General features: G+C 42.5%; 1 protein-coding gene across 1 annotated transcript; it reads left to right on the forward strand.

The window, feature by feature from the left end:
• Positions 1 to 23,827: 23,827 nt before the first annotated feature.
• Positions 23,828 to 56,959, forward strand: WDR41 (WD repeat domain 41). Its single transcript, XM_075270171.1, has 13 exons — positions 23,828 to 23,967; positions 27,166 to 27,281; positions 38,765 to 38,813; positions 40,488 to 40,619; positions 42,081 to 42,143; positions 42,602 to 42,713; positions 42,960 to 43,022; positions 44,655 to 44,765; positions 49,563 to 49,747; positions 51,523 to 51,644; positions 52,937 to 53,025; positions 53,463 to 53,596; positions 54,029 to 56,959. Exons 1-13 carry the CDS (start codon positions 23,920 to 23,922, stop codon positions 54,200 to 54,202), a joined length of 1,398 nt encoding a protein of 465 aa, XP_075126272.1. The 5' UTR covers positions 23,828 to 23,919; the 3' UTR covers positions 54,203 to 56,959.
• Positions 56,960 to 72,089: the final 15,130 nt, after the last annotated feature.

Raw genomic sequence — 72,089 nt, forward strand, 5'->3', positions numbered from 1 at the left:
CCTAGAACAATCGGCCCATTTATCACAATCTTAGGTTTCGGTAGAAGGAGAGGGATGGAGAAACATTACAATAATGTTCCAAGTCATGATATTTGTGATTCCTCTTCAGCCGGTGTATAAATACTAAACCAATCTTCCAGATCACTAAGTTCAGAGCGAATTTTCAAAATGCAGGTCAGATCTTTGTGCAAGTCTAATTAAAAATATCTCCCGCAGAATTCAGCGGTAACCATGGTAACCTCCGGTTGCAGAATCTTAATTGGAAATATAAACAGAAGTTTAACTAGAAAAGAATTAACATAAAGTAGGAGAAGGAGCCTCAACATCCTGACATAACCAGGTGTGACATAGCATTTACATGATGTGTCAAGCCGGGGAAATTAAAAAAGAGTGTTGAGGCAATCTTACCCTGTCACAAAAGCCGCTAAGCAATTTTATTGAGAGGCATTTATTGTCATGTCACCGCCAGCGCTGCCCTGACCGGTAACAATGCTGACATTTGCTCTATAGGAAGTATTGTTAGGAGAGTTGTTTTAACGGTCATACGTAGGATGGAAAAGTCAATACTATATCTGCCAAGAGACGAAGAGAGACAGTTCTTCCTTCTGTTGCTGTCTAAGTGCCTTTAACCCTTTTAGTGTTGGCAGTTAAATGTGCCATCTTTTGTTTTTATTCCACACTATTATCCGTATGTTTTTATTTATATATACAATCTTCTATAAACTTTCTGCCATCCATCTGTAACCTCCTAAAGTTTCCAATCTCTGACTTCTAACCCTTCGATAGCTGCTTTCTTCTCCAAGTGATGTATAGTGCTTCTGTATCGGCTGGTATGTGAGTGACCCCAGATAAGTGATAGATAAAGCAGTGAACGTTTTAATCCTGTACGTTTATTCTGCCCTGGGACTTGTAGTACCTCACCCTTGTTACACAGCGGTCAGTGATTGTGTATATCTGTAGTTGTAAGGAGGAATCATTACAACAAATGTCCAGAGAAAGGGTGCATTCACACTACGGAACGCCAGCATGTATCACAGCCGTACACGCCGGTGTTACAGCAGGGCTGCCGGACACTTCCCATTCATTTCTATGGGAGCCGGCATGCGAGCGCTCCCCATAGAAATGAATGGACTGCTTTTTTCCATTCATTTCTATGGGGAGCGCTCGCATGCCGGCTCCCATAGAAATGAATGGGAAGTGTCCGGCAGCCCTGCTTTAACGCCGGCGTGTACGGCTGTGATACACGCTGGCGTTCCGTAGTTTGAATGCACCCTAAAAGCGTAAAATGCTAAAAATCAAGAGACCACATTGTATGTCAGTGGGATCTGTTAGGTAGAGGCGGTGTCTGCCATTAGACGGAGCCAAAACTATCTCATGGTTTGTATTTATAACAGAATCCATGACACAGATGTGAACAAAGCTCGGAAATGTGAAATTATTGTACTTACAGAACAGTGATGGGATGGGCAGAACATCCCCAGGCACATAACCTGTGAGCATCTTCTACTTTCCTCCAACCTTGATCCCTAGGCTCAGGGGCGCACCCAGCGCCGCACCTCCCATGAGGCGACCTGAAGCGACCGCTTTAGGCGGCGCTATGCCAGGGCCCCGGGGAGGGCGACATTTTTGCTGACCTAAGCCAGTCCAGGACAAGCTGTCCTGGACTGGCTTAGAGTCAACGTCACTGAGCGGTGGATTGGGGAGGCCGCTGGAGCAGCGCTGCTTCAGCGGCCGCCCCTCACGCTCAGGCAGAGAGCAGGTCCTCTCCCTGCCTGCTAAAGACGCTTGCTCCGCTCGGCCCCGCCCTCTCTGCTCGGCCCCACCCTACCCGCTCAGCCCCAGGGCGGCTTTCTCTGACGTCCGCCTCAGGTGGAAGAAACCCGTGGTTCACCACCGGGCGCACCGCTAATGACATGAGGTGAGGCAGCTGCTTCACGTGGCACTTTCGGGGGGTGGGGGCAATTTTACTATTTTTTTTTACTTTTTTTCTTCTAAACTAGCTCAAGACAGGTCACTCTGAAAACAGATCTGAGCACCTCCTGTGCTAAAACGCAGATGTCTTATGCGCAGTCGGGGGAAGAAGATGAGGTGGCAGCAGTGACACCGCGGGGCTCCATCATCGGATCATAAGGTAGGTAAGTAAAGATACTTATTTGTTTATGTTTAATAGGCTGCTACCTGCTGGAGTTTTCACACCCCCAAGTATAATAATTGGATCCCCAGGAGTGGTGAAGAAACATAATAAACACTATTACTCACCTCTTCTGGATCTGATGTTACTTCTAGCAGACTTCAGGCCTATATGGTAATGTCCCAAATGTCACGTGGACCATGTGATGTCTGGGACATTACCATAAAGGCCCGAAGCCTTTGCTACGAATAACAGCAGATCCAGGAGAGGTGAGTTAGTAACAGTGTTATGTTTCTTCACCTCCCCTGGGGCTCCACTGTGGCCCCTGCAACCTCTATTATGCCCACAGAGACCCCTGCAAACCTCTATTATGCGCAACACTGGCCCATACAATCTCTATTATATCCTACAGTGGCCCCTGCAACCTTTATTATGCCCCACAGTGGCCCAAGCAACCTCTATTATGCTCCACAGTCTATTGGGGCCATAGAGGTTGTAGGGGGATGCTGTGGGGCATGATAGAGCATGTAGGGACCGATGTGGGGATAATTCTGCATACAAGGGACATTTATAAAAGCATTCATTAGGGGACATTATGAATAAAAGGGGCATCATATATATATATATATGATGCCCATTCTATTCATAATGTCCCCTATATGGGGTTTGGGTGCATGGAGAAGTGAGGAATCAAATATGTCTGTGTTGCGAACTTTACAGAGACACAAGTCACATCTGGAAGAAAGAAGTAATCATGGCGGTCCAAAGGGAAGAGACCGGAAATGTGAGCAGACATCTCCTGTAAGTAACAAAATGTTACTGCATTGTATTCACTGTAATGTTACCACTAGCACCCCCCTCACCCCCATCTTTCGATCGTCCGTCACAGCAGCAGCGAGGCTAGGTTCACCACTGCCTAGGCTATGGTACCACTGGGTAGAAAACAGAGGATGTGCACAGGCTGTGTGCAAGAGGGGGTCCTGCCCACCCCATCACTGTTCTGTAAGTACAATAATTGTACATTTCAGAGTATGGGGAACCTGTGGCACTGTATCAGGTGATTGACAGCCCAGTACTGGCATATAGGGACCCTTGCTCTAGATAGATAAAGAAAATTCCCTGTAACCCCCACATACTCACATTCTGCCATTTAGTTCAGATCTTCTAAGTGAGCTTGTAGAGGCTCAGTGATAAAATATGTTCCTCAACATTAGTGTAAAGCATACTTTTCATTTGAGGGGACTTAGGATAAGCTCCTATGTGTGTACATGAGCAGTAACACCATTTCTGGTCAATACATATATTCTACAGTTTTTAGCAGTTCCCATCTGCATGCTGTATCTGGAATTTGTAGTTCTCTCTAAAATGATTGGTAGGAACTAGCTGTCATACACTGAACACAGTGATGGAGGAGGAATCTATTCTATACTAGTCTCTCACCAGAATGTATGCATGACATATGTAGAGAAGTACTGGAATACAGCGAATTCCTAGAATTAACTGCTACTACTACTTTAACTGTAATAGAAGTACTTCTATTCAGCTCCAGCTTCAGTGGGGATTCTTCTGTTATTTTCTACACTTCTTGCTCAATCTTCCCCTTCCCCTCTCCGTAGACATCTATAGGCGTGCAGACATCTATAGACGTGAGTGTTTTGAGTCATGTGACCTACAGTTCATCTCCAGATGGATATAGCCAAATTTTCAAAGAAGACGTCATTTTGTTACGGGTCAGGTAGGGAAACAGTCTGATAAGAGAGAAAAAAAACTCTGATAAGGTCTATTATAAACTTAAGTTAATGAAATAACAATATTTACTACAAGTAGTGTTCCTGTAGGAAACTACATACTCAAGTATAAGAACAAGAGACCTGGCACTGTGCAATGTCCATATATAATGAATAATAGAAGAAACTGAGAGTTACTTACCATCATAGTCCATCATACAGGATAAATCAAATAGTACTTTGCATTCTGCATAAATACAGAATATGGGGAGTGCAGACCCTGGAAATTACACCCAACATATACTTAGGACAAGAGAAGTGGTACTGTGTATAGTTAACACATCCAGGACAAGAGAAGAGATACTGTAGAGTGACTATATATGTAGGGTAAGCATGATCGGTATTCATACTGAACAAGAGAAGTATTACTGTAGCACCCTACAGTACACCCTACTATATATTTAGGGTAAGCTTAATCAGTATCCATACTGAAGAAAAGAAGTGATACTGTGCAGTGTACAAATGCACACAACGTGTAAAGTGGTATTGCACAGTATCCATACTGTATACTACTGTGTAGTCCCTATATATACAAAAGAAAGGTAATTATACTGTCCAATTTCCATATATAGAATAAGAAGACATACTAGAAGAATTTCACACAGCATACAGTGCAAGAGAAGTGGTCAAGTGCAATGTCCGTATATACAGAATAAGAAGATACTGATACTTACACCCAGTATACATCAGTTTTCTTAACAAAAAGGTCAGCATGTAAGTCATACAGGGGCATAGCTATAAGGGTCGCAGGCAGTTGTTACTGGGCCTTGGCTATGTGGGGACCCCACAGATCCGGCTACTACATAAAATATGCCACTATTCTAAATGACACAAAGTAAGGAGGGGCCCTATTACAGATTTTGGACTGGGGCCCAGGAGCTTCAAGTTTCTCCTTTGATATCAGTCATATGTCCCTGAATTTAATTCTCCTCCTCTTTTTTTCTTACTGGTGCCCAGGGAGTCTAAGGGATTGATTAATAAAAGGCGATGCGGGTTCTTCTAAGGTGAGACAACAAATTCTTGGTTCCTACAAGTTGGGATGTTACCATTGCCTTCAATGTGTGAATTATTCCATGAGCTTGAAAATAAAATGCTATACATACCCTATTATGGATATCCAGACTAAAGGCTTTCACGTGACTGCTTGGGCCGATCAGCAGCAGCAGCAGAAGGGATCCTGGATATCAAAGCTGAACAGCAGTTTCACTTTGAGAAGACACCAAAGCGGGATTACCAGACTGCACTGCGAGGACTTCTTTTGACCTTCCCTGGCCTATTATAAAAATAATTGATTTTCCATGGACAATCCCTTTAAATTGTGGTCCTCAGTATGGTCCTCTCCTGGACCCCAGTATGACTCCCACTCTGATTCCTGGTTTCCGGAATGGCTTTCCTTTCATTCATAGCACCCAATAGGACTCCCATTTCTATTTTCCCTCTTCACTGTTGACAATCTTGACATACAGTATGACCTGCTGAACTTTAGAGCCACCCTGGGTATGCCCATTAGGGGGACTATCTAGGATTGCCCAAGCAAATTTTGAACTGTTGGCATGTATACCAGTGGTCTACTCATACAGTATAATGGAGAAAAATCAATCACTGGCCGCAAAATTACGGGCGCAAAATTATGAATACGATCGTAACCCCCATTGAAATCAATGGGATCTTTTTCGAGCGCGCAAACTCTGACACGCGTATACGTGCCAGATTGCACGCCAGTTTATTCCGTGTGAACTGCCCCTTAAGCTGAGGCCCCACATTGCAGAAATGCAGGGGTTTTTTTGTTGCAGATTTTGCTGCGGTTTTTTTGAGCCAAATGGCTACAAAAGGAACGGGAAATACATAGAAAGTGCTTATAATTCTACCTTCTGCTCAATCCACTCTTGGCTTTGGCTCAAAAAAACTGCAGCAAAATCTGCAACAAAAAAAGCTGTGTTTCTGCAATGTGGGGCCTTAGCCTTAAAGATGCAGTGATCTAGGAAGATTTTTACTATATTTATTAAAGCAAACATGAGTAAGAAGGGGTCTTATACCTCTGGATAAGGAATATGCAATTAAGACCGCCTTGGTAGAGGAGAGGACGTACTACAGCAAGTTCTTCCTTTTGACCAAGGAGGTCTTATTTGCACATTCATTACCTACAACAAACATGTAGGGAAAGAGGGGCAACACGGTGGCTCAGTGGTTAGCACTGCAGCCCTGGAGTCCTGGGTTCGAATCCCGTCAGAAACAACATCTGCAAGGAGTTTGAATGTTTTCCGTGGATTTCCTCCTATTCTACAAAGACATACTGATAGAAAAAAATGTATATTGTGATCTCTATATGGGGCTCACAATCTACATAAAAAAAAACATGTAGGGAAAGTTGTCAGATGGTTGCGATTGATGCCTTAAACTTACTCATTGAGAGTCATTCCAACATTCTAGAGCTCAATCTGTTGCAATACAAAGTGTAATACTGTACATGCGTGTTTGCCTAGATTTCAGTCTTTATAGTAACGCATACATGTGTGTTTGTGCCTCCTCCTGTGTATTCTTTTACAGAATTGTGTCTGTCACATTTCTTTTCCATAATGCCGAGTGACATACATTGAATATTCATTTACTCCATTTTTACATATACATAAGTCACACCACGCTACTGAGAAATGAAGTTAAAAAAACCCAGTAAAAACACTAAGTCAAAATTCATATAGAGCAAATTGATTGAAAAGGAGCTATGTAAATTGATCTGTTTTAAATACAAGGACAATTAAAATAAGTGTTCTGGAAGATTTGCCCTGGGACCCATTCCTTCTTATCATGCATTGTATTAATGACCTTCCAAATATCTGCACCTTCGCAAAAGACTATCTATATGCAGATGACATTCTTCTAATAAATGTGGACAGATATGTCAAAGTAGTAGAAAATAGCTTAAATGATGACAAATGTTTCCATGTGGTTCTCTAAAAACAGTTTATCTTAAGTGTTGCAAAGCAAAACCATTATTTTGAAATGTCATTATGAAATTTAAATGAGCAAAGGACTGTAGAATGGCGAGATCCCGACGCCGAGACGTGACACCGTATTAAAAAATAAAATAGCCTCGAAATAATACTATTAAACACTAGAAAAGTCACTTTAATTATTGAAAATCACCATTATGCTAAGCAGACTGCCACTATATTAGATTACTTTTATGTTAATCGGGGCTTCAAACTTTTCAACAAAAAATGCGTTAGGGTGGCGTTTTGGGATATTTTGCACACTTGAAATGTCAATATATTATTTATAGTTTTCTTTGTATTACCCCGGCTTTTTATAGCAAATCTATAGTAACCACCAAGCTAAAACCATATCAGTAAGGGCTCAAAGGGAATGGTTCACCTAGATTGTATTATATTGAATAATTATAACCAATAACTATGGATTTATATATATTTTTTTTTATTTTATTTTTACATTATTAACCAAACATGTTATGGGGTAGCCATCTTGCTTGAGGTGCTGTTAACAGCATTCAGTGATGCTTTACAGCAGCCACATGGACCATTGGAGCCTGTAGACTGGAGATGTTAATTGACGTGTACGGAGGAGTATTTTAGCCATGCCCTGTATTCTGTGGAAAGATCATTATACAGGGAGAAGGAGTATGTATGCTTTGAACATAACCTATTATAAGTGATGGATCCTATGTCATCTATTTATATATAGGTGTTACCTTCCATTGTAATCCTGCAATGATATGACTGCTGAAAAGTGATCTCTACAGAACAGGAAGTGCCAGCCTATTATTATTATTATTATTATTATTATTATTTTATGTAGATTGTGAGCCCTACATAGAGCTCACAATGTACATTTTTTCCCTATCAGTATGTCTTTGGAATATGGGATGGAAATCCATGCAAACACGGGGAGAACATACAAACTCCTTGCAGATGGTTTTTTGCCCTTGGTGGGATTTGAACACCAGGACTCCAGCACTGCAAGGCTGCAGTGCTAACCACTGAGCCACCGTGTGGCCCCTTGCCAGGCTATTATGAGTCTCAGTGGAGAGAGTGAAACACTGCAATATTTCAGACTTTTTTTCTAAGATAAAATGGAAAATTGAAATAAAATTTCTTTAAAATATTTACCATAGCAACATGGTTGCTTACTTCAAAAACACATGAATACATTTGAGGTACAAATAGAAGCCATGGCCCTTGAGCAAAAAAGGTCTGTTGTAAAAGAACTGAAATTATTTTTGTACTGCCAAAAAAACCTCTTTAACTATAGACACTTAACCCCTAGCCACAGGGCAGGAGAGTATCTGATTATTGGGGGTCTGACTACTGGCACCCGCAGCAATCACGAGAATGGGGACACGTAAGTAACTGAGTGCTCTATGTCAATGGCCACCACTCCATCCAATTATTTGAGATTCTCAGAGCAGTAGCCCCATTGTTATACAGTTGTTAGGGAACCCTGGGACGGGACACAAGAGACAGTGAGTCCTAAGCTGAAGCCCCCAACTGTCCCTTCCTATTGCCAGGCCTTATGCTACGTAATAGGCGGCAACCACGAAGACGTTCCCTTCCTGTATATGTGACACACAAAACGGAGACAAGACGGACAAAAACAAAGGAAGGTCAGCTAGCCAAGGGTCAGTAACAGTCGAGCGATGCAGTGCCAAATCGGAGTCCAAAGAATAGTCTGTGAGGAAAGCCAAAGGTCAAGGATAAGAATGCAAGCAAAAATTTGAAGGGCCACACGGTGGCTCAGTGGTTAGCACTGCAACCTTGCAGCGCTGGAGTCCTGGTGTTCAAATCCCGCCAAGGGCATAAAACCATCTGCAAGGAGTTTGTATGTTCTCCCCGTGTTTGCATGGATTTCCATCCCATATTCCAAAAAAGACATATTGATAGGGAAAAATGTACATTGTGAGCTCTATGTGGGGCTCACAATCTACATAAAAAAAAAAAAAAAAAAAAAAAAAAAAAAAAGGGCCACACGGTGGCTCAGTGGTTAGCACTGCAGCCTTGCAGTGCTGGAGTCCTGGTGTTCAAATCCCACCAAGGGCAAAAAACCATCTGCAAGGAGTTTGTATGTTCTCCCCATGTTGGCATGGATTTCCATCCCATATTCTAAAAAAAGACATACTGATAGGGAAAAATGTACATTGTGAGCTCTATGTGGGGCTCACAATCTACATTTAAAAAAAAAAAAAAAGAAAAAAAGAATGCAAGCAAAAATAGTGACAGTAAGGAGCAGGTACGCACAAGGCAATAGCAAGCACTGGTGTGAATGGGAGCCAAGGCTAAATAGGGAGGAAGAACCCACCCATGGAGTTGACAGGAAGGCAGGCTGTCAATCACAGGGCAAGGAAAGATTAACCATTAGAGGAGCAGAGAAAACCAAAGGTGAAGGAGATGGGTGTGGTGGAAAATCAATTACCAAGGAGAAAGAATAGGGCAGTGTTCAGACAGTGCAGGAAGAAACTAACGGAGTAAATCACAACCGAAAACATCTCCTGCGCATGCGGCCGGATGATGACGCCAAAGCCCGGATGGGCAAAGATGTTACACCCATAGAATTTAATTTGGTGGTGGTAACACATACATACCACATACAATGGGAAAGCCCTTTTAAGCATGGGTTAGGTATTTAGATGAAAAATTAGTGGATCGTAGTTTTTCTCTTTTAGGACCCCCTTTTTAGAAATTATTTTAATGTCACCACTACACTACTAGTACCAGGGATTTGATTTTCTCAAGGTTTAATCCTAGAGTACGCTAGACCTAAGATTCAAAACAAACCAAAACTTTGGAACTCAGTTGAGAAAGCAGTTGCACAAACAATGGCCGAGAGGCATTTTAGATGCTCTTGTCAGATCCTAAGACGGAATCAGAGGGTTTGGACTATAGGTCAGCATTAGCAGGTTGGTGTGGTATATATTAATAGTCAGAGAAGTACAGTAGAGAGGAACATAAAAGGAATTGGGTTACTGGGCAAGGTGTTGAGCAGGGCCATGACATAAGTTCTAAAAAAATATATAACATTGCAATAGCCACTACCCTATAAAATCTATGCTTGATCATTATTTCTGTTGCTCTAAGTAGTCTTTAGTCTATAACACATTCCCAATGAAAACTTGGATAAGAATGAGATGTTAAATTTGTAGACAATTAAAAGATAAACACTTTTGCAAATATTAGTAATTAAAAAATTTTCTAAGTTCTATAAACTTTCTCTAACTATCGTGACAGTCTTTTGTCTCTATTAGTTGGTAGTGGATACAACCATAAATGGAACTTTCTATGGTTTAGTACTTGTCAGAAACCCAGATATATCTTCCTTATTGTCAGGTTATCATCCCATGCATCTTAGCTGTCCTTGCCTGATAACCTTTTTCTATAGCTCCCACCATTCCTGAGCAATAAGTGCAGTTAGTTAGTTTTGGTGCCTGACATGGTAACTAGACTCTACAGTGAAGTGGGTGGTGTCAGGAAGGAGCAGGAAAGGGGGCGTAATTCAGAGCTTTCTTACATTGTCCAGCCAGAGGCAAAAAGTATCATTTTTATCGTATTAGTGAGTTCATGAAAATACTATGATCAGGATGTTTAGTTGCCCCTAACATCAAGGATTAGGACCACTTTTCTTCAAACCAGCTACTACTACTACTACTACAAAAATAGCTGTAGTATACATTTTGTTTTTGAATGCAAGGAACTTTAGTCCTTTCTCCACTCTGTGCTGGCAATATACGGTTGACAATACTGTTTAGGGGATTTACTTCAGAGGAGCGAGTTTAGGAAAGCAACAAATACGCAAGTGACATGGCTGGGTGAGCAATCTGTTGGCATGTTTAGATGTGGGAACTGTAAGGGTATGTTCACATGGAGCAAAAGGTCGTGGAAACCTTTTTCTGCCGTGTGAAAATTCTGCGCAGCTCGCCGCTCCGGAATGCCGATGTAGTCTTGGCATTCCGTCGCAGCATTCCGCTCCTGTGTAGGCCCGAATGAATGGGCCTACACTGGAGCGTGTCTCGAGCTGCGGACGTCTCCACTGTTTTAGCCACGGAATCTGTGGCAAGATAGGGCGTGTTGCTTCTTTTTTCCGCAATTAGATAGCGGAAAAAAGAAGCGAGCGGCTCCCATTGAAGTAAAAAAAAAAGTATTCCGTTGCATAAAGCCCCAGGCCAGAATGTGGAGAGGAATTTGAGGTAAATTCTTCATTTTCCAATGAGAGAATGAACCCTAGTATAGATGGTGCAGATATTTCATGAAAGGTAAACATTTTACAGACTCATTGGGTCAGAAGACATTTTAGATCAGGGCGTTACTCAACTGCCGGTATTCAATGGTCATTTATAGTTATATATTGTGGGCACAGCAAAAAGGAAACTTCATATACATATAGACAAGCCTGTTGGAGAGATTTGCAGGTGTGAACATAGAAAACCCCTAGCAGCACACTTTGTACATCACTATGGAAAATTTCTGTCTGATTTTACCTTCGCGGGAAAATATAAATTGCAGAAGTATAGAAAAAAAAAGTTAAAGGTATCAGAACATGATACACAATCAATTTTTTTTATTTATTTTTTGACAAAAAAAGGATTTTATCTAATAAAAGTGGTACAAAGCATAATAAAACCTATATAAATATGATATTTCTGAAATATATTTCTGTTCTATTGAACCATTGAGAAAGTTACCATGTCATTTTAATGCAGCCTGAACATCATAACACAAAAATGAAGACGTAATTGTGGTATTTATCTCATGTAGTTTTCCCAAAAACATTAATAAAACCTAAACAAAACATATTTTCCCCACATTTTTCCCTTCTAAGAATAAAACAAATCAATCTAAAAATAAATTCTCACATGGCGATGTCAATGGAAAATAAAAAGTTATGGTTTTTAAAATATGGGGATGGAAAAAGTAAAAAGTTCCCATCGCCTCAATACCCAAACTAGGCTGTGGCCTTAAAGGGTTAAGATTTTATTTTCTGCATTATTAATTATACCACTGACAATGGAGAATAAATCTGGTACATTACTTTATATTAGTACGTTACAATGATTCTTCATATAGCCCAATTTAATATTGCTAAATTTTTCATGGGCTTCATAAACACTGTTTTGGGAAATAAGAGTCATGGAAATGGCCTTGGTAAATAAAGAGCGTGTTTGTATATGAGCCCAGTTATGGAGGAAGCTCTTAGTAACAAATAATCACGGACGTCTTGTCTTCTACATAAAATTGACTGTGCAGGGCATTGATGAGCAAGTGGAAAACATTGCAGTAAACATAATGTTCTAGTACCTTAAACTTGCTCACTCCTCTTCTAAAATGGGGAAAGTTTCAGCATTGCAATAACTGTCTAAAAACAGACGGTTTATTAATCTTCACAAATATGGATGTTCTTTTTTCATACTGCATTAGCATTTTGTCCTAAGAGCAATTCCGCTTGAGCTAAATATATCTGTCTAGTATAAAGGTAAATTACACATCTCAAGACATGGCAAACAGATGAAGTCAAATGGTGGTATTTAGTACTTTTTTGATCGATAAGATGACCATACATAATGGATATCATACATAAGATGACCATACATAATGGATATCATACATAGATGACCATACATAATGGATATAAGATAAGATAATCCTTTAATAGTCCCACAATGGGGAAATTTCAGTGATACAGTTACATAGATGGTACAGTAGTATATAACAAGAGAGAAACACATACAAGCTCATGGCAGATAGAGAAATCCTAGGAATCATAGCAACTAAAAAAGAAAGAAACACAGACACACTGCAGGATCATTTGGTTCTCTGTGCGGAGTGATGTTAATAATACAGCCGAATGTGGTTGGAGGACATGAGGAGGGGGCCACAGCATGTAGATATAACAGGCAGAAATGCTTTTTGCAGAGGTGGGGGACATATGCAGCTATCATGATAACATATGGCAGTTCTTTGGTAGGTAGTGAGATCTCCTGCTCACAGCTGATAGTTCGGTATCTTGCATCAGCACTATTGTCCATTAACCACAAAAAATGCCCCAAATGTCCTTCATCACAAGCCCTCCTCCTCCTTTCTTCTTACCACTGTGTTCTACTGCCCAAAGAAGTCTGAAGCCATCCAGGTAGACAGGGTGCTGCTCTCTTGCCAAGCTTCCATACACTCATAAACCCATACCATACATAAGATGACCATACATAATGGATATCATACATAAGATGACCACACCCAATGGATAGCATACATAAGACCACCATACACAATAGATGTCATACATATAATGACCATACATAATGGTTATCATACATAACCAAACCATACACAATGGTTTTCATACATAAGATGACCATACACAATGGTTATCACATATAAGAGTGACCATACATTATGGTTATCATTAGGGTTGAGCCGATCTTGACTTTTCAGGATCGATTTTAAAATCCAATTTCTGATCATTTTTCATTCGAACCCGATCTCGATCCCAATTCCGATCCCAATGCAAGTCAATGGGATTTTTTTTATTAATCGGAGATCGGATTTTAAAAGCAATCCTATTCACTATACAGCATGGAATCTAAGAATTGTTAGAATCCATGCTGTGTAGTGAATCACTAAGTAGCCAGAGGATTTTTTTTTAATCCTCTGGCTACTTAGTCCCCCCTGGTGTCAACTTACCTCCAGAGATGGCTGGTCCGGTGCCTTCCTCCTTCTATGCCTCGCTGCACGCTGCTCTTCTTCCTTCGCTGCCCCCTCCCTGCCAGGTTAGGAGAGTGTGGGCGGGATAGGAAAGTGTGGGCGGGTACTGGGAGGGGAGACGTCACGTAAAAAGATTGTGTTCGGAATTCCGATCTCGATCGTGAAATTTTCTCGATTGCCGATCAGAATCCGATCTTTTCCGAACACGATCGCTCAACCCTAGTTATCATACATAGGGTTATTACACATAGGGTTCACCATACAAAAGAGAGACCATACATACCATATTGGGGACTTTATCTAATGACATCATAACAACACAACTAGAGGATTCCATTTATGGATTCAATTTTATTCATTGACCTTACACTGTAAAGGTAGTTTTTTTTTTTTTTTTTTTTTTTTCTGTAAAGGTAGTTTATTTACCAGAATCCAGCATATGAACCCAGCCCCGCAGATAGATAGGTTATGGTCATCCAGTGTTTCCCCCTAGTAAATTGGTGTGAAAAATCACTTAGAAAGATGATGTGTATGGAAGTGCTATAGTCCAAGATATTAAGGAGTTGGTGTGATGGATTTCACTCTGAACAGGACAAAGCAGCCTGCCGTGTATTTTACTTTACATGCAGCCAGTCAAGTATTTGGAAGTAAGAACTGATGTTTGTTAATGGTTTTGGGATCCTGAGTCTTTGTGTGCCGTCTGTATGACATCTGTATGACATAATACAGCAGGGCAGCACAGTGGCTCAGTGGTTAGCACTGCAACCTTGCAGCGCTGGAGTCCTAGGTAAGAATCCAGCCAAGGATAACATCTGCAAGGAGTTTGTATGTTCTCCATGTGTTTGCGTGAGTTACCTCTGGGTACTTTGGTCTCTTTCCACACTCCAAAGACATACTGATATTGAATGTAGATTGTGAGCCCTTTAAGGGACAATGATTGGTGTTATGCAAGTAAGCAAAATAAATAAAGTCTAAAAAATTATTCATAATTCGTTTTCCTATTTCAATAATATTTAATAAAAACACATAGGAATAAAAACACTATAATAATAAAATCATTAATAGAACAACGCTAACGAATAAAGACTATTCTGATCTGAAAAACACAGACTAGGAATTAAAAAAACCCTAAATTAAATATCATCTAAATGGAACAGAATTAGTAATGAAGACAAACATTATATACCACACTGTATCATAATAAAGACACCAATTATTATGACATCATCACAACAGACCTTACAGCAGGGGTCCTCAAGCTTTTTAAAACAGGGGGCCAGTTCACTGCCTCAGACCATTGGAGTGACGAAATATAGTTTAAAAAATACTATGTACAAATTCATCCACACACATTATTAAATGTTCAACAGTATTCCCTTCCCCTCACAGTATTAACCCCTTCCCGACATGCGCCGTAATAGTACGGCGCGTGTCGGGTCTGTAACTATGGCGACCGCCCGGGAGCCGGGCAGCCGTCATAGCCGCCGGGTGTCTACTGCTTTAAGCAGTAGACAACCGGCTCTAATGCCTCCGATCGGTCCCCGGTCTGCTGTCAAAGGCGCCGGAGGCGCCATTTTCCCGGCGGCGCATTTTGGCAAGGATCGCCGGCTCCTGGAGCATGCTCCAGGGCCGACGTCATGTTGCCATGACAGCTGGGAGCCTTGTTAAAGGCTCCCAGCCGGTCTGCAAATTCTCTCTTTTGCAGGCTGGTGTATGCAGCCTGCAAAAGAGATGATGATTTTTTGCAATGCATTGCAATGCATTAGCATTGTAATGCATTGCATTAGTGATCAGACCCCCTGGGGTTCAACACCCCTAGGGGGTCTAATAAATGCAAAAAAAAAATTAAAAAAAAAGTAAAAAAAAAATATAAAAAAATATAAAAAGTATTAAAAGTTCAAATCACCCCCCTTTCCCTAGAACAAATATAAAAGTACCGTATATACTCGAGTATAAGCCGAATTTTTCAGCCCAGTTTTTGGGCTGAAAAAGCCCACCTCGGCTTATACTCGAGTCAGCAAAAAAAAAAAAAAAATTTTTTTTTTTTAAGAAGGGAGGGTCTATGATCAGCCACAACATTAATGTATAGAATCTCCCATAAAATAGTGCAAAAGAAAAAAAAAAAGATTTTAAAAACATAAAAGTTCTAAAACACTCCTTTTCCTAGAATACATACAAAAGTAGAAAATGACTGTGAAATGCATACACATTAGGTATCCCTGTGTCTGAAAGTGCCCGGTCTACTGAATATAGGGGATCTGTAGTGCTCCTGTTCCATCGGGAAGGGGTTTATAGGAGCACTGCAGATACCCTATATTCAGCCAGACTGAATTCCAAGTGGGGGGGGAAGAAAAAACCCAGTCCTGAAGCTCAGGGAAGGGGCAGACAGACAACCAAAACACCCCCTCCCCTTTCCAAGCAACTACTGCACCCAAAAACTCCGGCCATTTTAATTTTTGAAATTTTCCAGTAGCTGCTGCATTTCCCCCCTAGGCTTATACTCAAGTCAATAAGTTTTCCTAGTTTTTTGTGGTAAAATTAGGGGGGTCGGCTTATATTCGGGTCGGCTTATACTCGAGTATATACGGTAGTTAAAAACTGTGAAACATATACATGTTAGGTATCCCCGCGTCCGAAATCGCCCGCTCTACAAATCTATAAAAATATTTTTCCTGTTCGGTAAACGCCGTAGCAGGAAAAATAGTCAAAAGTGCCAAACTGCCGTTTTTTCACTGTTTTGATTCTGATAAAAATTTGAATAAAAAGTGATCAAAGCAATAACATTTCCCGAAAATGGTAGAACTAAAAAGTACACCCGGCCCCGCAAAAAAAGACGCCCTATGCATCCCCGTACACCTATGTATAAAAAAGTTACGGCCGTCGGAATATGGCGACTTTTAGAAAAAAAATTTTTTAACACCGTTTTGGAATTTTTTTTAGGGGTCAAAATGTAAATAAAACCATATAAATTTGGTATCCCTGGAACCGTACCGAAACACAGAATATAGGGGACATGTCATTTTGGCTGCACAGTGAACGCCGTAAAACCAAAGCCCGTAAGAAAGTCGCAGAAATGCATTTTTTCTTCAAATCCACCCCATTCTGAATTTTTTTCCTGCTTCCCAGTACATTATATAGAATAATTAATGGTGGCATCATGAAGAAAAATTTGTCCCGCAAAAATTAAGACCTCATATGGCTCTGGGAGCGGAGAAATAAAAAAGTTATGGGGTTTAGAAGGAGGGGAGTCAAAAATGAAAAACGAAAATCAAAAAATGCCATCGGCGGGAAGGGGTTAAATGCTCTACAGTAGCCCCCGTCCCTACACAGTATTAAATGCTCCACAGTAGCCCCCCTCCCTACACAGTATTAAATGCTCCACAGTAGCCCCCCTCCCTACACAGTATTAAATGCTCCACAGTAGCCCCCCTCCACACACATACAGAGTATACACACACACTTATACTTACCTGAAGTCCCATGAAGAGCTGCCGCTTGCTGCTTCTCTCAGACTGCAGGCGCTGATGACTTGCATCATCGCGTCTGCGCCGGGGCAGTAGTCACACTCTGCAGTCAGTGTAGGCCGCGGTCGCGTGGACCGCGGCCTACACTGATAGTTCAGCTGTATGTACATTTGCACGAACAGCTGAAAGAAGGGATCACTCACTACCGGATTCCCTGTTAGTGAGCGATCCGGGCAACGGCCATCATGGCCCCATGGAGCCTCATTATAGGTGCACCCCTGCCGGTGGGCGGGAAAATTGTCCTCTGTGGGCAGTAGTTTGATGACCCCACAAAAGAAACAAAACAAATCAAAACACTACTGTGACAGAGCACAATGGAACAGAAATAAAAGCACATTACTTTATACTTTAAAAATTGTGATTTCACCACTTTAGAGCATAGACTAGCACAACAACTATTATGACATTGATACAATACAAAATGTATAAGGCAGTGTGAAAATGTGATTTATCACAGTGACTGATACTGTATGTTAAATATGGCAAATCTTTACACAGTCTCGTCTATGTTTCTGTAACCTTTTTCAACACAATTTTGGCACATCTTGGTGCATTAAAAAAGTTCCCCTTTATCTGAGAAGTCACATCGGTCTAGCAGGTTGGTAAAATGTTAGCTGAAACTAGATGCTCCAAATTTATGTCATATTCTAGCCATATCCATGATAGCAAATCTGAGTGTTTCTATTATTAAGTTACAATATATAACCCGACCAGTAAAATCCAAGACATTCTCATTATTCATTGTTAGAACACCATTAACTCCATGGCACTGTACACACGAAAAGTGGTTTACATACACAATACAGACTTACATAGTGACTAACCTGACCTGAAGTCTTACAGTCTATAATGGAAGGGGCAGAGACGATAAGTGGGGGTAAAAGATTGCTTTTGAAGAACCGAGAGAGGGACAAAATGTGCAAAATGTCCACCCATCTCTGCCCCCAGATTCATGTCCCCCCATCTCTGCCCCCAGATTCATGTCCCCCATCTCTGCCCTCAGATTCATGTCCTCACATTTCTGACCCCAGATTCATGTCCCTCCATCTCTCCCCCCAGATTCATGTCCCCCATCTCTGCCCTCAGATTCATGTCCTCACATTTCTGACCCCAGATTCATGTACCCCCATCTCTGCCCCCAGATTCATGTCCCCCATCTCTGCCCCCAGATTCATGTCCCCCCATCTCTGCCCTCAGATTCATGTCCCCACATCTTTGCCCCCAGATTCCTGTCCCCCCATCTCTGCCCCCACATTCATGTCCTCCCATCTCTGCCCCCAGATTCATGTCCCTCCATCTCTGCCCCCAGATTTATGTCCCTCCATCTCTCCCCCCAGATTCATGTCCCCCTATCTCTGCCCCCAGATTCATGTCCCCCATCTCTGCCCCCAGATTCATGTCCCCCCCATCTCTGCCCTCAGATTCATGTCCCCACATCTTTGCCCCCAGATTCCTGTCCCCCCATCTCTGCCCCCACATTCATGTCCTCCCATCTCTGCCCCCAGATTCATGTCCCTCCATCTCTGCCCCCAGATTCATGTCCCCACATCTCTGCCCCCAGAATTATGTTCCCCCATCTCTGCCCCCAGTGCCATGCCATCCTCTCCTTCATTTGCCCCCAGTTTCATGTTCCACCTCAATGTGTACACGCAAAAACCACTTAAACTCACCTTTTCCTCGCTCCCTCGCCGCTCTCTCCGCAGTCTCGCTAATACTGTTGTAGGCGCAATGTGACGTCATCACATCGCGTCTACACAGCCACTAGCCGGAATGCAGCAGCAAATCAAGGAGCTGAGCTGTGACAGCTCCTTGCTTTAGTCGTGTATGTATTCAACTCAGATCTGGGTCCTCCAGACGCAGATCTGAGTTGAAATCGGGACATACCTCCCTCCAACTGGGACCGCGGGACACGTCACCGAAATCGTGAATGTCCCGCGGAAATCGGGACTGTAGGTTATAGGCTTTGCTGAAGGGTCAGGTTTTTATCTTGCTCTTGAAGGATGCAATTTTGGGGGTTAGTCTTATTATTGGGGTAGTAATAAAAATGAGTGAAAATATCTAGCAAAACATTATTGCACTTATCTGTAAAATTGCCTCCCATAGGTTCCAAGGCTCTCACCTTACTATGACCTTGCTGACACTGAAATATAGACTGTAGTCACAGATCAGAAAGGATAACTAGTCTCCATAAGTTCACACTATTCACTGAAGAAAGCTGATTGGAGACACTGATATAAAATATAAAACTTCACTTTTACTGAAAAAGTATATAAAATGTAGAAAAAAAAAACAAACCTAGAAGGGCAAAACAAAAACAAAATATTCCACTACCACCTGGTGACAAGAGTGTATATGTGAAATGTATTCACAGATAAAAGGGAAATCCAGCACGGCCATAGTAGAAAATATAAAACTTCCTTTTTATTCGCAAAAACATAAAAGCGATGTTTACACGCATATCACAAGAATACTGCATCAGACTGACGCGTTTCGGAAACCTTCCTGCTTCAAAGTCTGAAGATCAGACTTTGAAGAGGGCGCGTTACTCCGTGGGAACGGGGCCTATAGGGGTCAAATAATTTTGCACGCCCCACTTTTCAGTTTTTTATTCATTAAAAAAGTTTAAAATATCCAATAAATTTTGTTCCACTTCACAATTGTGTCCCACTTGTTGATTCTACCCCCCAGAATTAAAATTTGATATATTTATGTTTGAAGCCTGAAATGTAGCAAAAGGTTGAAAAGTTCAAGGGGGCCAAATACTTTTGCAAGGCACTGTACTAGAGATGAGTGAATGGCGTTCGATCAAATTGGTATTCGATCGAATATCAGGCTGTTCGAGATATTCGATTCCAATCGAATACCACGCAGCAAACGCACTAAAAATTCGTATCCCCTCCCACCTTCCCTGGTGCTTTTTTTGCACCAATAACTGCGCAGGAGAGGTGGGACAGGAACTACGACAACGGAGGCATCGAAAAAAATCGGAAAAAGTAATAGGCTGGCTAAATCAGTTGACCTCCAATTTATACGAAGGGTGGATTTCAGATTTGGTTCATATGAGACTGTGAACTATGTGACTGTGAGACAGATATAGATTTACTGGCAGGGTTAGCTAGGGATTACCTTTAATTAGGTGGGAATGTCACTCAAACAGCGCTTTGGGGCTCTATCTCGTGGCAGCCCATTATATGCTAGTCAGGATCCCTGTCAGCTTGCGATATGCGGGAGCTGACTTTTTCTCATAGTAATGCATTGACCAGCGTTGATTGGTCGAAAGCCATACAGAGTACAGCATTCGGCCAATCAACACTGGTTCTGCCAGAGGAGACGGAGTCTAAGATTGGTCCATGGCAGTCTCTATTGTGGTCCGATCTCAGATGTAGCAGTGCTGAGCGCACAGCTCTGCTACACCTGAGATGTAGCAGAGCTGTGTCAACTCTACTATACCTAAGATCGGACCACAATGAAGACTGCTGTGGACCGATCTTAGGCTCCGTCTTCTCACAGACGAGCCTCTGGCAGAACCAGCGTTGATTTACCGAATGCTGTACACCAGGGGTGCTCACACTTTTTCAGCGTGTGAGCTACTTTGTTAGCTGACCGAGGCAAAAGATCTACTAGGGCAGGGCCAGGGTGGGCCTATGGGCAGGATCGAGCGGGCTTATGGGTGGGATGGGGCGTTTCTGTGGGAGAGCCCGGGCATGTGGGCGGGGGCGAACGGATCGTGAGAGCAGGAGTCGGCGTTCTGTGGCCGCCCAGGGATCCCCGGTGTCTGTTCACAGTGCAGGCTGAGAGTTATCTCTGGACACTGGCAAGCTGCCAGTGTCTGGAGATGACTCTCAGCCTGCACTGTGAACAGACAGACACCGGGGATCCCTGCATCCCGCGATCGACCCATACGTCCTTTGCGATCTACCAGTAGATCACGATCGACATATTGGGCACCCCTGCTGTACACTGTATGGTATTCTGCCAATCAACACTGGTCAATGCATTCCTATGGGAAAATGTCAGCTCCCGTTCAGCTCTGCTATACCTGAGATGTAGCAGAGCCGTGCGCTCAATGCTGCTACATCTGAGATGTAGCAGATCGGTGTCAACTCTGCTATACCTGAGATGTAGCAGAGCTGTGTCAACTCTGCTACATCTGAGATGTAGCAGTTCTGTGCGCTCAACACTGCTACATCTGAGTTGTAGCAGCGCTGTGTCAACTCTGCTATACCTGAGATGTAGCAATGCTATGCGCTCAACGCTGCTACACCTGAGCATCTATGGGAAAAAGTCAGCTGCCGCATTATTAGTGGTGTAATACAGGGACTTGGGCTTGTTAGATGCCCCCAGGCATGCTTCCCCTGTTGTCCCAGTTGCATTCCAGAGGTGTTGTCATCATTTGCTGAGGTGTCATAGTGGACTTGGTGATTCTCCTGAGTCGAATAGTGGTTTCCCCTGAAACAAAGTTTTTTTCCCCCTCAGACTATAATGGGATTCGATATTTGTTCGAATAGTCAAATATTGAGGGGCTATTCGAAACGAATATCGAATATTTCACTGTTCACTCATCTCTACACTGTACACAATTTATATACCTACGGTAAAAAGAAATCCACTCTCTCACTTCAGGTTGGCTTCTCACAAGCATTTTTTTTTTTTTTTTTTACCTGTGTGTTTTTTGTTTTTTTTTTACTGCAAAAATGCAGGTTAATGAGTACATTTACATACAAGGCATTTTCCTATTTGGTCCTTTTTTCACATTTCATGGTTTTTTTTTTTGGATTCTAATTTTTTTTCAAATTACAGCATGTTCTTGGCATGGCTTTTATTTTAAATAGTTTTCTATTGATTTTGTAGTAGGAAAATAGTCTGATTTGAAAAAAAAAGCACTGTGTAATTAAAAAAACAAATGCCAAGGGAAAAACTGCATGAAAGTAGCTTCACTCTTGTGAGGTTCTAATAATATTGCCAATAGTGTTGCCAACATTGGATGAGACAAGTGTACACCAAGTGCTGGGTCTAGGTCTACCTCCAATACAAACCCTATTATAACAAACTAACAATATATAATAACACAGCAAACACACAAACCCAGTACTGACATATATTACTTTTATGAAGTTTAGCCTAATTTTACAGGCAACCATATGTCGGGTTTAGCGCTGTATCAATTAACCATTAGATAGTAATCTATATTCAGGTGGTTGATTTTATAATGTAAAGATAGTATCAATGGTCTGGGCTACTTACCTGGCGCCTATTGGTCTTCCAAAAAATAGGCATTATAAGTGACATATTTCCTATTTGATTTTCATTATATTGTTGTATAGCACCACCTGCTGGAAACATAGATTTATAGTTCATTATCAAAGAGTCTACTAACAAGTATATTTAATGCTTTGCAGACACATCAGCAGCTGGTTGATATGTTGGATAGTAAAGGGCCAACCAAGTTTCCAGCAGATATATTGTTAGTAAAGACAGAATACATTGACATTATATTTATTTTTTGGGAGATTTTTTTTAATGTAGATTGTGAGCCGCATATAGGGCTCACAATGTACATTTTTTTTGTTCCTATCAGTATGTCTTTGTAGAATGGGAGGAAATCCACACAAACACGGGGAAAACATACAAATGCCTTGCAGATGTTGCTCCTGGTGGGATTCAAACCCAGGACTCCAGCGTTACAAGGCTGCAGTGCTAACCACTGAGCCACTGTGATGCCCCCAGAACATGATTGATATTATTGTACCGTTGGATTTCAGTTTAGTATTTGCCAAATTTATCAAGAAAGATGTACTTCTTAATAACTCTGACACCTATATCTCCAAAAAATAAAAATGACAGTCTTCATAAATTCCCCCACTCTGTTTCCCTCCATATATGAGCAGTTTTTTCCCTTAAACTTGCATTGTGGGAAAACTCCTTTAACAAAAGCTTTAGTAAAAGTTTGTCATGGTGGACATATGGCTTAACTAAATATGCAACATAACACATAAGCATATAATAATATATTATTTTTAATAACTGAGGTTTGTCACAATAGTATAGCCACAAACTGTAGAAGCGATGCAGTGATCTGCATATACATAAAATATTATTTCTGCCTTGCTTTATTGGTTTGTAGCCACAAACATATGTTATTGATCTAAGGCATGATTATTGGTTTGGGAGGCATTTTGGATCTGACACCTTCCTTTAAAGCTCCATGACCATGAATGTGTACTTGCTGGTGTGTCAGCCATTGGTGTGCAGCAGAAATCCAAGGTCCATCCCTGTATCTTTGTACACTTTGCAGAACTTGGGTCATGCCCAAACACTTCTAGAAACATATACCAATATTGTAGAACCTTTTTTTTATTACATGAGATGTAACAAGACTTTATTAAAACTGGAATATCCCAAACCCACTGTCAATGGTACCAAATGGCATCAAACCGAAGGTCATTCTGCACCACAGACTGCAGTGCAATCCCCGGCATGTACATGATGTATTCATCTCCCATTACAATCACATCTTTACATTTTATCCCTTATTTTATAACTAAGAATCAAGATATTCTTCTCTCCATGTAGTCTGCTAGGACACGCTTCGCTTCTCAGTAACTGGACGTGTTTTGGTCCCTGCCGCTCTCTGTAGCGTCCTGTGACTCGTTGCTTAGTAACAGCCACTGCTGACTCGGGCCTGTATGTTTTTGTTAGGCCTGCCGGGAAGTACGATCCATCTCAGCCCACGGTGTGTGGCCAGGAAATAACCCGGAGACCGGGCAACTACCGCTATGCTCCGGTGGCTGTTAGGCGGCAAAGAACCGCAGGCCGGGGCGGAGGTAACATGGAGGAGGGGGAAGGGTTAATATTAGATCGCTGACGGTGACATAACACATATACATATATACACACACACACATACATACGTGTATATACACACATATACACACACACACACATATATATTTATATATATACATATATATATATATATATATATATATATATATATATACACACACACACACACAATATATATACTGCATATATACACACATATATGTATACACACACACAAATACATACAAAAACATATATATACATACATGCATATATATTTTACAATCACTTATATATATACATATATATGTAAAGCCTTAGGTTGCTTTCACACGGAGTAACACTCCGCTCATTCTGACACGTAAACACTCCCATTGATTTCAATCTCTTCCGTTAGGGGTTTACACATTATAAATTGGCCTCCCAGTATGTATTTGGAGTGTAGGAAATCTAAATGGTGAATACACAGACTCCATTAAAATGTTGCCCTTGTTCATATCGGAACCCAGGACCCCAGCTCTGTAACGCTAGGTTCACACATGCATTCGGGTTTTCGTTTGTGGAGTCCACTTGGGTACCCCTCGAATGGAAACGTAATCCGCTTAAAAAAGTTTAAGCTTAAAGGGACTCTCAGCAAAGTCACCATAGAAACATATATGCAAATTATACTTATCGTGCACGCTGGGCGGTCATGCACGGTCCGACGTCATCTTCTGGCACGCCTTCCTCTACTTTCTTCTTCTTTCGGCGACGCCCTCCAGTCCTGGCTCTTCCCCGGCTTCATCGTCCTCTTCTTCAAGGAGGCAAGCGTACTGCCATTAAGAAAAATGGCGCCGGAGCGTGCACAGTAGCTACTGCGCATGTGCCGGATTTGAACCAATCCTGCCGGAAGAAGAGCACGATGAGGCTGAGGAAGAGCCAGGACCGGAGGACGTCGCCAAAAGAAGAAGAAAATAGAGGAAGGCGTGCCAGAAGATGACGTCGGACCGTACATGAGCGCCCATCATGCAAAATAAGTATAATTTGCATATATGTTTCTATGGTTCTATTTTAGAACTGGGGGGGTAATATAACATTACCGGTGCCTGAATAGCCTTTTTAAAGGTTATTCACACATATGTGTTGCTCTATCAGCATAATTTTGCTGATAGAGCCCCTTTAATGTTTATTTCTAGGTGGTTAGATATTGCTCTCCTATCCTTAGAGCAGCTCATCAATATCTGATCGGTGGAGTCTAATACTTGGGTCCCCACAGATCAGTTTGTCATTTTACACCTAGCTTCCATTCAAGTGAATGAGGCTGAACTGCAATACCAAGCACAGCCGATATACAGAGACATTAACTTTGGGGGGCAGGGGATCTTTACAGGGTGATTCGCGTTTTGGCAAGGTGCAGCAAAAGTGGAAATGGCCTTTTCAAGGAGCGTGGCCTTCATAGTTACATATATATGTAAAGCCTTAGGTTGCTTTCACACGGAGTAACACTCCGCTCATTCTGACACGTAAACACTCCCATTGATTTCAATCTCTTCCGTTAGGGGTTTACACATTATAAATTGGCCTCCCAGTATGTATTTGGAGTGTAGGAAATCTAAATGGTGAATACACAGACTCCATTAAAATGTTGCCCTTGTTCATATCGGAACCCAGGACCCCAGCTCTGTAACGCTAGGTTCACACATGCATTCGGGTTTTCGTTTGTGGAGTCCACTTGGGTACCCCTCGAATGGAAACGTAATCCGCTTAAAAAAGTGGTTACCCATGGAAACCTGCGGACCCCAGTATAGACTATAATGGAGTCTGCTTGGTTTCCAACCGAAAAGTGTGGAGAAAAAGGTCTTGATTCCAGGACTTTTCTCTCTCCATTTTGAAAGTGGAACGGCGCATATGTGAACCTAACCTAAAACATCGGTTCCAACCACTGACCTCTGTGTCCTCTTATGGCTTATGTCCTACATTATTTCTATGCAAAAATTGTTTGCAATCATAACACAATACATGGAGACTCTGAGAAGTAAATGCTATCCTATTCTGAATATCGCTTTATATAATACTAGCTTCTGCTCATGACTTCATCTGCGGGTTGTTGCCGTTGATGATCCGCCTATATTCAGCAAATTGCTGCCATCGATGGTTTGCCTGCTCTGGCGTTTTGGCAGCTCGCAAACTTGCCTGTCGCTGAACTTGTTTCTTGCACTGTGCCTGTGATTGTTCCGGCATCTCAGCACCTCTCTGGGACGCTATATAAAATAATGAGCGTATTGTTGTTGATGAGCCGCCTGCTCCAGCGTTTCTGGAGCTGTCAAGCTGGCTTGCCGCTGAACGCGTTCCTTGCACTGTGCCCGTGATTGTTCCAGTAACTCAGCAGCTCGCTGGGAAGCCATGTAATGTATGTGTTGTTGGCATCGATGATCCTCCTCAGCTCCGATTGAGAAGAGAGCTCTGTGACTTCTGGCTTCCTTCATAGCTGTCGTTGTTTGCGACAAACTAGGTTCTCTTTTTTCCAAGCATGTTGAAAATTGGCAAACTGCCAATGTGGATTAAATGTGATTGTCCATGTCAGTTTGTCTGCAGTGCCTGTAACAGATCAGATAATATGCAAATACATGTACACTGAGGGTTAGTGTGTGTTTACACAGAGAGATAACAAACCCTGGCTCTCTCTGAAGTTGAGATAGGAGCAGTGTAATATAGTATGTGAACAAAAATTCATAACCATTGTGAAGCCATGTCATTTACCGGGATAAACAGTAGCCTATATGTTAATCGAGGTTACACTCTATCTATGTGCTGAATTTCATTCACATCTGTTCAGCCGTTTTTGCGTGATTGAGGAACAAACACACAAACATCCAAACTTTCACATTTATAATATTAGTAGGATTTCTATCTATCTATCTATCTATCTATCTATCTATCTATCTATCTATCTATCTATCTATCTATCTATCTATCTATCTATCTATCTATCTATCTATCTATCCATCCATCTATCCATCCATCCATCCATCCATCCATCCATCTATCCATCTATCCATCTATCTATCTATCTATCTATCTATCTATCTATCTATCTATCTATCTATCTATCCAGGTCTATCACAGCTCTATGATTGTGGAAGTTACATATGTATTGTATCATTATGGATATATACATTTCCTTTGAATTAACATGTGTCTAATTCTTCTTCTCATAGAAGACTGCCATATTAAACATTGGGGACGAACAGACCCAGAATCCATATACAGAGCTTACAGCCTTAAAAGCCCACCAGGACATTGTGCGATTCCTAGTACAAGTAGATGACAACAGGTAAGATAGTATCTAGCATGAGGGGATCATATTGCTATACCAGGGAAATCTAGCAATAGATTTGTCAGTTTCTTGTCATAAATTATCTTTTTTTTCTTCCTCCCTTAATTGCCCCTTTTTTTTTTTTTTTTTACTAATGTAAGTTTGTGGAAAGTCATTCTCTGGGCAACCTGTTTGTCTGGGCTTTTACTATACTAAAAACCTGTGCGCCTCTGTGTAATACCAAAGGTAATGTATGGGCCCATCGACTTCTTATCAAATGGGTCCATACTACAGCTATGTGCATGTGGTGCCCCTATAGTAATCCATGGCTTAATAAATGGATTCCCAATGGCTTTATAAATGTAGAATTGATTTTTAAGCATGGCGGCATTAAGACACATTATCCAATCATTAGACAGTGTGACCTTAGCCAGTCAGTGTGAAGATACACCAGATTTATCACAATGGCTGATGCTGGATGATACATCTGGCAAACCTTTGGACTGTCTAGTCTACATTTATAGCACCTTTTTGTTGGCTTACTTTGAGACACAATAAAGGTACATTTTTGGCACCTTGTGCATTTAAGCCACATCTCCTTTTTCTGAGAGGTCACAACCACATGTTTGGCAAGTAAAAAAAATTTCGCCCAAACTAGACATGTGTCCTATTGTAACTCTTGTAATAAATGTATGCCATTGTATAACTTGTGAAATGCTGTTGTGCCATGTATTGTGCTTAGTGTCACCTTTCTCATCCGGTTTTTCTTAAAGATCCTGTTACGTTCAGTACACCCTTCTTGCGTCTGCCTCTCGTGTGATGAATATGTTTATTACCTGTATCTGAACAAAAGGAGTATTTACCGTATTTTTCGGACTATAAGACGCACTGGACTATAAGATGCACCTAGGTTTTAGAGGAGGAAAATAGGGAAAAAAAATTTTGAAGCAAAAACTGGTAAAATATTTAATATATGGGAGTTGTAGTTTTGCAACAGCTGCAAGGCCACATTGACAGGTGACCCTGCAGCTGTACGGGGATGCATAGAGTGTTTTTTTTTGCGGGTCCAAAAGTACTTTTTAGTTATACCATTTTGGGGAATATCTATTGCTTAGATCACCTTTTATTGAAAAAAAAAACCGGTGGTTTATGATATATTGTTGAGGTAGTGACCTCCGCCAGAATACGGGTCACTTCCAGTGGTCAGTCACCTGCTCCAAATCAATCATGCATGTGCGCGCTGACAAAGATAAACACTGACATTGATGCAGTTTCCATCTCAGTCCATGCAACTGGGCGCTCACACAGTACTGAGGTTTATTGAGGAAGTTACAGTTTTTATACAGGAATGCAAGAAAGATAAGATAACGGCAGGCTGTAAGCATATACGTCTTGTATCCGAATACACTGGCGATCAGTCATTGGCTCTTAAATTTCAACATCTCTTAGCTTTCGAGTTCCCAGGAAATGATACTGTCTTTCTTGTAAACCACATGACGATCATGTGCGTCAGCATCTGGATGCGGTACTGGATACAGGCGCCATCTTAATGTATAAACGTTGCACAAAGAAAAATATAATTTCTTAAGCAGTATAAAGCATGTATAAAAATAAGAATGGACATGGTCTACCTTCACAATATGATTTTCTACTTTTATATATATATTCTAGGGACAGGAGGTGATTTAGAACTTTTATTTCATATTTTTATTATATATTTTTAAAGCTTTTTTTTTTTTTTTTTTTTTTACTATTTTATTCCCCTCCCGGGGCTTGAACCTGCGGTCACTTGATCACAAGTCCCATAGACGGCAATACAACTGTATTGCCGTCTATGGGACATTCTGTCTATTAGTATTACGGCTGGTCATAGACCCAGCCGCAATACTAATACAGCAGTGACAGGCCGGGGAGCCTCATTAGGCTCCCGGCTGTCACCCGAACAGGTCGGCTCCTGCGATATGGCCGCGCAGGAGCCGGCCTGCATCTTTACAGGTACGGGGCCGGTGGGGACCGGCCCCGGGGGAGAAGGGGCCACCGATACTGACCCGGCATCCGCTGTACTAGAGAGGCGGATGCCGGGGAGGGATAGACACCGGGGCCTGAGACATCGCTGCCCTGCCCTGCATGAAGCCAGCGGCGGGGGGACGGAGGAGCTGCTGCTGGCTTCATGCAGGGCAGAGGAGCGCAGCGATGTCGCAGGCCCCGGCACCTGTAATGGCGTCTATCACTTGCTGGCTTCCGCCTCTCTATTAGAGCGGGTGCCAGGCGCCACATTCGGCCTATAAGACGCACCCTTCTTTTCCCCCCAAATTTGGGGGAAAAAAAGTGCGTCTTATAGTCCGAAAAATACGGTATTTGTAAAAAATGCAATACCGCCAAGGTAAGTAATGTAATGCCCTGAGACAACATACTTATTTGGGCATTACATTACTTACCTTGGCGATATTTTCACCATCTTTTTTTTTTATTTTTTATTTTTAATTTTATTTATTTTTTTAAATGTGGATTGTGAGCCTCATGTAGGGATCACAATGTACATTTTTTTCCTATCAGTATGTCTTTGTAGAATGGGAGGAAATCCACGCAAACACAGGGAGAACATACAAACTCCTTGCAGATGTTGTTCCTGATGGGATTCGAACCCAGGACTCTAGCGCTGCAAGGCTGCAGTGCTAACCACTGAGTCACTGTGTTGCTCCCGCCACTCTGTCCTCATTTCTTCTTCCATTTCCATATGGCAATCTGGGTCTGACAAAGTTCCAGTGTGTGGACCGAAAAACGTTTTACCCGATTTTTAAATCGATTGCATTTTCTACAAATTAAATACTCCTTTTGTTTGCACAAACAAAATTGAGTGCCTGATATACATTACTACTGACATTGGGGTGAGACCCTATCAGTGCACCACCTGAGAAATAGGAGTACCGTGACCTTTCCCAGTATCACCTGTATTTAAGTTGAGGGAGTTTATTGTATAATGAAATTCCAAGTTTAGCCTGTAGTGGTTCAGAAATCCTACTGATCTGACATTTGGGGACAAGTACTGTGAGATTTATTACCTGTCCACAGTATAGGTGATTAATGTCTCGTCATTTCTGGCACCCCCACAATCACTAGAATTGAGTCTGAACACTGACTGTGCCCGACTGCTGCTTTGTTCAAGCACCTCCCTATTGCAGCTGTGCCTTGAAGAGGAACCCCATTCTAGTCATTGGTGAGGATCTCAATGATGACATATATCACCTATACTGTTCCAATGTTGCATTTTCTTGTGCATCTGGTATAAATGTGACCAAGTTCATACTGCATTGCTAGTGAGTGGGGTTTTACCAATCCCATTCTTGGATAGCAGAATTTTTCAGCATGTGTGTTATGGATTTGACATCTGTTTTCACTGCAAATTTCACCCACTGCAGTGCAAAAAGAAATATGCAGCAAAATCCAAATGGGACACATGCTGATTTTGCTATGGACAGCTTGCCAAAATAGAAAAGAGAATAGAAAACATCCACAATATATGTACATACAACAAAGAAGGTTTTTTTCAGGAATTATTATTATTATTGTTATTATTTATTTATATAGCACCATTAATTCCATGGTGCTTTACATTTGGGGGTTACATACAATACACAGAATATACAGGTAGATATAATACTAACAATGACCGACTGGCACAGTGGGAGAGGGCCCTGCCCGCGAGGGCTTACAATCTATGAGATACATAGATCAGGCCCAGCGTAAGATTGGTGGGAGTCCAACCCTTGGGGGGACTCCAGGAATCGGCAGAATAAAGGATCTCTGTGCTCTGCAGGTAAATCAGATACAGGTAGTCAGTCTAGGATTTGCTGGTGATCACTGCTTTATGCTCAGAGTTTTCTTTTTGCTGCGTATTTTAAGGAGTAACTACATTTTCAAGCAGCTTTTGATTTTCTGGTATTTTTCTTCTCATGAATACATTTTGTAATACGCTCTATTATTATTGACTCATTTCTGTAAAATTCTGCATCTCTAGATATTATTTATTTCTGTATTGAGAGCTGGTGAAACCAGTGTACAGATCTCAGCTCTCAATACAGAAACGAGGGAAAGCGTAAAGAGATGCGGGATTTCACAGAAAGGAGCCAAAATGTATTAATAAAGTATATTATAAAATGTATTCATGACATAAATACTGCCAGAAAATCAAACATTGTTTCATTCTTATGTTGGTTTCCATTTGCCCCGACAGTGCGGATTTCACAACCTTTACCTCCAATGGCAGGCTGAGTCAATAGTCTTCAACTCCAATAGAATTTTTATTGTATTTATTTATTTATTGCAAAACAATGCAAATGGATCAATAGATCTTTTTTGTGTTCTTTTGTTTTTGTTTTTTAAACCTAAGAGTGTGTTCAGACATGGTAGATACCGTCCAGATTTGAGGTGATATTTCTCCTTCAATGGGGTGCTTGATGAAATTCGGTGTGTCCTAAATAGTATCTGTTGCATATTGTCACACAATGTGGTACAGATGCGATATAGACTCCATATAGATGACATTTTTGTAGTTTTTCTAGATGCAAAGTATAATGTGCATTTAGTTCACACGGGGCAAGTTGGCAGCAGATTTTGACACGAAATCCACCTCAAAATCCGCTGCTCCCATTGACTTCAATGGGAGCTGCTCGCTTCTTTTTTCCGCTAGCTAGTAGCAGAAAAATGAAGCGAGCTGCCCTATATTGCCACGGATTCTGCAACTGAATCAGCCGCAGCGCGAGGCTCTGTCCCATTCATTTGGGCCTAATCCATCACGGAATGACGCGATGGAATATGTACAGGCGAAACTCCGTGTGAACTACTGTCATGTGAACAGGGCCTAATTTCTGTTAGGTGTCTAGGCTAGATGGAGTAGCACACAGGGCTGTGGAGTGGGAGTTGGGACAAATATTGGTTGGAATCAGAAAATCGGAAAATAGTTACTCTGGCTTTGGCTTCAAAATCAAATGATTAATTTTTTTAATTACGGTATATTTTACAAGTAATAATACCGTATAATTAAATAGATACACATTTACTTTCATAGGAATTCAGTCTTTGGCTTTTTCATGAATTAGAGGAGCTTTACTACCTATGACAAGGTATGGCTGTCATACGTTTATGGTTGTACTGTGGATAAATGGACTCCACCAACCTACTGACTGCACCGCCCTGCTAGCGCTGTATATACAGTAGTACATGTATAGTCAGGACAGTGTGCGGATTTTGTCTTATCTCAAGTTGACCACAGTTCCTGAGTGTTGTATGGACTTGGTACTGAGGTCTATAGCTATCCCCCTGCATTTTCGGCTTTCTTCATTTATGGCTAGCATACTGTGCTTCAGGCGTCTGCGGTGATGAATGAGTCAAGCCTGTTCAATATGTACACTTGTGTGTTTTCGTCAGCCTCTGTAAATGGTTTCATGCTTCAAGTGCTTTGATAATATCTTATTGCAAGCTCTGAAAAGGGATTTTCATGTTCTCATTGTAGACGGGTAAAAAAAAGTCAGTGATTGGAACATTTACTTTGATTGGTTTTCGAGATACTAAATGAATCCTGTGCAAAACTTTAGAATGACATCTTTCTGTGTGACTACTTCACTGTCGCCAGGCATTAGGAAGGTCAGAATGACACTGCGGGATGGCTCACCCAAATATACCAGCCAGTGATAATAGATGGGGTCTCCAAAGGCTTGTGTCCACATGTGAAATGGTATAAAATAAAAAAATAACCATTACTTACCTGTTAAATCCTCCGCCATTCCAGAACCACTGCTCCAGCAAAGTTAACAATATATGTCATTAACCTGAGGTCTACGTCCACTCACGAGGGAAAGCCTGTGATAGGTTTACAGTGGTGACGTGTATTATGTATGTGATGAGACCACTGCAGAATCATTGTAGGATCAATCTCTTAAGTCTGCCATTGCAGTATTAGAGCTTCTCTATGACGTCTGTGCGCCCTAATGGATGTCTTCACAAACTACCACCTTATAGTACATATGTATCCCATCATCTGTAATGCCATTGGTGTGGTACTGTTGTTGTACCCTGTAAACATTTCTGGCATACTGATCCCATAAGGAGACCTGCATTTCCTGTTTGTATTGGAGGCTGCACATGTACATGTAATAGAGATGATTCTGAATAGGCAATGGAGAACGCCTGCAAAAAACTCTGTGTGAACATACCCTAAGACCCCATGTTGTGGAAACGCAGCTTATTTTGTTGAGTTTTTTTGAGCCAAAGCCAAAAATGGCTACAACAGGAATGTGAAATATATACTTCTACATTTTGCTAAATCAACTCCTGGCTTTGGCTCAAAAAAATCGCAACAAAATCTGCAACAAAAAAAAGCTGCATTTCCATAATGTGGGGCCCCAGACTTAAAGGGATCCTATCATTGTATACCCTTTTTTCTGACTAACATGTAGGAATAGCCTTAAGAAAGGCTATTCTTCTCCTAGCTTTAGATGTCTTCTCCGCGCTGCCATTTGGTAGAAATCTGGGTTTTCTTTGGTATGCAAATCAGTTCTCTCACAGCACTGGGGTCACTCAAACAGCACTGAGGGCGTCCCCAACGCTGCGAGAGAACTCTCCAGCGACGCTTCCATCTTCTTCAGCAACGGCCTCTCCCTGTGTCTTCTTCTGTCCTGGGTTTTCAATTTTCTAGGCCTCGGGCAGAGCCGACTACGAATGCCCGAGCCACAAGAAAATGGCCGCTTACACAGTAAGCTGGTGTAAGTGGCCATTTTCTTGTGTTCGCTCAAACAGTAAGCTGGTGTAAGCGGCCATTTTCTTGTGTTCGCTCAAACAGTAAGCTGGTGTAAGCGGCCATTTTCTTGTGGCCGCTTACACAGTAAACTGATTTAAGTGGTCATTTTCTTGTGGCTCTGGCATGTGTAGTCAGCTCTGCCCGAGGCCTAGAAGATTGAAACCCAGGACTGAAGACGACACAGGGAGAAACCATTCCAGAAGAAGATAGAGGTGTCGTTGGGAATTTCTCTCGCAGCATTGGGGACGCCCCCAGTGCTCTGAGAGAACTCATTTGCATACCGAAGAACACCAGCTTTTCTACCCAAAGGCGGCACGGAGAAGACATCTAAAGGTAGGAGAAGAATAGCCTTTCTTAAGACTATTCCTACGTGTTAGTCAGAAAAAAAAAGGTATCCAATGATAGGATGCCTTTAAAGAGAGTTTTTGGCTCAGAATGCTATAAAAAATGTCTAAAGTCACGGCAACCAGTTCACTTGGAAGCTGCCGGGACCCCTCTAGTCTCTGCTTCCCTGGAGACAGCCGAGCACAGTACGCAGTCAGCCTCATAGTGTTTAGTAGATCAGTAGTAAATATGGTCGACTGCCGCTCTTTTCACGCTACTTACTATTTTTGTTCAGTGACCAGAAATGTGGAGCACTGAATCTATTGATCGGTGGAAGTCACAGTGGTGGGGTCATCCGTGAGAAGACCTTTGTTACCTATCCTATGGATAACTGATAAATGTCCATTGTGAGAAACTTCCTATTTACTATGGGAGAGCTTTCTAGGCCTGCTCTGTGACCTGGGCCGAGGGCATTGTGTAGGGAGGGGAACAAATAAGCTGTGAAATCCTCTATGGTCACTGCTGGATTCTGCGTCTTATCTACATACACATGATAGCTGTGATCATTGGTGTGTGGGTAAGTGAGGTGACTGCTGTGAAATAGGATATGTCAGCATATTATTTAGCTTAGTGGTGAATATTAGTACTTTAGGATTTTTTAACATATAGATAACAACATGGAAAATCAAAAAAACTAAAATACTTAAAAAAGATATGTTTAACATAAAAAAATTATTTAGTTGAGTTTTCCAAGATTTCCATATTAATGGCCTGTCTTTATGATAGGTCCTCCGTATGTGGTCAAAATCTGATACCTGGGACCCCACTGATGTTGTTTGACGAGATTGTGAACATTGTGGCATTTTCCCTGTTTTGATAGCGTCACATTCATCAGTCACATGGTATAACAGCGGCTCAGTTCCATTCAAGTGAATGAAGCTGAGCTGCAACGCCAAGCACAAACCCTCCGAAACGTGAAGCGCTGTGCTTGGTATTCAGTTAAGAGGCCTCAGCACTCACCTGAACAATGTGGCCTCTTCGACCAGCTGGTCAGTAGGGATCTCAGGGGTTACACCCCCATTGATCACATAGGTCATCAATTTGTATGTCCACGAGAAATAGGTAATTTCTTGATGACATGTTCCCTTTAAGTCATAAACAGGTTTTGGACCCTCTGGGTGTGATGTCATTGTCTGAGAGCAAGAAGTCATCTTCAAAATTGTAAAGAAATTCAGATTCAATTATATAGAAATTCAAAGAGTCCATCAGAAAGTGTCATAACCTTCAACTCTGTGGCAAAGAGGCAAAACAGAGGCGAGGATCAGGAGGAGAGGCGGACACTGCTACGGACTGCTGGTCTCTCATATGCGCCCCTCTATAACCCCTAAGACCACCACCACTGTACTATTGCCATACCCCCCCATGCAAAATAATGTAATATTACGTAATGTAATGTAAGTGCCCCACTGTATGTATTCTGCTGCTGTATTGGCAATGTAATTTCTTTTTCTTTTTTTTTTCCAATGTAGATTGTGAGCCCCGTATAGCGATCACAATGTACTTTTTTTTCTTTTTTTTTCCTATCAGTATGTCTTTGTAGAATGGGAGGAAATCCACGCAAACACGGGGAGAAAATACAAACTCCTTGATGTTATTCCTGGCGGGATTTGAACCCAGGACTCCAGCGCTGCAGTGCTAACCACTGAGCCACCGTGTTGCCCTGCTGGCAATGTAATTTCTGTCCTCCGCATTAATAAAGTTCTAGTCTATTCTACAGCATTATACTGTACAATTAAAGGGGTTTTCGGTGCCTAAATTAATATTTCATCCTGATGACCTGTTCATAAGATAGATCAGCTGTCTACTACATAGCATACCCATCTAGTGGCAGCTCCTGGCACAGCTGATCTTTGTGGGGTCCAGGTGTCAGACCCCGAAATATCACAGAACGATGACCTATTCTGTTGATATGTCATCTTTATGAAAACTTGATGAAAACTTTAAACACTGTATACTTTTAGCTATATGTATCTGGTTGTTTCTCTCTCTCTAAATTTATAAGATCATAGGGGCAACACGGTGGCTCAGTGGTTAGCACTGCAGCCTTGCAATGCTGGAGTCCTGGGTTCAAATCCCACCAGGAACAATCTACACAATCTACAATTAAAAATATATATATATATATATATATATATATATATATATATATATATATATTATAAGGTCATAGTGACATTTTGGGGATCTGGTACTTATATTTCACCTTGCCAATTCCCTTTCCCTATTCTCTTATTCTGAACGTATCCCTTTGTGCCCGCTGTCTGCGTAACGGCAAAGTTGGATTGTATGAACGAACTTTCATCTTTCCAAGTTTTATTTTCCAGAATTTATGGTGATTTATAGAAATCGGAGACAGGATGCACAACACTGTATCACAGTAACCTACTTGTAGACCACATCATACGCTTGGCAATGGATTTTAGGAAACATATCCATCTTTCTAAGCAGCAAATCCAATAAGAGTCAATTCACTACACTGGGTTATCGCTGTAACCTTGACAAATGTAGACTTTGACAAACAAAAAAATAGGCTGCTTTTTTTTGTTTCTGTTTTGTGAAAACTGCAGATTTAGTGTTGAGAATTGCAGGTTTTCAAAAGAAAAAGCAATTACAAAGGCTTAAAAGATCAATAGAAATGATGCTGGCGTCCAAAAGAAAATGCAAAATATGGAGACTTGCCTTCTTGCAGCCCTCACCTGTCAATCCTGCAGTAAACTAGGAAATCGATAGCCAGGAGAGAAGGCATTAGGAGGTGTAGTTACAGCAAGCAATGTATATCATCAGCACAGTTTCTGCTTTTAATAGGAGCAGAAAGGGGATATAATAAAAGCAATCCTATTCCCTGAGGACGGCCACGACTGGAATGGATAGAAAATTAAATGCCTTACTGATCCTTAACCACTGCACCCAATACCCCTCTAATCACAGAAAAATGACCTGCAATAGGGGTCACACATAATAGATTCATAGCATCGCTTTACGAGGCTTAAGAACTTAGAAAACTACACAGATGTGAAAGCAAAGCAAATTTCAGCCCCTTACTCTGACTTTAACCCTTAAAGGGCTCACGCAGCCTTTTAAAATTGGATAGAACATCAAAGTTAGATTGGCAGGGGCGCGCTTGTTCTATAGACTTGAGAAGAAATGGTTTTACTATTTTTCCATTCTTCATTTGCTTTGTGTTGACATACTCTTTAGCTTTTTTTTATTTTAAATTTTTTTAATCTAGATTGTGAACCCCATATAGCAATCACAATGTACATTTTTTTTTACCTATTGTAGAATGAAAGGAAATCCACACAAACACAGGGAGAACATACAAACTCCTTGCAGATGTTGTTCCTGGTGGGATTTGAACCCAAGACTCCAGCACTACAAGGCTGCAGTGCTAACTACGTCTTGCCCCAATTTTTTCCATCTTTGTATGAGGGCTTGTTTTGGCAGACTGTAATTTCATTTGGTCCATACAACTTTTTAACTGGTTCCCACCATGTATCTTACGACTACATCAGAATTGATGGAATAGTAGATCATGAAGATGTCACCAGTTCAAGAGCTGAGATGGAGCCGGCTGCGAGCGGTGAAAGCACCAGTTGTGGCGGTTACAATAATGATGGTGTTATCTAAAGGGTCCCTTTGTGTTTGTCCTCCCCCCAGTAGCCATGAATGTAGGACCTCACATGACCTTCAAACGTATCTCTATAAGCCTTAAAGTTATACTTTCATTTTTTAATACAATATAACATTGCAGTTCAGAAGCATTGCTGCATATTATTATAGTATTCAGGTCACTTTTTTTTTTTCTTTCAGAAAAATAATAATAATAATTGAAATAAAGCCAATTTTGGTATTGATACATCTGTAGCAAACCCATACTATAAAAACACCCATAATATAAAAATTTCACACAAAATTTGTAGAAGATGATCAAAAAGTGTATGGGCATGTGTATAATGAAGGGAAAATAAGTGTTGCTGTATCTCCAACATTATAAGAAACCTGCCTCTGGTGTCGTATGAAAGCGGTGACCTTATATATGACACCAAGGTTGCAGTTCTATCTGTTCTATTCCCAGAGATATCACTGGTTGAAAACACAGTCGGGATTGGGATATTTAGATGTAGTACGGGTTGTTGTAGATTTCAGGTATAACATGCCAGCTTTTTGGCATGCGTTATATAGTAAATGTGATGAATATAGGCTCCCTATTCATGTGATAGAAATTAAAGGTATATCATCATATACTAATCCCCACGAATATGTTTGATGTATGTGCCACGACATTCTTGCTAAGTTGACATTTACTTTCCGTCTTTTCTAGGTTTGCTTCAGCTTGTGATGACGGCTCAGTCATTGTATGGGATGTTCAGGTATGAGGTCTCTGGGTGAACTTTTTTTTAATATTTGTTAAAGGGACCCTATCATACAAACGCTTTTTTTCTGAGTAACACGTCGGAATAGCCATAAGAAAGGCTATTCTTCTCCTACCTTTCGTTGTCTTCTCCGCGCCGCCGTTCGCCTTAAATCCCAGTTTTTGTCGGTATGCAAATGAGTTCTCTTGCAGCACTGGGGGCGGTCCCCAACGCTCAAACAGCACTGGGGTGTCTCCAATGCTGCAAGAGAACTCTCTCCAGCGCCTCCTCCATCTTCGTCAGCAACATCCTCTTCATCCTCTTCTTCCGGACCAGGTTTCAGACTTCTAGGCCTTGGGCCTTGGACAGAGCAGACTGCGCATGCCCACAGGCCACGAGAAAATGGCCGCTTTCAATACTGTGTAAGCAGCCTTTTTCTTGTGGTCTGTGGGCATGCGCAGTCTGCTCTGCCTGAGGCCTAGAAGTCTGAAACCTGCGCTGGAAGAAGAGGATGAAGAGGATGTTGCTGATGAAGATGGAGGCTGCGCTGGAGAGAGTTCTCTCGCAGCATTGGGGACTCCCCAGCGCTGAGGACCAGCCCCAGTGCTGCGAGAGAACTCATTTACATACCGACAAAAAACGGGATTTCAGGCGAACGGCGGTGCGGAGAAGAATAGCCTTTCTTAAGGCTATTCTGACATGTTACTCAGAAAAAAAGTGTTTGTAAGATAGGATCCCTTTAAGCTGTTCAACCTATCCATCCTCACTACTAAGATTTGCTTACTTAGCCTCAGTAGTTTGGAGTATTCCATTTGAAATAGGGCAAATGGCATGAGCCTCATGGGTTTTTTTTGCCTTCCCCTGGATCAACACTGTAGGGGATTGTAGGGTTATAGGTTGGACTTGATGGACTGATGTCTTTATCCAACCTCATCAACTATGTAACTATGTATACCTGATTTTAAGGCCTATGTCCACATTCGTAGTCTGATCCTGCAGTTAAATCCCCTTCCTTCTATCCTGTACTTCTTGCCAATGTTTCACAAATATATTAACGTACAGCAGGTGACAAATAGTAGGAAATAGGTCTGCAGGATTTGACTGTACATTTTGTCATTTTGTGCTTGTTTTGTACCATACTAGTTTCAAGCGGGACAGTGAAATGTAATATACATTATATGGGTTGCCTGGGGAGTTAAACTTAGCTGCCTCCTTTCGGTTTCTTCATGCTGGACTCCATGGTTCTGACATGGTTCCTGGATCATCTGTGCTGTGAGAGCCGGGAGGAACGCCCCCTCCATCTGCTCGCAGTACTCGTCCATAGACGAGCATTATCAGGGAGGGAGGGGGCGTTCCTCCCGGCTCTCACAGCACAGCGCGATTGGCTGTGCTGTGAAGAAGGACGTCTCTGACTGAGTGTCAGAAACTCCCTTCTGACCATAGAAGAGCTACGGTACCGGGACCGTAAGCTCTTCACACCGGGCCCAGATCGGGAAAGCCGACAGTGCGCTGAACTCAGCGCACTGTCAGCTTTCCGGCAGTATATAAAACTGCCTGTGGGCAAAATGGTGAAAGGTCCTCTTTAAGATATGTTTCTAATTTTGGCTTGAGCTTTGATCATCGGTGAGACCCAGACGTTACAATATTATTGCCAGTTGTGAAAAATGTGCCATTAACCATTTTTTCTTCCAGACTGGAGAAGTACTTTTTGAGCTTCATGGACACACACAGAAGATCACTGCTATCATTGTGTTTCCAAGCAATGAAACACACAGCGAAAGGGTTGACCTAATGCTGACTGCATCTGCCGATAGGACAGTCATTGTATCCTTATGTTATGTCTTCATACCACATAAAAGTACCATCACCTGCAGACAACTGTGCAACAAAGTGTGTTAAGCTGGTTATAGACCTTGGATTAATGGCGGCAGTACCTTCAGTCTGTCTATGGGTGCACATGCCAAATGTCTGTTGGCTTGTATACTTCTACAAACATCACACCCTCACACCTCCTCCTCCATGCTTCACAGTGGGAACCAGGCATGTAGAGTTCATCCGTTCATCTTTTCTGCGTCGCACAAAGACACGGTGGTTGGAACCAAAGATCTCAAATTTGGACTCTTCAGACCAAAGCACAGATTTCCACTGGTCTAATGTCCATTCCTTGTGTTCTTTAGCCCAAACAAGTCTCTCCTGCTTGTTGCCTGTCCTTAGCAGTGGTTTCTAGTAGCTATTTTACCATGAAGGCCTGCGGCTGCACAAAGTCTCCTCTTACCAGTTGTTGTAGAGATGTGTCTGCTGCTAGAGCTCTGTGTGGCATTGACCTGGTCTCTAATCTGAGTTGCTGTTAACCTGCGATTTCTGAGGCTGGTGACTCGGATGAACTTCTCCTCCGCAGCAGAGGTGACTCTTGGTCTTCCTTTCCTGGGGCAGTCCTCATGTGAGCCAGTTTCTTTGTAGCGCTTGATGTTTTTTTCAACTGCACTTGGGGACACTTTCAAAGTTTTTCCCAATTTTTCAGACTGACTGACCTTCATTTCTTAAAGTAATGATGGCCACTCGTTTTTCTTTACTTAGCTGCTTTTTTCTTGTCATAATACAAATTCAGACAAAACAGTCTATTCAGTAGGACTATCAGCTGTGTATCCACCTGACTTCTGCACAACACAACTGATGGTCCCAACTCCATTTATAAGGCAAAAAATCCCACTTACTAAACCTGACAGGGCACAGCTGTGAAGTGAAAACCATTCCCGGTGACTACCTCTTGAAGCTCATCAAGAGAATGCCAAGAGTGTGAAAAGCAGGAATCAAAGCTAAAGGTGGCTACTTTGAAGAACCTAGAATATAAGACATAGTTTCAGTTGTTTCACACTTTTTGTTAAGTATATAATTCCACATGCGATAATTCATAGTTTTGATGCCTTCAGTGTGAATCTACAATACAGAAAACTCTTTGAATGAGAAGGTGACTCCAAACTTTTGGTCTATGCTATACATATATATTTTGCAATGACATCTTTATGAATTACACTTAATGTGTGTGCGTGTATGTATATGTATATGCACACACATTATGTGTCATCCATATTGATGCCATTGCAAAATACAATTCATCCCGCAGAACAAGCCCTCATACAGCTATGTTGACTCTCTCACTGTGATGATGGGGGGGGGGGGGGGAACAAGTCAGACTTAGTAATGGAGGGTAAACCCTAAAGTAATGAAATGGGTTTTTTTTTTCCAGACATATCTACACAATTATTCCTTAATAGCTCAAGTCAGGCTTGGGATTGTGAAAGGGGCCAAGAAGTGCATAAAGCCTCGGACTTCCTATCTACTGTGAAGGTATATACCAGCAGGACATATGTCATCTATGTGTGTAATAGAGAGGTTTTATATATAAACATTTATATAGGGTCAGCAGATTGTAGGCTGTCATATATTAGAGATGGTGTCTGGTCTAGATGGATGGATGGATGGATGGATGGATGGATGGATGGATGGATGGATGTTCGTTCGTTCGTTCGTTCTAAACATAGCCCATCAATATCAGGTTGGCAACAACCGGCTATTTCCAGCAGCTAATACAGAGAATGTGGCAGGGAGCGGGCAGCTCCATTCTGTTGAGCGATTGATCTGCAGTTACCTGGTCTGACTGCTACACAGAAGGCAGCTGTCTGCTTTTTGTTCCATTCTCTGTGAATTAGCTTCTGACACTATCCTCAGATTTTTGCAGAAATTTGTATTGTGGTGATCATCTTTTTTTCTTGTGTTATTGGTGATTTTTATGATATTTATTACAGAAACTGCTAGTCTTTCAGGGCTTAGATGTCTGGCTCTCTGGTGGGGGAGAGCTCCGTGTATGGAGTCGTGATTTTAAGATTCTGGGTGAAATTGGCTCCTTTTCTGATGGAGGTGAGTCAAAAAATGGAAGTTGTCCTCCGTAACCATGTTATGTGTTATTGTTATGTTGCATTGATATGTTATTATACAAATGGATATTAAGTGTGATAATAGAGTTTCTCTGTCAATGTGGGTTTGTGTTCTATGGTTAGACCTCTTCAGTGATGTAATGTATACTAGTCTGATCTGTGTATTTTTGCTCGTAGTTTATTTTATTGGTATATTGCTAGTTTTAATAGATTTTTTTTGTGTTTTTAGGTATCACAGAACTGGTTGAGCTGCCTAATAGCTGTGTGGCTGCTGCCATCGGAAAAGACTTGCGTAAGTTCATATTCCTTATTCATGGAGCTCTCTCTGTAAGGGTATGTTCACGCGGTGGAAATAGAAGAGGAATTTGGAGCAGACTTCCACCTCATATACCTCTTCACTTTCCTCCCTTCTAGTTTTCCAACATGGTTTTCATTCTCTTATTAAGATCAGATGAATGTGGCTAGTCACTTGGGTGGATCGTGCCGCGGGTTCTGTGACTGAATTATTTCCAGAATCCACAGTCTGTTTTTTATCGTCCTGCTTTGATCTCTGCCTCTTATTGAAACAATATGTGGCAGATTCCAGTACGAATTTGGTGCTAATTTTGAGGTGGAATCTCCCTCTAAATCAGCCCCCAGTGAACATACCTTAATAATATTTTTTCATAGGAAACCTTACAGTGCTACAGAAATTTGGTAGCATTACCACAAAAAAATTCTCTTTTCTGCAATTTTTATATTTTTTACTTTTATGTTGCTGTGTATTAAGGTTTAGTATTCTTTACAGTATGTATACCAGGTTTAAAGGGATCCTATCATTAAAACGACATTTTTTTCTCGATAACACGTAGGAATAGCTTTATGAAAGGATATTCTTCTCCTACATTTAGATGTCTTCTCCGCGCCGCCATTCAGTAGAAATCCGGGTTTTCTTCAGTATGCAAATGAGTTGTCTCGCAGCACTGGGGGCGGTCTCCTGACTCAAACAGTACTGGGGGCGTCCCCAATACTGCGAGAGAAATCTCCAGCGCTGCCTCCATCTTCGTCTGGAACGGCCTCTCCCTGGGTCTTCTTCTGTCGCTGGCTTCAAACTGCTAAGACTCGGGCAGAGCCAACTGCGCATGCCTGCCTAGTGTAAGTGGCCGTTATCTTGTGGCCACTTACACAGTAAGCTGGGGTAAGCGGCCACAAGAAAATGGCCGCGCGAATGTGTGGTTGGCTCTGCCCGAGGCCGATGGCAGAGTTGACTGCGCATGCCTAGATGTTTGACCCCCTGCGCCGTAAGAAGACCCAGGGAGAGGGCGTTCCAGAAGAAGATGGAGGCGTCACTGGAGAATTCTCTCGCAGCATTGGGGACGCCCCCAGTGCTGCGAGAGAATTCATTTGCATACTGAAGAAAACCAGGAATTATACCAAACAACAGCATGGAGAAGACATCTAAAGGTAGGAGAAGAATTGCCTTTCTTAAGGCTATTCCTACGCTTTAGCGAGAAAAAATGACGTTTTAATGATAGGATCCCTTTAAAAAGGGTTAAACACTTTCTCCAAAATTTATTTTGGCAGGGGTCCAGCTGTTGGGACCCCCAGGTTGGCTAATTCCCCCTGACTGTATGAACTACAGTGATCACTCACCATACTTTCGATAGCAGCAGTTTTAAGTATGGCAGCATTATCCTATAGACTTGAATAGGACATCACTATGGCAAGTGGACATGTAGTTCGCCTGGTCATGGAAAACAGCTGATCTGTGAAGGTTCCAACAGTCGGGCCCTGCTCATCTAAAACTAATGTCCTATCTTATGGATGGGACATCACTTTGGAAAAAAAGTGTATAACCCCTTAAACTGAGGTTTATAATTTCTTTGCCTTCTTTCTTATCTTTGTGTGTATGTCTTATGTGTAACTGCTGGTCTTGCTCTTATAGATATCTTTAAACTTGATGGTGGAGCTGCCGGGTCTGAAAAGTGGGACATTTCTGATGTAAAATGCCTTTCTACTCACCAGGATATTATTCGAACGCTTGCAGTCGTAAATGGTAAGAATGTGGAAATATATTTCACTTCTGACTTGTGTTAGGGAGAGAGCACTTGACCATTGCAGTGCAAGGAGGATGACACAATTTACGGTAATGGTAGTCAGTGCATCAGCCACAACAGAGAAGTTATTTATACCAGTTTCCTTTTAACCCTTTCCTGACATCCGCCGTACTATTATTGGTGACTTCAACAGATATCTGGCATTAACCCCCTTGATTTCACAGTCAGCGCTGACTGATGCACCATTTTGCCGCTAGTGCAAAGGCACCACCATTTTGGGTCTCATGGGGTTTTTGCCTTCCCCTGGATCATGACTGTAGTGCATTGTAGGGTTATAGGTTGGACTTGATGGACTGATGTCTTCATCCAACCTCATCCACTATGTAATTATTTTGGTGTTGATTGCCTGCCAAAGGAGCAAGATAAGGGGCTGGCAATCTGATAGTATGACAGCCGGGAGCCTATTGAAGGTTCCCAGCATTGTCATTCATTCATTCATTCATACCAGTGCTACGATTGATTTCTTCCAGCACAAGAGACCAATCAGCGGTCTCAGCAAAGAGCACGGGGCATCACTACCCCTGACGTCCTGAGGTCTCTTCCTTAGGCCGATGACTTGGGATATCACAGCTGGTGAGGACTTCCACAAAAGAAGACAGCCAAGCAACAGGATGGGGCCACTCTGGGAGGACACTGCAGCACTGGGGACAGTTGAATGTTTTTTTTTGTTTTTTTTTTACCTCCTACGGCTTAATTAAAAACTAAAATTTTAGCCTGAACAATCTCTTTAAAATACCCCCTTTCCCTAGATCACATATAAAAATAAATAAACAGTGTAAAACACATATCACATTAGATATCCCTAGATTCTGCAAAAGTGATCAAAACATCAGACATCCCAAAAATGGTATAAATAAAAAGTACATCTGGCTCCGAAAAAAAAAGACATCTTATACAGAGCCATACACGGAAATATAAAAAAGTTATGTGTCAGAATATGGTGATTCCCCAAATTTTATTATTATTTTTTTTTTATTAATTTGGAATCTGTGTAATTGTACTGGCCCTTAGTGTACACGTGATGTGTCATTTTGGCTGCACAGTGAACACCATAAAAATGAAGCCTGCAAGAATGTCGTGCAAACGTAGCATTTCTCTAATTCATCCTCATGGTACATTGCAAAGTACATTTTGTCCTTAAAAAATTAAAGGGCTCCTATCAGTCAGACACAATTTTTTGTAGGTACATCGGAATAGCCTTAAGAAAGGCTATTCTTCTCCTACCTTTCATCGTCTTCTCTGCGCCACCGTTCGCCTACAATCCCAGTTCTTGTCTGTATATAAATGAGCTCTCTCGCAGCACTGGGGGTGGGCCCCAGCACTCAGACAGCACTGGGGGCGTCCCCAATGCTGCAAGAGAACTCTCTCCAGCGCCGCCTCCTCTTCTTCAGCAGTGTCATCTTCAGCCTCTTCTTCCGGCGGTGGCTTGTAACTTCTAAGGCCTCGGGCCTTGGGCAGAGCAGACTGCGCATGCCCTGAGGCCACGAGAAAATGGCCTCTTGCATAGTATTGTAAGCGGCCATTTTCTTGTGGCCTGTGGGCATGCGCAGTCTGCTCTGCCTGAGGCCTTAGAAGTTACAAGCCACCGCTGGAAGAAGAGGCTGAAGAGGAGGCGGCGCTGGAGAGAGTTCTCTTGCAGCATTGGGGACGCCCCCAGTGCTGTCTGAGCGCTGCCCCCCCCCCCCCAGTGCTGCAAGAGAGCTCATTTACATACCGACAAGAACCGGGATTGTAAGCGAACGGCGGCGCGGAGAGGACCGAAGAAAGATAGGAGACAAATAGCCTTTCTTAAGGCTATTCCGATGTGGTACCTATAAAAAATTGTGTCTGACTGATAGGATCCCTTTAAGTGCTCATATGGCTTTGTGAATGGAAACTAAAAAGAAGTGGTGACTTTTAGTAGTAGGGGAGTGAAAAACGAAAATTGAAAAATGGCTACAGTGGGAAGGGGTTAATATACCTGATCATATTGGTTCATCCTACAACTCAGGGCTGTCGTGTTCACTGGTGATGAGTCCATTTTGACATGTAGTCCATTCTACATATGTAATTTGTAATATTTTTATGCTCAACCCAAATATATTTGTGCAGAACCATCTTCATCAGCAGCTGTCTGTGTAAGCTCAGTACATCAATACATTATGCAAACATTCATGCACTAATAATACATCAGTTTAATGGAGAAGCCATTAACGTACAAGAGCAGTCACGTCACGTTGTAAAATCTTTCAGGTAATACAGAGCAACCTTGGCAGGATATTATTGTGATTAGTGACTAATAGTAAAGTTTTGCCCAGCGTTTCCAAAGTCTCAAAAGTGTCCATTTCACGTAAATCTATATCACAAGGATGAGATCTAGTTAAAGGCATAAGGTTTTTTGAAAATTACATTTTTTTTTTTCTTTTTCATAATTTACTTAAATTATTTAACTAGTTGCTGACTGCCTGTTGACTATATATGATCACAGGGTCAGCAAGTACCTGCAAGGATGTACGTTTTGTACGTCATGCAGAGTTAAGCATCTGCATGGGATCATTTTTAACATCCAGAAATCCCAGAGAGAAGGCAGCTATGGTTTATTGCAGTCCCTGCCTTCATGATCGTTGTATACAGCATTCAATGAGTGCTGGGTGTACAGTATGGAAGTCATCATGATGTGGCTTATTACCGGCCAGGCAGTCATAGAGGATCCAGATAAGCTATGCAGTCTATACCAGGAGGCTGGATTCTCTTTGTAACTTGGGTTAATATATCAGCAGTGGCGTAACTACCGAGGTAGCAGAGGTAGCGACTGCCACGGGCCCGGGATATTAGGGGCCCATTAGGGGCCCGGCGACAGCCGCTACCCCTGTGGGTTTTTTTCCCCTTAATAAGCTATTACCGGTTGGAGTTACTCCAGCCGGTAACGGGCCCCAGAGCCGGCATTGGGGAGGATGGAGGGGGGCAAACTGGGCATTTGCCCAGGGCCCCCACACCCTCAGGAGCCCCATACTTTCCCTACCATAAGGAGAAGATCGGCAGGGGAGAAATCACTGCTAGATGCAGGGTCTGCCAATCGCTACTTGTAAAAACTTCTGCACACAGCAGCTTTCTGTGCCGTCCCTCCTCAGTATCGGAGTGTGAGAGGAGATATCCCCTGCGATTAGCTTCTGTTTTCACTGCCAGACAAAGCTGCACAGAAGTTTCCTCCATGTCCTGGGCAGCCAGCCATGCAGCCAAATGTAAGTATATTTTTGGATAAAATATGTATAGATGTGTATGTGTTTACCTTATGTGTCTTATATACTGTGTAAGTCCTGTATGATAGGGGTGTGTGTATAAGTTGTATATGAATGTGTGTGTGTGAATAGTATGTGTAAGTATATACAGCATATTAATGTCTATCTATCTATCTATCTATACATCTATCTATCTGTATTTGCTTCTATACATGTCTACCATTATACATACTAGAATTGTATTTTATAATGTGATGCTTAGGCCCGGTTCACATCTGTGTTCAGGTTGGAGTCTGCTTGAACACTCCCCAGAGTATAATAATTGTTCATGGGTGTTCATTATGGGGCATAATGGTGTGTGCAGGGGCCACTATGGGGCATAATAGAGCGCGCAGGAATGTGGCGGGGGTCAGTCGGTCAAGAAGGGGGGGGGCCCGTGGCAAAAGTTTGCCACAGGGTCCCGCCATTCCTAGTTACTCCACTGTATATCAGCCTCAGTTACATAGCAAATCTGAAAAATTAAATAAATATATAGTTACGTAGTAGATGAGGTTGGATAAAGACATTAGTCCATCAAGTCCAACCTATAACCCATGTATATGTATGTATTTATTTATTTAAAGAAAAAAATGAAATAGATTGTCCATATCACAGGATTTAGCCCCGTCCCTGGCAACCACAAACATTAGGGGTCACCTACATTAAAATCTCTGTAATGAAGAGGGAAAAAAAAAAGCAACCATTGATCTTGGCAGTGATGTTTGGCAGTCTTCAGCACCTTTTGCGTGATTCTGTTCATGACATAAACAGTCTTGTGGAAATCTTGCAGATAACACAGTTAAAGAGGTTATGCCATGAGAAGTATCTCTCCTCTCTTCATAGGATAGGTCCCCACTGATCTCCAGAATAGAAAGTCCTGTCCCCCTACTGCACATTCAGGCCTGACTCCAACCAGACTGAATGTAGGCCTGACAGGTGGATGACACTCACGTTCATGTCAATGGGAGTGCCAAAGATAATGGAACTACAACTATCTCCGGTGCTCACAATGACGTAAATGGAAGCGGTGTCTACCATCAGATAAGCCTACATTCAGCCCCAATCCACAGCAGGGATTAAAAGAACCCTGTTCTCGCTTCATGACATAACCCCTTTGATCTCCTGCAGATCTGCTTTATTTTTGGCTGTAGACCATCTGAGGGGCAAGGCTTAGCCCAGTAGCAGGGCTTCATTTTGGTACCAGTTTACTGGCATAACATTTCAGAGTGTTCCTCCTTATAAAGCAGGTGCACCCTCTGCAAGTGCAGAGGATATGAAGACTGGCATAGAAAACACCAGTCTTCAGAAATCCACTTCACTGTGTCCATACAGACTGGTAACTCCACCAAGGGAAGGAGCGATCAATGACAGGTACAAATATAATCCAAGGGAAAAGATGCTAGGATTTCCTATCTTTGTAAATCTGAGGCGACTTCTTATGTAATGTCAGTGTATGTTTGTGTTTCCCACTCTGTTTAGAGTCAACGTTTGTAAGCGGCTCCCATGCTGGGGAATTGATTGTGTGGGACGCATTAGACTGGTCAGTTCAAGCCTTCGAAAAGAATCTATCTTATGCTACGTCTCCTCAAGATGTTCATCCAGAGAATAAACTGATGCCACTGCAGGAGGAGGTGTCAATCCAGTATGTGGCATCGGATGGAGAGGTGCGTACGGACAGTAATGTTATGTTTTATTTTAGGCTTTGTTCACTTGGGGCAGAAAGAAAAATCAACTACATGCGCCTGTGAATTTTGACACAAGTTTCTTTGCCAAGGGTAACATATTCTGTTACTGAATAGAGCATGTGAATTTGGTAATCCAACTCATGGCATGGTTACACTGTGCAGCTGAACGCCTAGGTCCGTCAAGTTCAACCAAGGGATAGGAAAGGGCAAGGACGAGGGGACAGGGTGAGGACAACAGGATTCTATGCAGTAATATCTAAGCCCCTGAGGCAGACTAGTCTACAGGTTCACAGTCCTCAGTTTTGTGGCCTTCCTTTGTACCTTTTCCAGTTTTGATCCCCAGAATTGAGCTGCATATTCCAGATGAGGCTGTAACAATACTATAAAGTGATAATATTACATCCCAGTCCTGCAGGTCCATATATTTATTCACATGACAGCTCATATTGCATACTGTTATATAGTCTATGACCTACAAGTATACCCAGGTTATTTTCCATGAGTGACTCTGCCACAGCTTTATCCCTCCTAGCATATATGTTGCATGTGGCTTACTTTTACTCTCTTTTGCTAAGTGGATGCCCAAACACTAAGCTTGTTCAAGTTGGCTTGTAAGCTATGCACATCCTCCATAGACTGCACTGTAATTTATAGCTTGTGTCTTCTGCAAAAAATCGAAAACATGCTATTAATCTCATCCTCTATATAAAAAACACTGACCCTGGCAATGTACCGCGGTGTACAAATCATTGCTGTTTTGGGAAAAATTACAAAAAAAAGACGAGTTTGTTTAAAGGGGCTATGCCACATAATATATTTATACTCCATCCATAGGATAGAGGCTGAATACCTGATTGGTACGGGTCAGACTGTTCAGGACGGGGGTGTTTTACTGCACCGAGGCTGAATGTTCCTTGACAGAACGCATCTGCACTCCCATTCACTTCAGTGGGAGTGCTGTATATAGCAGACTAGGGATATACCTACATTCAGCTGGCTGTGGTCAGGCTGAATTCTCAATGGGGGTAAGACGCCATCGTTCTAAGGATTGCTGGGGGTCCAGCAGTCAGACTCCTACCAACCTGTTATGTATCTTACCGAACACCGGTTGTGCCCAAAGGACCTCATTAACTATAGTGGTGTATGTTAGATGTTCTTCGAATGTTCTTGTAGAGCCTGGTTCACATCTGCGTTCTCCTGTCCACATGAAATATGTGGATAGAAAAGACCTGCAAGCAGCACTTTTCCTTCTGCATTTTTCATGCAGAAACCGAATGGAAACCACACGGACCCCATTACAGTCTATGGGGTCCACAGGTTTCCTTGGGTAACCGCTTTTGTATGCAGATTAGGTTTCTGTTTGGGGTGTCCCCAGGCGGACTCCCTGAACGGAAACCGGAACACAGATGTGAACTGGGCCTAACTGGAATTGTCTGGCCAAAAAGTTAAGATTGCAGGATTTTTTCATCTGACAGTTTTAGACAGACACTGAAATGGAGACTCCGAGTCAGATGTGAACCTAGCCTTATTGGGATTAGCATAGTGTTATTTTTCTACATGGAGGAACATTTCTTTTCCATTATAATAACTCTTGCTATGGTAATATTTATTGGTGCACAAATAGGCAGCCGGGCCGATCGCTAAGTTGGTACATTATGGATAGCACAAAACTAAAATATGCAGTAAACCCATCTTTCAAGATGTGTATTTATGTATTATTATTATTATTATTATTATTATTATTCTCTTTTCAGTGTGTCTTTCTGGCTGTGTGCAGAAGTATTTTTGTGTACAATCTGCAGACTAAGCGAGCCATTGCATACCAGAAGAATGCCCATGACTCTGATATTCAGCACATGGCAACTCTCCCTAACAGGTAACATAGTTTAGTAATAGTTATGTGATATGATAGGGCTACCTCATTGTTGTGTCCTATGATAGGGCTACCTCATTGTTGTGTCCTATGATAGGGCTACCTCATTGTTGTGTCCTATGATAGGGCTACCTCATTGTTGTGTCCTATGATAGGGCTACCTCATTGTTGTATCCTATGATAGGGCTACCTCATTGTTGTGTCCTATGATAGGGCTACCTCATTGTTGTGTCCTATGATAGGGCTACCTCATTGTTGTGTCCTATGATAGGGCTACCTCATTGTTGTATCCTATGATAGGGCTACCTCATTGTTGTGTCCTATGATAGGGCTACCTCATTGTTGTGTCCTATGATAGGGCTACCTCATTGTTGTATCCTATGATAGGGCTACCTCATTGTTGTGTCCTATGATAGGGCTACCTCATTGTTGTATCCTATGATAGGGCTACCTCATTGTTGTGTCCTATGATAGGGCTACCTCATTGTTGTGTCCTATGATAGGGCTACCTCATTGTTGTATCCTATGATAGGGCTACCTCATTGTTGTGTCCTATGATAGGGCTATCTTATTGTTGTGTGATATGAAAGGTTTGCCTTCTTGCTGTCTGGTTACTTTATGCTCCTGGAGAGCCCCTTTAAGCATAGTCCACTAGTATCAAAGACCTGGAAAACCACATTAAAGTCAATTTTGCCTATTTCAGTTACTGTATTAGGGTTAACTTAATCTCTTTGTAGTATAGCACAATGACCAAGTATGTAAAGAGTTTGTTGTGCATATTCACTAACATCTTTTCAGACAGGCCTATCACAATTCCTAATGTAAACCCTTCTGTACCGTAATTAGAATCCCTAAAATGAACCCTTCTCTGTCCCCGCTCCCACATTACCCCACATGATATGATGCCATTTCAGGCTAACTTTATATGTGCAGGCTTCATCTGGACAGGACTGGTGACGGCTCATACAGTTTTATGTTTGTGTAATGACAGTAACCTCTATTACAAAATTGTCTGGCCACTGTATAAGCAATGCCGCCCCTGCTACCTCTTGTATCACCCCCCTACCTCATAGACTGTAAGCTCTTGCGAGCAGGGACCTCAGTCCCATTGTGTGAAGTGATTTTCTTTGTTATGTATCTGTCTGTATTTGAACCCTGCAAATTGTACAGCGCTGCGGAATATATTGGCGCTATATAAATAAAATATATTATTGTTATCATTATCATTACCATTCAGTTTTATCAGTGACCTCACTGGAATTATTGCACATATTTTGGACCTTTCTATCTTCCAGGCAGCTGGTGTCTTGCTCTGAAGATGGCAGCGTTCGCATTTGGGAATTAAGGTCAAAACCACAATTTCAGGCTGAGTCTGTTCCTGCAGGTAAATTGTATACTGTATATGGATCTTTTATCTGTGTTCGGAATTTATCCTAAGGAAAACTGTAGAAAAAAATATATGAATATGCTAAAGGTAATAGACACATACGGGATATTTACCATGTCTTGTACACATTTTTGGTGCGAATCTGCATTTCATGCAAAAATTAGCTAATTTTCACTTTTCTGTCCTCCTGATTTACACTAATTTACACTAAGTTACTGGTGTAAACAATCCTTTAAATCTATGCCAGCTACAAGCTTGTGCATACATCATTGTAGTCACACAGCCTGGCAGAGGAGACTTGCACATCCTCATACTTTCCACCAGTGCATTGGATATGAAAGTTGACATTGAAAATTGCAGACTTCATAAATCTGCCCCTTTAGTCTAAAATGTCATACATGCTGAATGTTTTTTAAATGTTCTCCTTGTCTTAGGCTTTTTCAGCATGTGGGGGTTTGGGAAATCGGGCAAAATGTCTAACCATACAGTGAAGAAGACAACAGATACTGGAATCATAGCCTCGCTGGAGCTGATCGGTGATCTGATCGGGCATTCTTCGTCTGTACAGGTAAAGGCAGATGTCGCCATTTGGAGGGTCGTTGCAATATGTAATGTCAGGCTTGGTGAGAAAATCTTTATTCCAGTAAGAACTAGTTAGCACCTATGCAATGAATAAGGGATAATTTGCTGATCGGTGGGTGTCTTACCACTGGTAGCCCCGCCGCTCTTGTGTTTTGCACCCCGGTTCCGATCAGAGTGCTTGGTCATACAGAGTGCACCACTCCTTACATTAGAATGGGGGCTAAGCATTCAGCTATTTCCTGTGGTCCCCATATAAAGTAATGGAGCGGTGCGCACTGTACGATCAGGTATTCTGGGGACCAGCACAACCAAGTTCTCAAAATCAGTAGAATGTACATTTTTGTCCTCAGATAAGATTAATTCCCTCCTCTGTTCAGACGTGTTCAGCTTTTCATCACTACCTCTTTCTTTTCTCCAGATGTTTCTGTATTTCCAGGATCACGGCCTGGTGACATGTTCTGCCGATCACCTTATTATTCTTTGGAAGGAAGGAAAGCGCGAGTCCAGACTGCGCAGTCTGATGCTTTTTCAGAAATTAGAACAAGATGGAGATTTACAGGCGCGGTTCTCTGTCCACAAAAATATGTATTAATAGGGGAATAGGTAGAGGGGCTGCATTACTTCATTTGGAACAAAGAGCAAGATTGGTTTTATTTTCAGAGTTCATTTATTTTTAAGAAAAAAAGCAAATCCTTAAAGCAACCCTTCCAGTGCTCAATAAAAATATGTTTACGTAAATGCAGAACACACAGTTAAAATATTTGGTGCGCTCCTTTATCATTTTTTTTGGTGTAGTTCCTCCAGTTCCCAGACCCTTCCTCATTTTGGTATGATGACTACCAGCTTCTCAGACCTGTCTGTATTATTCCTATAGGGAAACCGCCAGCATTTCTGTAGGTATAACTGATAGGCTGCAATTTACAGAATCGGAACGGTTTTTTAAATCGTTGCATGTCTGCTGAGGATTTTTTTTCTGCAATGTGAGGATGGGATTAGCCAGAATCCACTTTGCAAATTGTGTAAAATGCCACGATTTTCGCCTTGGCTAGATTGCGAAATTTATGCTACGCAGGGCCCCAGCCCAAGACCCTTCAATACCCTATAAGTCAGGATACACAATTAGCACTTGCCTAATGTCCAAGCTTCAGTGTTGTGTAGCAGTAACCAATTTTATATGTTACCAGAGTGAAGAAAGCTGCGCTGCTCGCCATCCGCCATCACTTATTCCATAGAGCAGCTAAAAGATATAAGGGGATACAAGGCGACGGCTATTTCGTGTCTTACCACGCTTCCCATAGGCCTCAGTGTCTCTGCAGGTTGGTGGATCCTATAGCAGGGGAGTGTATATAGTGTCCATAGAGTCGTCTGAGAGACTAGTGGCCATTTTACAGAAATAGAGGACAAGTAATTGGAGAATCTGCACCAGAAAGATTAAAAAGGAGATGCCCATGTATTTTATCTATGTGTTATATGTGCGTTATGTTGTGATTTTTTTTCTATAGGGTCAGCCTAAGATCCAAAGATAATACTGCCAATGAAGGATTGTGTTGCTTTCTTAACTATTTTATTTTTTCCTCTCAGATTTTGCTTTTGCTTGCTTAATGTCATTATAGCGACCACATTGGTAGCTGATATGGAATAAATGGAAAATGAACTGCCCAGGCTTCCATATGTTTTTGATCCTGACCTGAAGACAAGCCATTAACCCATTTATGCCTAGAGTTCCATTATTACAATTCCCAAAAATTCATTGTCGGGCTTAAATGGGTTAAGTGCATTAGGGATACAATATATTATAGACCCAACATTCATAGCCTAGCAACATATAATAAATGCACCCTAAAAATGAATTGAAAAATATAAAAAAGCCCACTGTGGTCATCTGAGAAAATAGAACCAATTAATTGTGGCCAATTGGACACCCTATAAGGCTGAGATTTAGGGTACTCAGCTGCCTGCTTTGCCTCTTCTTAGCTGTCCATGCATTGTAGAACCAAATGCAGCAGCTCAGAAAATATTCATCTCACTGGCCCCAACTGCGATACCAAGCACTGCCACAATAAGGACGCTGCAGCGCTCACCCACTGCCTGTCCTAGGATGACACCATCAGTTTTAAAAATCTGCATAACCCCTTTAATCCCATACTTGTGATTTGCCTAAGTCCCTAAACTTCTGATGCTCTGCCACCTAGTGGTCACAAATGAGAACTTTAAAGGGGTTTTCCAAACAATTTTTTTTTGTACCAAAAATGTTGCAAACTGACTAATACACAGTCCAGTCACATTAATGTGACCACCTGTCAAAATCCAGAGTAACCACCTTTGGCAGAGCAGGGCGCTGTGAGACGTGCAGGAAGAGAGGGGATGTTGTGATGATGTTCACTGGGATGTTGAGCCATGCCGACTCCAGTGCTGTGGCCAGCTGCGCTAGGTTACGCGGTTGAGCATCCATGGCGTGAACAACCTGATCGAGGTGGTCCCACAGATTCTCAATTGGGTTCAAGTTTGGGGAATTTTCTGGCCAAGGGAGTACGGTAAACTCATCCTGGTGCTCCTCGAACCACGCACGTACACTGCGAGCTTTATGACACGTCGCATTGTCCTGCTGGTAGATGCCATCATCCTGAGGAAAAACATTTCGCTTGTAGGGGTGAACATGGTCCGCAAGGATAGAGGCATACTTGTGTTGTTCCATCGTGCCTTCCACAATGATGAGTGCACCCAGATGTCTGATGACACGTGCCTTCTGCAATTGGTTATTTAACGTTGATGTCAAAAGTAGGCGTTGGTCACATTAATATGACTGGACTGTTTACCTTACTGGTTCCCAGCCATGTCATATATCCATAATAATTGTCATTTCTGGAGGCCAGAATGAAGAGACCAGCAGGCCGTATTGGCCTAGGGAGCGGTGGAGGATTGGTAAGGTTAGCAGGGCTCAGATTGTAGTTTCCAGGTGCTGAACAACCCATTCTCTACTCCCTCTCTTACCACTTCATCTCATCCCCTCCTTATTTCCCGATACTTTGCAGTGAGCTATTCCTGAAATATTGATGTACAAGCAGCATCTCTCATATTACGATACTTTGTTCCCTACCATGCACACTTGATCCCCAGCTTGGTAATATTATCAGTATTTCCATATGTTATGAAGAGGGAAATGTTTACATGTCTGTAGTAGCGGGAGCCCTTCCTCCGTGCCATTACTTCTCGGAGTTTCCTTTATGCATGTGCTGTAAAATTAATTTTAGTCTTTTGTGTCTCAATGGTTTATGACAACTTTACGTTGTGTTTTTTTTTTTTTTTTTTTTTTTCCTTTGTTTCAGATGTTATGCTTACTGGACTGAAATTTGTGACATTTAATAAACTCTTTTTTTTACATTACTTATTGTCTGTTTCAGTGTTTGTGTCCAACTAATATTAAAGGGAGGTTCTCGTGTCAGGATTTTATGGCTGAGAATAATTGCGTCTCCTGCTGCCTGAGGTGATTGGACACCCTGCACTTCTATCATTCAGCTGTTGTCAGCAGTTGATACACAGAGAATGGAGCAGGAAGCAGACAGCGCTGTTCTCTGTAGTGGTCAGAACAGGTTATTGCAGATCAGTTCACTTCAATGAAACCTAAGCTGCAGTGACTTAGTTCCACCACTTCCCAGAGAGCAGAGCTGCCTGCTTCCTTCTCCATTCTCTGTGTATCAGCTGAGAACAGCTCATATCTGATGTTTACATTAGGTTATCAATATCTGTAGCCCAGTATTCAGTACAATACCATGTACTATGTATTCTATACCTCCATTCTTGGGAGTTTTGGGCATTTCTATAACATTTTTATATCCTCTAAAATCTGAGGCCTACAGTCACATCTACTCCCTAAAGCCTCCAGGGCTCAATGTCTAGTCCTATGAGAGATTTAAAGGTTTACTCCTATCTCATAAAGTGATATTACGGTAGGTTCTCACTAACATTCAGGTTTCTGTTCTTTCAGGTCGCTTAGAGACCCAAAAAACAGAAACGTAATCTGCTTAAAAACCGATTACCTGTGAACCACATAGATTATAATGGGATCCGCTAGGTTTCTGCCTGAAAAAATGCAGAATGAAAAGGCTTTCTGTAGTGGAATGGGGGACGGAATCTCCGAATGGAGACCAAATGCTAGTGTGAACCTAGCCTTAGTGAGTATGGCTACTTTAGGTTGACCCAGAGTGTTCCTGTGCTGATATATCTGTGGGAATAATGCTGTGGAGACTGATAAGTTGGTATATGGAGTTTTATGTCCCTGGGTAAATAGGTCTGTAATGCAGCTCCCCTCCATGAAAAAGCAAAACCTAAACACCTATTCAGGGTTACTACCTCATACGTCAATGTCCGACCCTTTAACAGTAGGGTGATTAAACCTATCGGCCAAACCAGGAATTTCTCCATAAGTAAAAGGCGCCAATCTTTTCCCCCAGAGCAGGGTATAGGTTGCTGAAGTGTCCCTTTGTAATGCGGATATGAGGCCTAAGTGCTATACGTCAGGCATGTCAAACTCAGGGTACCCCGAGGGCCACATGAGTAACACATAGTATATCTTGACTTCAGTAAGGCATTTGATAAAGTATCACATAACCTTCTTATTGAAAAAATGATTAAGTATGGCTTTGACAAAAAATCAGTTAGGTGGATTCACAACTGGCTTAATGATCGGGCACAATGAGTAATACTAAATGGCTACACATCGAACTGGAAGAAAGTCAAAAGCGGGGTGCCGCAGGGCTCTGTTCTGGGCCCAGTACTTTTTAATATCTTTATAAATGATCTGGACGATGGAATTATTGGGGAACTCATAAAATTTGCAGATGATACGAAGATAGGAGGAATAGCCAACACTAGAGAGGAGAGAGAGTGTATTCAAAAGGACTTAGACACACTGGAACAATGGGCTGAGGCCAACAAAATGGTATTTAACAGGGACAAATGCAAAGTTCTACATCTGGGTAACAGAAATGTAAAAAACATATATAGTATGGGAGGAATAGAACTAAGTGTAGCATAGGGGAAAAGGACTTGGGCATAATAGTAGATCACAAATTCAACATGAGCCAACAGTGCGGTGCTGCTGCAAAAAAGGCTAATAAAATTCTGGGATGTATTAAGACAAGCATTGAATCTAGATCAAGAGAGGTCATTATTCCGCTGTACTCTTCTCTGGTCAGACCACACCTGGAATACTGTGTACAGTTCTGGGTGCCTCAATTCAAGAAAGACATCGATATATTGGAGCAAGTCCAGAGAAGAGCAACCAAAATGGTGGAAGGTCTGCAAACCATGTCCTATGAGGAGCGGCTAAAAGAACTGGGATTGTTTAGTTTGCAGAAGAGAAGGCTGAGGGGAGATTTAATAGCAGTCTACAAATATCTGAAAGGTAGTCACAGTGCAGAGGGATCTCCCCTATTCTCATTAGCACAAGGAAGTACAAGAAGCAATGGGATCAAACTAAAGGGAAAGAGATACAGATTAGACATTAGGAAAAACTTTCTGACAGTGAGGGTAGTGAGAGAGTGGAATAGGCTGCCACGGGAGGTGGTGGGCGCTCCATCAATGGAAATCTTCAAGCGGAATCTGGATAAACATATAGCTGGGATGATTTAGGAAAACCTGCACTCGCAGGGGGTTGGACCCGATGGCCCTTGAGGTCCCTTCCAACTCTACCATAAAAATAAGAATAAGATATGAAGTAGTAATATGTAACAGCAACATATATTTAACAAAAATACAGCAATTAAAAACTAAACATTTATTTGCTATCATTTTTTTCAATCTTTTTTAGATTATAAGTGGTGATCAGTCAGCCTTGTTCTCTGAGAAGATTTTGTTAGTTTCATAAAAGAAAATTATCTGTTTACATATACACCCTTCATCTGCCCCCAGATTCATGTCCCCTCCATCTCTGCCCCCCAGATTCATATCCCCCATCTCTGCCCCCCAGATTCATGTCCCCCCATCTCTGCCCCCATATTCATGTCCCCCCCATCTCTGCCCCCAGATTCATGTCCCCTCCATCTCTGCCCCCAGATTTATGTCCCCCCCATCTCTGCCCCCATATTCATGTCCCCCCCATCTCTGCCCCCAGATTCATGTCCCCCCCATCTCTTCCCCCAGATTCATGTCCCCTCCATCTCTGCCCCCAGATTCATGTCCCCCCCATCTCTGTCCCCAGATTCATGTCCCCCATCTCTGCCCCAGATTCATGTCCCCCCCATCTCTGCCCCCAGATTCATGTCCCCCCATCTCTGCCCCCAGTGTCTTGCCGTTCTCTCCATATCTGCCCCCAGTGTCATGCCGTCCTCTCCATCTCTGCCCCCAGATTCATATCCCCCATCTCTGCCCCCAGTGTCTTGCCGTCCTCTTCATCTCTGCCCCCAGATTCATATCCCCCCATCTCTGCCCCCAGTGTCTTGCCGTTCTCTCCATCTCTGCCCCCAGTGTCATGCCGTCCTCTCCATCTCTGCCCCCAGATTCATGTCCTCTCCATCTCTGCCCCCAGATTCATGTCCTCTCCATCTCTGCCCCCAGTGTCTTGCCATCCTCTCCATCTGTGCCCCCAGATTCATGTCCCTCCATCTCTGCCCCCAGATTCATGTCCCTCCATCTCTGCCCCCAGATTCATGTCCCTCCATCTCTGCCCCCAGTGTCACGCCGTCCCCTCCTTCATCTGCCCTCAGTTTCACGTTACACCTCTATGCGTACACACATTAAACTTACCTTCTCTGACGACTCTTATTTTTTTTATTTGATTTGCTGTAATATTCCCCATCAGGTAAGATGAGCTCCATACTTACCAATGCTGTCCAGTGTGTATCTTGCAACATGTATGCTCTGCTTGAGCAGCCGCTTGAGGGGCCATACTGTTGTGAAAGATGCAATCACATTGCACATTTGGAAGCCCAGATCATGGATCTAAATGGGCGAATTGAAACACTGCGATCCATTGGTAACTTGGAAAGGAGTTTGATGCTCACAGAGCAACATCTCATTGGGGCAAGTGCAGAGGGGGATGGTAGCATGGAGGTGCAGGAACTTGAGGCAGCTAGCTGGGTGACAGTTAGAAACCAGCGGGGTAGAGGGAAGAGTGCCAGGGAGGTTAGTCCTGAACTGGCACACCCCAACAAGTTTGCTAAATTGGCAGATGAGGGGGATGTTAGTACAGGGGTAACATTGCTGCAGCACGATACTTCCTCTGAAAGCCAGGGGAATGTCTGCTCCAGTAAGAAGGGGGATAGGAGCGCAGAGAAGACTAGACAGGTGCTGGTAGTGGGAGATTCAATTATTAGGGGAACAGATAGGGCAATCTGTCACAAAGACCGGGATCGTCGCACGGTGTGTTGCCTTCCTGGCGCTCAAGTTCGACATATCGCGGATCGGGTTGACAGATTACTGGGTGGGGCTGGTGTGGATCCAGCGGTCATGGTGCACGTTGGCACAAATGACAAAGTTAGCGGTAGGTGGAAGGTCCTTAAAAATTATTTCAGGGATTTAGGGAGCAAGTTGAAGGCAAGGACCTCCAGGGTAGTATTCTCAGAAATACTGCCTGTTCCACGAGCCACACAGGAAAGGCAGCGGGAGATTAGGGAGGTAAACAAGTGGCTCAAGAGTTGGTGTAGGAAGGAGGGGTTTGGGTACCTGGAGAACTGGGCCGACTTTGCTGTGGGCTACAGGTTCTATGCTAGGGATGGGCTGCATCTCAATGGGGAGGGTGCAGCTGTGCTGGGAGAGAAGATGGCTAGACGGTTGGAGGAGTGTTTAAACTAGGTACTGGGGGGGAGGGTAACAGATGTAGAGGGCAAGATAGTGTAGAAATGGAAAGAGGGCTAGATACTGTAACTGGGGGTGGAGCAGGGGGTCGGGTTAGAGCAGTCAGTAGGCAGTGGAAGAGTAGGGAAGATAAATCTATGAAATGTATGTATACAAATGCCCGAAGTCTTACTAACAAGATGGAGGAACTAGAAGTGATGATGTTGGAAGACAATTATGACATGGTGGGGGTAAGTGAGACATGGCTGGACTCTAGCTATGACTGGGCTATAAATATACAAGGGTACAGTATGTTTAGAAAGGAGCGTACAAATAAGAAAGGGGGAGGGGTTTGCTTATACGTAAAAACCGGCCTTAAGCCAGTCCTGCGTGAGGACATCTGGGAGGAAAATGATTATGTGGAGTCCTTATGGGTGGAGATTACGGGAGGAACAAAAAATAAAATACTGATAGGGGTTTGTTATAAATCTCCAAATATAATGGAAGAAGCTGAAAATATACTAATAAAACAAATAGATGAGGCCGCAAAGCATAATAAAGTCATTATTATGGGGGATTTTAACTACCCTGATATCAACTGGGAGGCAGAAACCTGCAGATCCAACAAAGGGAACAGGTTCTTGTCAGTAATAAAAGACAATTACCTATCGCAACTAGTGCAGGACCCAACAAGAGGCGAGGCACTTTTAGACCTAATTTTAACAAATGAACCTGACACATTATCAAAAGTGGAGGTTGGGGGACAACTGGGTAATAGTGACCATAACATAATAAGTTTTCTTGTACACATTAAGAAGACGTTCATTAGAGGGGGTACAAAAACACTAAACTTCAGGAAGGCAAATTTTAACCAGCTGAGAGAGGAGCCTAGCAGCATAAACTGGGACAATGTCCTCAACGTGACGGGAACACAAACTAAATGGGATATCTTCAAAAATATACTAAATAAGAGCACTAGAAAACACATACCCTATGGGAATAAGCGGGCTAGAAATCATAGAAAACCAATATGGCTAACTAAAATAGTACAGAATGCAATGAGGGATAAAAAGGAAGCATTTAAAGTACTAAAACAAGAAAGTAGCGACACAGCATTAAAAAACTATAAGGAGAAAAATAAATTGTGCAAAAAACAAATAAAGGAGGCGAAGATTGAGGCTGAGAGAAAAATTGCCAAGGAAAGTAAAAGTAATCCAAAATTATTCTTCAATTACATAAATAATAAGAGAATAAAAACTGACAATGTGGGCACTCTCAAAAATAATCTGAGTGTAATGGTGGAGGAGGATGAGGAAAAAGCACAAGTATTAAATGCCTTCTTCTCTACAGTGTTTACACAAGAAAATCCATTGGCCAACAACATGATTAGGGGTAATGTAAACTCTCAATTAAATGTCACCTGCTTAACCCAGGAAGAAGTGCAGCGCCGCCTGCAAAACACTAAAATAGAGAAATCGCCCGGTCCAGATGGTATACACCCCCGAGTTCTGAGGGAATTAAGCATGGTCATAGATAGACCCTTGTATCTAATATTTAAGGATTCAGTAATGACTGGGTCTGTTCCACAGGATTGGCGAATAGCAAATGTGGTGCCAATTTTCAAAAAGGGGTGTAAAAGGGAACCTGGAAACTATAGGCCAGTAAGTTTAACTTCTGTGGTGGGAAAGATATTTGAGGGCTTTCTAAGAGATGCTATCCTGGAGTATCTCAATGTAAATAATCTTATATCACCAAATCAGCATGGGTTTATGAGGAATCGGTCCTGTCAGACTAATCTGATCAGCTTCTATGAGGAGGTAAGTTCAAGACTGGACATGGGTAATGCAGTAGACGTTGTGTATCTGGACATGGGTAATGCAGTAGACGTGGTGTACCTGGACTTTTCAAAGGCTTTTGATACTGTTCCACATAAACGGTTGGGATGCAAAATGAGAATGTTGGGACTGGGGGAAAACATATGCATTTGGGTTAGCAACTGGCTCACTGATAGGAAACAGAGGGTACTTGTTAATGGTAAATATTCAGACTGGGCCACAGTCACCAGTGGGGTGCCACAAGGGTCAGTATTAGGTCCTCTCTTGTTTAATATCTTTATTAATGACCTGTTAGAGGGTTTACAAAGCAGGGTGTCTATATTTGCAGATGATACTAAACTTTGTAGGGTAATCAATAATGAGGAGGATAGTAGACTATTACAAGGGGATCTAAGGAAACTGGAAGCATGGGCAGAGACTTGGCAAATGAAGTTTAATGTTGACAAATGTAAAGTAATGCACTTTGGGCGACGTAATAAAATGTATGACTATGTACTAAATAGTAAATTACTGGGTAAGACTGTCAATGAAAAAGACTTAGGGATTTTGGTGGACAGCAAGCTTACCTTTAATGACCAGTGCCAGGCAGCTGCTGCCAAGGCAAATAAAGTTATGGGATGCATCAAAAGAGGTCTAGATTCACATGACAAGGACATAGTTATGCCTCTATACAAATCACTGGTACGGCTACACTTAGAATATTGTGCGCAATTTTGGGCCCCGATATACAAGAAAGACATAAGTGAACTTGAAAAAGTGCAAAGACGGGCAACCAAAATGATTAGGGGAATGGGTGGACTGGAGTACAACGATAGATTAACAAACTTGGGGTTATTCAGTTTAGAGAAAAGACGTCTACGGGGAGATCTAATAACAATGTACAAATACATGAAGGGACAATACAAAGAACTTTCTAAGGATATTTTTACTCCTAGGCCAGTGACAGTGACAAGGGGACATCCTCTACGTCTGGAGGAGAGAAAGTGTCACCAGAAACATAGAAGGGGATTCTTCACAGTAAGAACAACGAGGCTCTGGAACTCTCTGCCCCAGGAAGTGGTGATGGCAGATTCATTAAACAAGTTCAAAGTGGGCCTCGATGCCTTTCTTGAAGAGAAAAATATAATGGGTTATGGTCTCTAGATTTTAAGGACACGATGATCCAGGGTTTTATACTGACTGCCATATTTGGAGTCGGGAAGGAATTTTTTCCCCTGAAATAGGGCAATTGGCATGAGCCTCATGGGGTTTTTTGCCTTCCCCTGGATCAACACTGTAGGGGATTGTAGGGTTATAGGTTGGACTTGATGGACTCATGTCTTTATCCAACCTCATCTACTATGTAACTATGTAACTATGACTCTGAGTCCTCGCTCCCCCGCTGCACTCTCTCTCTCTCCCGCCTGCCGCGACCATCGCGGTCGCGGCTTTCCCCTCTGCTGTCGGCTCAAATGAATGAGCCGACATAGGAGGGTGCTACCGGGGGCGGAAACCGAGCGGCTCAACCCGCGCGGCTTCCACCTCAAGATTTAGACGTGATGTAACGTCATCACGTCACGTCACAACACGTCTACACAGCAGCGTGTAGCAGCGAGAGTATTGCACCTCTGCGGCCCGCACAAAAGTCTCAAACTTTGTCTCTTAGAGACAAAGTTTGAGACTTTTGTGCAGGCCGCAGATATGCCTGTAAAGGGCCGCGTGCGGCATGTTTGACATGCCTGCTATACGTGCTATTATACACCGGCATGTCAGTGACTTTTATTCATATCAGTGAATTGCTAAATGAAACTATACGAACATCCCAATAGGGCCCCTGATCAATACATTTGTATTGGCAAAATGAGGACTAATAGTCAGGCTCGGGGCCCACCAGGGGATTCACTGGTTTACTGGTGGGCCAGATCGGCCCTGCTACAGCTGCTACTGCATTACTTATGTCACTGCCTTCACCTGTTACCTAAATTATATTGTGTCTGTCCCTTTTAGAAGATTTACAAATAGTCACACATTGTCATATCAGAGAAAATAAAAGGGAATAAAGACTCATGGACAGAAAATGTAATATATTCAAATTTTACAATTTTATTATCAAATGTATATATATACATAGTAGGAGATAGAGGGGTACTATATATATGCAGAGAGGTGGGTATTTTTTTTTATCTTTTTTTTTTTTTTTAGATACATACAGTAGGTAGGTAGACAGATACAGAGACTGGCAGGTGTTTTTTGTTTTTTTTTCTTTTTTAAAGATAAATAGGAGATAGATAGGTAAGCAGATAGATAAGAAATAGATAGAGAGATAGATAAGCAGATAGATAAGAGATAGAGGGGTACTAAATATACACAGAGGTGGGTAATTTTTTTTTTTTTTAAGATACATAGGGTGTTAGACGGATACAGAGAATAGCAGGTGTTCTTTTTTTTCTTTTTTTAAACATAAATAGGAGATAGATAAGAGATAGAGGAGCAGATAGATAAGAGATAGAGGGGTACTAACTATATGGGGTAGTATAGCCCCACGAATATAGTCGTGGAGACGCACCGACGGGTGGGCGGTCTGGCACTGTCAGAGGATGATGAACCGGATCTGTCCAGATTCTACTCTGATTTCCACTACGATTTCTTCATGGTTGACAATAGAAGGAATGCTGTTGTCGGTGATCTCTTCACCTTCTGTCTGAGGTGGAACGAAGTGCTCAATCCTACCTCTGCAGACTGGACAGGTTGGACTCTGTTGGATCCATCTTGTTATACACTCTATGTGGAACATATGGGAGCAGTCCAATTGTTGTGTCTGTTGATCTTGGGAACAGTTTTCCAGACAAATGGCACATGATGCCGTCTCCTCAATGTCCTGATGAGAGGTAGATGGGATCAAATTAATGGAGGGTCCACATTCACTCCTAGGAGGAGTTTCAGCTACGGTTGGATTGCTCCTCTGCCGTGTTCTTATAGGGGAGCGACTACGGTATGTATGACTTCTTCCTCCACTTCTATCCTGATGTTCTGGAGTCATGCGTCTCCTTTGTCCAGATACCCGACTCCTGGTGCGGTGAGCAATTGTTGAGTTCTGCGTTTGCTCAGCAGGTTGAGCGGTTCTGCCAGATCGGCGGCGAGAGCTATGCCGTCTTGGCATATTGTGTCTGGTCTGGCGACAACTATGTGCGACCTTAAGGACACTATATTAAGTTTTAATCAATGCAAATCAAGTAAACAATCCAGAGGTTTGGATAAAATCCTGCTTTAGAGAGGGCTTCTCCGTGGCAAGTGACTTCTAACACAGGATTGGAACACTAGATGCATCATACATCATGACCACATCATGGAATCCTGGATACCATCACCTGCTGCCCATATTGTGCCATCATTGGCCAATATATGATATTATCACCAACCACTTACCTTACAAGTATGGAGTACAGTTCACAGGAATGATTATAGTCTATTACCTGCTCCTCTATGCTGTGTATTGTGTTACTAGATGTGAATACTGCTCTATGTATTACTACAGATACTCTGCTGGCAGCCATCTTTACTATCTTCTCTGATGCCAACTGTCAATATCACCTCTAATGTTTAACAGTCAACTGTAATGGAAACTAACAACACAACCCTCACTGCCAATAAAGACATATTGGGTCTCATTTATCAAGACTAACAGGGAGACTGGCTTTCTTATCTATAGCACAGTCAGATCTCGGCCCACAGGAGTGCCAGTCGTGGAACATGTCGGCCCACATAGGCCGATGTAAACTGAATGGGGGTGGAGCGATGATCGGTGCGATTGTTCCTTCCCCATTTAGTTGTATGGGTTATCGGCAGTATTGCCCTGAATACACCAAGTGATGTGCTGGTGATAATCTGTATGTTTTATCCGTGTAGCCCATCCTTGTTACACTATGGGTATGTTTGTACTCTTTTATGTTTGGGCAGGGTATCTCTTTGCTTTGTCACGTACCCACAGTGGTGAACCTAGCCTCTCTGCTGCCTGAGGCGGACGATCAAAAGACACACACTGTATTGAGTCCAGGGGGGGGGTTTGTTCATCTTTTGATCGTCCACCTCAGACAGCGGGGAGATTGGGGGTGCTAGCAGTACCATTACAATAAATTACAACATTACAATGCAATGTGATATTTTGTGCAGTAATACTCACAGGAGACGTCTTCCCACATTTCCCGTCTCTTCCCTTTGGACCGCCATGACCACTTCTTCCAGTTGTGACTTGACTCAAAGTTTGAAACACAGACATCTTTGACTCCTCACTTCTCCACACATCCAACCCCTATAGATATATACATACATATATACAGCATATATATATATATACACAGTATATATATGTATATATCTCACAGCAGCCCCTGCAGCCTATATTATGCCCCACAGTGGCACAATAGATTGTGAGGTTTAATAGAGGTTGCAGGGGGGGCACTGTGGGGCATAATAGAGGTTACAGGGGCCACAGTGGACCCATCAAGCTCTATTATGCCCCACAGTTACACACCCATGAACTATTATTATACTCTGGGGTCTTTCCAGACCCTGAGTATAATAATCGGAGCCCCAGGGGATGTGAGGGAACATAATAATCAGTGTTACTCACCTCTCCGGAATCTGATGTTACTCCTAGCAGGCTTCGGGCCTATATGGTAATGTGTTGAACGTCACGTGGTCTGGGATATTACCATATAGGCCTAAAGCCTGTGCTAGCAGTACCATATAGGCCCAAAGCCTGTGGTAGCAGTAACAGCCTGTTACCATACAGGCCCAAAGCCTGTTCTAGCAGTAACAGGCTATTACTACTAGCACAGGCTTCGGGCGTATATAATACTGCTAGCATAGGCTTCGGGCCTATACAGTAATGTAACACCCCCTTTGGCCACACCCCCTGGTAGCGGGGCGTTCAGATAAGTATTAGTTGCCGTTCTACCTTGCTTAGCGCAGTGCCTCCACCCTTGTCGGTGATATTCTGGTGCTTCCGGGTTGACAGTACCTTTCTTCAGATCTCTGTCCGGGGCTTGACAAGGGAAAGCCCCGCCCACACCAACACGCCAGAGAGGATTGTGGTATAAACAAAGAAACCTTTATATGGAACTTAATAAAGTAATGGTGAAGTACAATATGCAATAACATTCACAGCATCAGTAAGGTATAATACTTTAAACGATAAACCTATCTAGAAAATGGCAGGTCTATATGGCAAAACCCTAGTACAATGTATAACAATCACAAAGCTCAGTCTTAATACAAGGCCTGTTGCCGCGGTTCTGGAAAGAATCTTCTTTCGTTGGTGCACATGAAATATGTCAGAAATGAACAATGCTCCTTTAATTCCTAGCAGGGTAATATTCCTTAGTCCAGAAGATTTGGTACACTGCAGAAAATCCAGTACTGGCTACAATCATCTATCAGCAGGCTCTATCCCTTACAATAGGACATGGCAGCACAGCAGGTGTCTGGATGCATCAAGTCTCTTTTACTCCTTCTGCAGTGCTCAGCTTAAAAAGTTATACTAGACAAGAACAACTCACTCCTGGATCATAGGATGCAGTCTAAATAAGAATGCTGGTGATAGGTACACTTACAGTTCCAGAGGAATTAACGCTGTCCTGTCCAACAGGCTGCCAAAGGGTTAAGTCTGGAAGAACGTTCCGGTGTAGCAGGGAGGCGCCTCCGTCGGTTGTGGAGAGTATGAATACCCTGTATTTTCGGCAAATCGTCCTGTGGAGTTGGTAACCTTTTCTCTGAAGGAATTAAATCCTCTTTCTTGTTGCTTTAAGCCTCTGGGAGCTCAGGAGATCTTATTCCTGCATCCACCTGTGATCCCTCTCTCCTGCAGACTGCCTGAGCACATGGTCTCCCCTGCCAAGCAGCCCCTCCCATCCTCCAAGGATTTGATAAACAATCACAATTGCTTTCATGCTGCATGCACAATGTTTGCAAACTGTTAACCCCTCGTTGCCTTGAACTGCACACAGGGGTTACAGTAATATCCCAGACAGCGTGATGTCTGGGCATTACCATATAGCCCGAAGCCGGCTTGGATTAACACCGGATCCCGGAGAGGTAAGTAACATTGTTTATTATGTTCTCTTACCTCCCTGGGGCTCTGATTATTATACTCGGGGGTCTGAAAAGCTATGAAAGCTCTCTGTATAGTCAGCAATAATGACTATCTTACTATGGGCAGTTTTCGCCTGACCAATATTGCTGCTCAGTAAGGCTGCTTACACACTACAGTCTCCGGGCCGTGGATTAACATCTCCATAGACTTCTATGGAGCCTGCAGAATTCACAGCTTTGTGCACAAAGAAGTCTACGGAACCGCCAAATCCATGGCCCAGAGACTTGTGAAAAATACTATAGTGTGCAAGCAGCCACTAATGATACCAGACATGTTTTTTCAGTGCGTGCGTGTACATGTGTGTGATCCATGTGTATGTATGCATGTGTGCATGCACGTGTGTATGGTCCGTGTATATGTATTGGGCGAGAACTGTGGATTTGTATAGAGCAGTCTACTACAGAATTTGAGTTATATATTGCACGTGTTCACTGTTGTAATATCATTTTGGCACTTAACATCCCCATTTGTACATACCCTTTAAGTATATTTACATCATGGGTCCTCAAACTATGGCCCGCGGGCCATGTGCGGACACCCGAGGACATTTATCTGGGCTGCCGCATGTGGCCCACGCGCCATCGCCTCGATTGCTCACTAACGCTCCGATTCCCCAATAGTGAGCGGATCACTGCACTTACAACTGAAAGCTGTGAGTGTAGGCACAGCCTACACTGACTGCAGAGAGCGACCTCTGCCCCGACGCTCTTCATGGGTATGTATAATAGAGGGAGTGTGTGATTGTATGTGTTGCACTGAGAAGCATATAATACAGTGTGTGGGGGGGTACTGAGAAACATATAATACAGTGGGGTGAGGGGGGCATACTGAGGAGCATATAATACAGTGGGGCATATCTCCCAACCGTCCCGATGTCCGTGGGCCACTCACGCTCTCCTACCCCTGTTCCGGTCCCGCGCAGCTCCCTACATGTCCCTTTAATGATTTACTGATCAATCATTCCTCTGATCACCACCTGCTCTTATAACAGATAAGAAGCTGCGGTGATCAGAGGAACGCTTCACTATGGTTCAAGGACCTTCTATGACATCACACGGTTACATGACTAGGTGGGCGTGTCAGTGTCCCGTGCAGCGAAGAGATGAGGAGATCCGTGTAAGGTACTGAGAAGGGAGGGGGTAGGGGGGATGTGAGATTCAGGATGGAGAGAGAGAGAGAGTGTGTGTGTGTGTGTCTGCCTGTTTGTGTTTGTCATTATATGGGGGGCAGAGATGGAGGGGGGACATGAAACTGGGGGCAGATGAAAGGGGATATGAAACTGAGGGAGAAATGGAGGGGGGAGATGAAACTGGGGGCAGAGATGGAGGAGGGGACATTAAACTGGGGACAACTGGAGGGGAGTATTAAACTGTGGGAGTAGCTGGAGGGGGACCTATGATACAGTGGGGTGGGTGTACTGAGGAGCATATAATACAGTGGGAGCGTACTGAGGAGCATACAATACAATGAGGGTGTAATGAGGAGCATATAATACAGTGGGGTGGGGGTGTACTGAGGAGCCTATAATACAATGGGGGTGTACTGAGAAGCATATAATACAATGGGGGGTGTAATAAGGACCATATTATACAGTGGGGGGGAGGGCGCTACTGTGGAGTATATAATCCTTTTTTAAAACTATATTTCGGCCCTCCACTGATTTGAGGGACAGTGAACCGGCCCCTTGTTTGAAAATTTTGAGAACTCCTTATCTACATGTTATGTTGGGGCTGTCTGTCTACTTTGGGCAGTATATACAGGTATCTCCTTTTTGGGGGTAACTAACATTATGTTACCTTGTACAACTATTACAGGCTTGGCGTAGCCATCTGTTTTTGATGTTATTGTGTATCCCGTTACTATGTCCTCACCTCCTTCATTGGCCATGGTTTAGTCTACTAGTGCGTGTCCCCTTGTAATTTTATGTATTTATCAATAAAGATTTGTAGTTTTATTTATGTCTTTGTACTTATTTACTTCGCCATTTCTCTTTTGTTTTGGTTCTACTATAGTAAACTTCCCTTTAATAGAAAATATAGTGTATTAAAATACAGCTTGTATTAAGCAATTCAGGCTTAAAGGGATTGTCCGGACAAAAGTTTTCTCTTTTACATAGCCAAGGGGAGTTGAAACAAAAATCATACGTTCCTTTCCCTGGTGCTTTGGTGCCCCTCAGCGCGATCCGGTTCTGCCGATCGTTGTCTTCTGGTGGAAGTCCCCACAGCACGAGGTCAATCAGTGGCAGGAATCTGTCACGTCATAGCCAGCAAGGAGTTTCACTTCAAGAAGACACCAGAACAGCAGGACCAGACCGTACTGGTTTGTCACCTCCTCCAGCCTATTTAAAAAAATATTTTTTCTTGCCCGGACAACTTTTTTAATGTACAAATCCTAAAGTTTGAGATGTCCTCAAATAATTGAGGAGACCATATAAGACAAAAGTAATGGTGTATGGGGCAGATCTAGTCATTGCTTCCAATATTATGTACAGGGGCGGCCTCAGACAGCTGAGGGTCCCTGTGCAAGAACAGTTCTGAACCCCTTGCTTTCCAGTCTTCCGCCAATTCCGAACCATTGATCGGTCTCAGGACTGCCCGTTGGCCTCCCTCTGATCAGATAGTTATCCTAAGGATGGGCTATAAATGAAAAATAAATCCCTTCAAAGCAATTCACTAAAAACAATGCATTTCAGATTGAAAAAATAGATATTGAGGACTGTCCTATTATTATGTTACATAAAC

Source organism: Leptodactylus fuscus, chromosome 1 (genome assembly GCF_031893055.1).
Source record: "Leptodactylus fuscus isolate aLepFus1 chromosome 1, aLepFus1.hap2, whole genome shotgun sequence".
NCBI lineage: Eukaryota > Metazoa > Chordata > Amphibia > Anura > Leptodactylidae > Leptodactylus > Leptodactylus fuscus.

What these genes read in the sequence shown, in the direction of transcription:
- WDR41 (XM_075270171.1), top strand. Translation starts at nt 23,920, where the DNA reads ATGCTCCGGTGGCTGTTAGGCGGCAAAGAACCGCAGGCCGGGGCGGAG. An exon ending in TGGCTCCTTTTCTGATGGAG is followed by an intron (nt 42,714 to 42,959) that starts GTGAGTCAAAAA and finishes TTGTGTTTTTAG; the next exon opens with GTATCACAGAACTGGTTGAG. An exon ending in ATGGCAACTCTCCCTAACAG is followed by an intron (nt 51,645 to 52,936) that starts GTAACATAGTTT and finishes TCTATCTTCCAG; the next exon opens with GCAGCTGGTGTCTTGCTCTG.